The sequence below is a fragment of the Musca vetustissima genome, unplaced genomic scaffold (genome assembly GCF_032173495.1).
Source record: "Musca vetustissima isolate MV318-11 ecotype Yass unplaced genomic scaffold, APGP_CSIRO_Mvet_v1 utg51398, whole genome shotgun sequence".
NCBI lineage: Eukaryota > Metazoa > Arthropoda > Insecta > Diptera > Muscidae > Musca > Musca vetustissima.
In genome coordinates, this window is record NW_026872823.1 from 59,651 (window position 1) to 131,739 (window position 72,089).

Consider the following 72,089-nt stretch of genomic DNA (forward strand, 5'->3'; position numbering starts at 1 on the left):
AATATTTGTTCACAGGCGTGACTTATTTTAAGAAAACTTTTCAAGGGCCTACCATATGAGTCTTGATTTAGATTAGGCGAGTTTACTTGCGGCAAGTCTTTGTTTGTAGGAGAGAGGGGCAAGGGGTATAGAAATGAAAAAAAAATTGCTCGTACCGACAATTTTCTGACAATTCGTTTTGTGTATTTCGTATTTGTTGACATTTTATATATATTTAAATGTGAAAAAACAACAAAAAAAAAAATATTTTGGAAACCGAATTGCCTTGTATAGACGCATGGAGCAAGTTCAAAAGAGAACGATAAAAATTGCCGCAAGGAAACTCGCCTAATATAAATCAGGACTGAGTGAATTTTTAAAGAATATTTGTTCAAAGCCTATGGGAAGCTTGGATTTTTTAAAGAATATTTTCCAAGGGTCTACAAATGACGTGGATTTTTTAAAGAATATTTGTCTAAAGGTCTACACAAAGCGTGATTTTTTAAAGAAATTTGCAAGGGTCAACATGAGGCGTGGATGTTTAAAGAAATTTTGCAAGGGTCTACATGAGGCGTGGATGTTTAAAGAAATTTTGCAAGGGTCTACATGAGGCGTGTATTTGTTAAAGAATATTTTTAAAGGACTACTAAAGAATATTTTCAAGGACTACCAGAAGCGTGAATTTTTTAACAATATTTTTCAAGAACTACCAGAAACGTGAATTTTTTAAAGATTGTTTTCAAGGACCGGAGGTGAGATTTGTTTAAATACACTTTTTTACGGTCTTCCTGAAGAGTAGATTTTTTAAAGAAATTTTTTATGGATTTTCAGAAGAGTAAATTTTTAACAAATATTTTTTTACGGACTTTTAGAAGTGTAGATTTTTCACGAATATTTTTGAAGGACTACCAGAAGGGGCGTGAATTTGTAAAGAATATTAATTCAAGGACTAGGATGGGTTCTGGCCAACGAAGACCCCTTATAATTTTTGGTAAAAATCGGTTAATATTTAGGAGATGAAATGGACCAAAAATTTTATTCTTGTCTGATTTTCTGGTCGCGAATTTTTACATGGAGAAGGGGATCGGCCCAAAAGAATAAGTATGCCTGTTTTGATGACGATCGGTCAATATTTAGCCGGTCAAATGGAATCTGACTTTTGTGTGAAAAATGACAAAATTTGTATTTTATACCGTATATATTTGCCCCTGAAGGACATAGACCCGAGAAGTTGATAGCATATCCAAGAGGTGTGGTTGACCTTTAAATTGATAGCAATTATATTGTCGTATGTACTCGGATGTGGGGGATACACTTAAATATTTACAGGTGTTTACGTATTCATATGTTATTTAGAGACCCATTATCACACAAGAGGGCGAAAATATAGCGCTAATCGCTTTGAAATTTTCCATGAGGATCCAGGTAATGTTAAGTATAACGCCTATAATTTCGATGATGATCAGATACTAATATCGGGATGAAGTGGACCGAAAATTAGCTTTCTGCAATTATCCAACAATCATTATCATGCACTACGAGCTTTAAGCCGACCGTTAACTTTGGAATATCAGAAAGGTACAAGTTAAATAGTACGTATCATTGGGGATTCTCTGTTTAACTCCAGGAGTTTTTGACTCATTCTTTCGGTATTTCATTAATGACTGGCGCCCAAACATATAATTGATTTTCATAAGGTGGTGGTCTTGTACGATTCAACTTACCTGTCTTCTGTAGGGGAGTCACCCTCCCTAATTTGAAGTATTCTGGGTAGTTAGGTTAGATTCAGCTGTCGAAACTGAGTGGTCCTTATATAATCTGTGAACATAGCTCACACAACTCCTCCTACATCATGTTTCAAACTTTCCTTCCAGGATTCTAGAGCACCTGAAATCTGTAAAATGCGGCTTTGTCAAACTGAGCAGAGCAATGATGCTGAACAGACATACCGGGATGTAAAACATCTTCCATTTTTTTATGTGACTGATCGAAGACATTGCTATTGAATTATATTTTCACTGGTAATTTATACGAAATAAAATACCGAGACTGAAAAATTGGGCTCCAATGGATATATAGACATGATATTTAATAAATTTGTTTCACGACTTTTTGACTCATTCCTTCTGAGTTTCACTTATGACTGGCGCCCAAATATATAGTTGACTTTCCAAGTCTGTTGATGGTCTTCTACGATTGATCTTGCCTAGCTTCTGTAGGATAATCGCCCTTACTAATTTCAAGTATTCAATGGTGTTGATTTATATTCACCTATCGAAACGGAGTGGTATTTATACTATCTGTTCAAATAGCTTACACAACTTCTTCTTCATCATGTGACAGCCTTTTAGTATTCTAGAGCAACTAAATTCAGTAAAATGCGATTCTGATAAGCAGGGAAGTGTAAAGACCCGGATTCGGAGTAGACATCATGGGATGTAATACATATTCCATTTATGTGAATGGGCGAGGATATTGCTATTGAACTATAAACTATAATTTTGATTTTATTTGCTCTAGAATACTAGAAGGCTGTAATTTATACGAAATAAAATACCGAGACTGAAAAATGCGGTTTCATGTGGACATGTGGTCTGTTCCCGTACTTCAAAAATCTACTAATTTTTACTATTTTATTCAATATCATAATGGAAAAAATGTTATTGTAGTAAAAAATTGTACATTCTTGGAGGTTCAGGAAACCCAGGTTCAATTGAAACCCACTGGGTTAACGAAATCCGGTTAAATGTAAACGTACTATTATATGAATATAGCTTTGCGCCTTCACTAATTCTCTTATTCTCACACTCTACATTACGTCTACCACTAATTCAACAACTACGTGTGAACTGCCCTAAGGCATTGGCATCACTTTCAGCTGTCAGTCAGTTTAAAGAAAAAATTGTTTTAGTGCGCTTGCTGTGAATTACGAAAAAACAAATTTCCTGTGAATTTTGGTTTAAATAAAAACCCTTATAGTTCTGGTAACTTCTATAACACAACATTGCCTTATTAGGCGATAAAAAAGGATAAATAGTTTTCCTTAGGATAAAAGGTAAGTTCTTTTCAACCAAACATATGGAATAGTAACGAGTGTGTGTGTATGTTTCATTTTTCACTGAATGAATGAATTTTGTTGTCGGCAATTGTGGGTGTTTAGATGCTTCTTCCATCATTGGATAACAAAGATGTTTACTAATGAATTGATGCTCTTTTGGTTTGTGTGTTCAACTTGTGCCTGGGAATAGAAGTTGACAAATTGATGCTCTAAAAGTCGGTAGTAATGTCTTGAAATTAAGGGACTTTTTAAGGCGATGGGATTTGATGTTTTTTGATTTTGACAAAACCTCTGAAGAGTCCTTATACAAAACATATTATAAAGCAAATTCAGTTTAGGGGCTCATCACGGATATCATGGGGGAAATCCATACTTCCCCAGATATGAACCTCTGAAGTTCCGAAATTCCTATTCTTATAAATTCGGCATTTATGGAGCGATTCACAAAAAAGGCGGAAATTAGCCCCTTAACACCACCTTAAATTCCATATTGCATATTCCATATTGTTTTGGATGATCAAAGGTAAGAGATGTTAATATAGTATTTAAAGAATTAAATCTGCATTTTTTAGAAAAATGATCGGATGTTTAGCCGATTTTGTTTGTGTGTAAGACGTAGCACAGCCAGCTATAAAGGTTTCTTTCAACTCATCTCTGAAAAACTCCCCACTTCAGAGCTTCTATAAAAATCCCGTTCATGTTGGCTGTAAAGACTCACATCAGATCATACTTGAGGACTCCATTCATGTCGTCTATGAAAGATTCCCTGCTTCGTCCGTGAAGAATCGCTTCAGCTCGTCTATGAAGACTCCCGTCATCTCGTTTATTAAAGTCTATAAAACTGTTTTCAAGTCGCCTATAAAGATACCCTTCAGACTCCCAGCTTTAGCTCGTCTATGAAAGACTCCCTTAAGCTGGACTCTTCAGCAGGCCCCTCCCTTCGTCCATAAAGACTCTCCTCAACTTCATCTTGCCTTTGAAAGACTCCCTTCAGCTCATCTGTGAAATACTCCCTTCAGCTCATCTATGAAAGACTTTTATTATTTCTTCAACTCTTCTGTCAAAGACTCCCAGCTTCAGCTTGTCTACCAAAGATTCCCTGTTTCAGCTCGTCTATGAAAGACTCCCTTCAGCTCGTCTATGAAAGACTCCCTTCAGCTCGTCTATGAAAGACTCCCTTCAGCTCGTCTATGAAAGACTCCCTTCAGCTCGTCTATGAAAGACTTCCATCAGCTCGTCTATAAAACCCTTCAACTCGTCTATGGAAGACTCCCTTCAACTCATCTATGAAAGACTCCCTTCAGCTCTTTTATAAAAGACTACCTTTAGCTGGTCTATAGACTCCCTTCAACTCGTCTATGAAAGACTTCCATCAGCTCGTCTATAAAACCCTTCAACTCGTCTATGGAAGACTCCCTTCAACTCATCTATGAAAGACTCCCTTCAGCTCTTTTATAAAAGACTACCTTTAGCTGGTCTATAGACTCCCTTCAACTCGTCTATGAAAGACTTTCCTTCAACTCTTCTATGAAAGACTCTCTTCAGCTCGTCTATGAAAGAATGCCTTCAGCACGTCTATGAAACACTACCTTCTTCTATTCTCCTACATCGAGATTGAGGTGAGCACACAATGGTCACATAAGTTCACATCTTTGGAGTTTTGGTAGTAGCCTATGACAAATTTCTTAAAAAAAAAACACGCACGCGACAGCCAAAAAACCTGACGTGGATAAAATAAAGAAAAGAATAATATAAACAAAAAACACACAAAATAAACAAAACATTTGTACAGCTTCCAAAAATTCATTCACATCTATACAAACATACACACACACACACGTACACACACCTCTAGTATTGAGAGAAGATGTTTTCATCATTTTCGAATTTTCATTTCAGTCGGCCAACACAGTTCTTGTGGTCAACATCATTGATGGTGGTTGGTGGTGTAGTAGAAGAAGATAAAACAGAAATACCGGTATTAGCTGATGCTGCTACTGCGGCTACGAAACAAAAAAAGTATTGACTCTTGAGACTAATTGTAAATATAGAACGGCTGAAAATTGTGTCAAGCTAATAATTCATTGTTATGTGACGTGAAACCCGCAAACAGATGACCAAATAGTAAACCCCAAAAATAAATATGTTTTCCAACTAATAAGGCCAAACGAAAACAGCTGTGCAAACGAAGCAGACGAAACAGATACAAGCCAACAATTATTTCAATAATTTTATTTGCATATCAAAAAGAAAGATATAAAACACATTGCCCAGCCCGACAGTCTTTTGTACCGATTGCCAACAATATAACGCAGCCAGCAGTACATTGTAAAATAGAAGAAGAAAAAAAAACATCAAAACAGAATCAAATATTTCAAGTGGAACAACCAACCAATTACACGCACTTTAGTTAACCCACATTTGTAAAATACACACAAAAACATCACAATGTCCAAATTTTGCCTGGTGCTGTGTTGCACAGCCTTCATTTTAATGGTCAGTACTATGCCAACATATGCGGGTATTGCACCTCATAAACATGAAAAACACACCAGCAAAGAAAGGCTAAAGGATGGTGTATATCAGGCCAGAGATGCCCATCATCATGAGAATGGTGAACACAATGTGGAATTTGATCATGAGGCTATCATAGGTGAGTAAAGGAATTTTAAATTTGTATCCCATAAAAAAATCTAAAAAAATATTATTTCTTTCTTTAACAGGTAATGTCAAAGAAGCCCAAGAATTTGATACCCTCTCGCCGGAGGAATCGAAAAAACGTCTGGCCATATTAATACGTCTCATGGATTTAAATAATGATGAGTACATTGAACGTCATGAGCTGAAAGCATGGATTTTAAGGTCTTTTAAGTGAGTTATTATTATGTTTGTGCTCTAATAATGCTTCTTTTATACCCAACCTTAGCGTATCTGCCATTAGCAGCGTGTACGATCAGATCGACAAATTGGTTTCTTAGGGCTAGGGCTTAGCAGCAAACATTTCAGCTTATTAAAATCGTTTCATGCTTAAACATAACATTTAAAGCTAATAGCCGAAGTAGGAGTCATAGCGCACACACTTGAAATTAACATAAAAATTCAAAATTAATTTGAATCTGACCGGCCAAATATCTCTACAAAAGGTCAAACACCTCCAAAAGATTCTGTGTAAATTTAGTGTTGTAGATGATATCGTATTTTTGTTTTGCGTTATGATTCGTATAAATTGTGTTAAACGTGCTATTAGGAAATCGTATGTTCAGTGAACTGTATCAAGTGGTGATGATGAGGCATATAAAACGATTCAGTTCACAAAATTTTGGCGGGATATTGTTCACAAGTGAGTTTAATTTATGCAAACACTTGAAAATGTATAAACTAAACAGGCGACGTATTAATATTCTATTAATGAAGATCAGAGGAGATGAAAAATGTTTTATAAAGGTGCTGAAGGGAGTGTTTACAGACGTGCTGAGAGGAGTCTATCGACGAGTTGAAGGGGGTTTTTATATACGAGATGAATGGAGTCTTTTGTAGACGAGCTGAATGGAGTTTTTCATAGGCGAGCTGAAGGGAGTCTTTATAGACGAGCTGAAGGGAGTTTTTATAGACGAGCTGAAGGGAGTCTTTATAGACCAGCTGAAGGTAGTAAAAAAAAGTCTGAAGCATGGATTGAGGAGTTGAACGAGCTAAAGGTAGTATTTTATAAACGAGCTGAAGGGAGTTTTCAATAGACGAGTTGAAGGGATTCTTTCATAGACGAGCTGAAGGGAGTCTTTCATTGACGAACTGAAGGGACGTGGGGAATGGAGTTTTTGTAGACAAGCCAAAAGGAGTCTTTATAGACGAGCTGAAGAGAATCTTTAAACACTAACTGAAGGGAATCTTTAAACACTAACTGAAGGAAACTTTCATAGATGATGCAAACCTGGGATTATTTCATAGACCTTTAAAATCCACTCCTGGCGTAGGCCTTGAAAAGTATTATGAAAATAATCCACACCTTGGATAGACCTTGAAAGGTATGCTGAAAATAATCCACAACTTGGATAGGCCTTGAAAAGTATTCTGAAAATAATCCACGCCTTGGATAGGCCTTGAAAAGTATTCTGAAAATAATCCACACCTTGGATAGGCCTTGAAAAGTATTCTGAAAATAATCCACGCCTTGGATAGGCCTTGAAAAGTGTTCTGAAAATCCACGCCTTGGATAGGCCTTGAAAGGTATTCTGAAAATAATCCACGCATTGGATAGGCCTTGACAAGTATTCTGAAAATAATCCACGCCTTGGATAGGCCTTGAAAAGTATTCTGAAAATAATCCACTCCTTGGATAGGCCTTGAAAAGTATTCTGAAAATAATCCACGCCTTGGATAGGCCTTGAAAAGTATTCTGAAAATAATCCACGCCTTGGATAGGCCTTGAAAAGTATTCTGAAAATAATCCACGCCTTGGATAGGCCTTGAAAAGTATTCTGAAAATAATCCACGCCTTGGATAGGCCTTGAAAGGTATTCTGAAAATAATCCACGCCTTGGATAGGCCTTGAAAAATATTCTGAAAATAATCCACGCCTTAAATAGGCCCTGATAAGTATTCTGCAAATAATCCACACCTTGGATCGGCCTTGAAAAGTATTCTGAAAGTAATATACGCCTTGGAAAGGCCTTGAAAAGTATTCTGAAAATAATCCACGCCTTGGATAGGCATTGAAAAGTATTCTGAAAATAATCCACGCGTTGGATAGGCCTTGAAAAGTGTTCTGAAAATAATCCACGCCTTGGATAGGCCTTGAAAAGTATTCTGAAAATAATCCACGCCTTGGATAGGCCTTGAAAAGTATTCTGAAAATAATCCACGCCTTAGATAGGCCTTGATAAGTATTCTGCAAATAATCCACACCTTGGATAGGCCTTGAAAAGCATTCTGAAAATAATCCACGCCATGGTTAGGCCTTGAAAAGTATTCTGAAAATAATCCACGCTTGGATAGGACTTGAAAAGTATTCTGAAAATAATCCACGCCTTGGATAGGCCTTGAAAAGTATTCTGAAAATAATCCAAGCCTTGGATAGGCCTTGAAAAGTATTCTGAAAATAATCCACGCCTTGGATAGGACTTGAAAAGTATTCTGAAAATAATCCACACCTTGGATAGGCCTTGAAAAGTATTCTGAAAATAATCCACGCCTTGGATAGGACTTGAAAAATATTCATTAAAAAATCAACGCTTTGGATAGGACTTGAAAATATTCTTTAAAAAATCCACGCCTATGTTGGACTCTACAAAAAAAAATATTCTTTAAAAAATCCACGCCTTGGTTAGAGCCCTGAAAAAATATTATTTTAAAAATCCATGCTTGTGGTGGGCCATGAAAAAATGTTATTTAAAAAATCCACGCCTTTGTTGGACCCTTGAAAAAATATTCTTTAAAAAATCCTTGAAAGGCTATTTATTTATAAAGTGAGATAAATAAAGTGAAAAGTTTTCAGTTACTTTGTGGGATCCAGTTTTCCAAAGTAAAAAAATCAAATTAAACCATAAAATTAACAAAGAACAAATTGGACCCAAAAATATATGCAAGTGCCTAATAAAACTAATCATCCATCATTCATTAAAAAATTAAATCATCATGATCATCCTCTCATTGTTACTGCAGCAAAATGTTTCAAATTTTCCATACCAAAATACAAAGCAAAACAAAAACTAATAAAAAATTTCCCCTCCTTTCAATTGCAAATTATTTAACCCCTAATCTAGGAAACTTGCCGAAGAAGAAGCAGCCGATCGTTTTGAAGAAATCGATCAGGACAATGACAATCAGGTGACGTGGAAAGAATACCTTCAAGATGTCTATGCCATGGAAGATGAAAACTACAAAAAGGAATTGATCGATTTCGATAGCTATGATGAGGAACAGAAAATGATTAAAGACGACAAGGAAATGTTCCAAGCAGCCGATTTAAATAAGGATGGCATGTTAAATCCCGAGGAATTTGTACTCTTCCAAAACCCCGAAGAACATCCACAAATGTTGCCGCTGGTATTGGAACACACCATGCGTGATAAGGACACCAATGGTGATGGTAAAATTGATTTCAAAGAATATGTCGGAGAAACAGCCGATCATCATGACAAGGAATGGTTGATCACCGAAAAGGAACATTTCGATAAGGACTATGACACAAATAGTGATGGTGTGCTGTCGGGCAGTGAAGTACTTAGTTGGATTGTACCCAGCAACGATGTTGTGGCCACCGATGAGGTGGATCATTTGTTTGCCGCTACCGATGATGATCACGACGATCGTCTATCGTATTTGGAAATTCTAAATAACTATGACACATTTGTGGGCAGCGAGGCCACCGATTATGGTGATCATTTACAAAATATTCACCATTTGGCGGATGAATTGTAAAGCAGGAGAACAGTGTCGAGCAGCTGGAGATTCTAAATATTTATATTTACTACTACATGCATACGTATCATATTTATTTTGATATGCCACGCACCACCACCTCATTAATTAATAGTCTCAATTATTTTATTTTTTATAAAATATTTTATGGCTTTTTTATTTTATTTTTCTTTCGAATAATACCTCCTATTAGCTTTTAAGTTGACCGTGCTATACAAATATATTTTTTTTACATTTTTTATTTATGTATACATTTTAATTTTATTTTTTTAACATAAGAAATAAAAATAAAAACTTATATTTTTATGAGACAACCTAAAAGAAAATGTGTTTGGGATATCGACAAGCTTATGCAGGGAGAATATATAGACGAAATGAAGCATGAAGTCTTTCTTTGACGAGATGAAGGGAGACTTTCATTGACGAGCTGAAAGGAGTCTTTCATAGACGAGCTGAAGGGAGTCTTTCATAGACGAGCTGAAGGGAGTCTTTCATAGACGAGCTGAAGGGAGTCTTTCATAGACGAGCTGAAGGGAGACTTTCATAGACGAGCTGAAGGGAGTCTTTCATAGACGAGCTGAAGGGAGTCTTTCATAGACGAGGTGAAGGGAGTCTTTCATAAACGAGCTGAAGGGAGTCTTTCATAGACGAGCTGAAGGGAGTCTTTCATAGACGAGCTGAAGGGAGTCTTTCATAGACGAGCTGAAGGGAGTCTTTCATAGACGAGCTGAAGGGAGTCTTTCATAGACGAGCTGAAGGGAGTCTTTCATAGACGAGCTGAAGGGAGTCTTTCATAGACGAGCTGAAGGGAGTCTTTCATAGACGAGCTGAAGGGAGTCTTTCATAGACGAGCTGAAGGGAGTCTTTCATAGACGAGCTGAAGGGAGTCTTTCATAGACGAGCTGAAGGGAGTCTTTCAAAAAAAAAAAATTTCTTTGAAAAATCCACGCCTTAGGTGAACCCTTGAAAAATATTCTTTAAAATATCCACGCCTTAGGTGGACCCTTGAAAAAATATTCTTTAAAAAATCCACGCCTTAGGTGAACCCTTGAAAAATATTCTTTAAAAAATCCACGCCTTAGGTGGACCCTTGAAAAAATATTCTTTAAAAAATCCACGCCTTAGGTGGACCCTTGAAAAAATATTCTTTAAAAAATCCACGCCTTAGGTGGACCCTTGAAAAAATATTCTTTAAAAAATCCACGCCTTAGGTGAACCCTTGAAAAATATTCTTTAAAAAATCCACGCCTTAGGTGGTACCTTGAAACAAATTCTTTTAAAAATCCACGCCTTAGGTGGACCCTTGAAAAAATATTCTTTTAAAAATCCACACCTTAGGTGGTACCTTGAAACAAATTCTTTTAAAAATCCACGCCTTAGGTGGACCCTTGAAAAAATATTCTTTAAAAAATCCGCACCTTAGGTGGTACCTTGAAAAAATATTCTTTTAAAAATCCGCGCCTTAGGTGGTACCTTAAAAAAATTCTTTTAAAAATCCACACCTTAGGTGGTACCTTGAAACAAATTCTTTTCAAAATCCACGCCTTAGGTGGACCCTTGAAAAAATATTCTTTTAAAAATCCACACCTTAGGTGGTACCTTGAAACAAATTCTTTTAAAAATCCACGCCTTAGGTGGTACCTTGAAAAAATATTCTTTAAAAATCCACGCCTTAGGTGGTACCTTGAAAAAATATTCTTTAAAAATCCACGCCTTAGGTGGTACCTTGAAAAAATATTCTTTAAAAATCCACGCCTTAGGTGGTACCTTGAAAAAATATTCTTTAAAAATCCACGCCTTAGGTGGTACCTTGAAAAAATATTCTTTAAAAAATCCACGCCTTAGGTGGACCCTTGAAAAAATATTCTTTAAAAAATCCACGCCTTAGGTGGTACCTTGAAAAAATATTCTTTAAAAAATCCGCGCCTATTCTGATCTTTGAAAAAAATTCTTTAAAAATCCACGCCTTAGGTGGTACCTTGAAAAAATATTCTTTAAAAATCCACGCCTTAGGTGGACCCTTGAAGAAATATTCTTAAAAAATCCACGCCTTAGGTGGACCCTCGAAAAAATATTCATTTAAAAAACAAGCTTATCCACCTTATCTGAAAAAAAAACATTTCAGAGAAAAAAACCAAATAATATTTTATATATTTTTTATTGAAATATATTTGAAATTTAATTTTTTTTATTTGTTACATCGACAAGAGTTGTTTGTTTTTTATTATTTTTTCGAATTTAACAACTAGTATTTTGTTTATATAATAGAAATAAATATCGATTACATATTTTTTTTTAATTTTATTAAATTATTATTATTTTTTATTAAATTTAAATCTTAAAGAATATTAAATACATATACATAGTTGGTTTTTTGTTGTTGTTTCTATTTATTGATCTACTTAAATGTTATGCGTTTTTTCTCTTATTTTTTATTAAAATGACTAGAATTCACTCATCTTTTTAGCGTTCTTATAATTTACATTTGCAAAAATTATAATTAAATAATTATTTTTAATATTATTATCGTATAAAAAATATATATACACATGAAAAAATATAGAAAATAAAAAATCGGAACTAGAATACATTTCAAAGATAATAAAATAAAAAAAAAATTGCAACTAAGTTCGCCATGTAATGAAAATTGAACGCATATATCATTCCTCTAGAGGTGAAGATTTTATCCGTAACTCAGAACAATAAAATATTGTGAGTACATGGTGGGAGATCTTCTACCTATATGTAACATCAATTGTTAGTGGTGTTTGCAGGGCCGATCTAAACTAAGTGGTAGACATTTTTCAGCGAATCGACTAATCTATCGTCAGAATAAATAAAATGGAAACATTTTCCTTTCTTTCTTCCTTTCTTCAAAGCTCTCTTAAAATCATCCTGAAATCTGAACTTGACACGAAGTCGAAATGAACTCCTCAGAAATACCTGAACTTTCCTCATATCAACATTTTCAGGTGAGTAGATTTACTAAAGGTTTAAACTGATGTCTGTGCTTGGAATCAAAATTAAGGAGGGTGGAAATTTCGTCGTGTTGACTTTCTAGAGATTACCGAGAAAGCCAATTTTCACACTGAACTCCAGGTGAGGTTCTAGCAAACAGTAAACGTAGTAACATTTTCCAAGCCACATAATCCATAGGTGGCTTCCAAGCCATCCATCCAAAAAAAAAACTCTTGAATATCCAAGAGTCTCTGACAGAGATGCTTACAGTATGTGGGTACATACCTTCCGGTGCTTTAAACATCAGTTAATACAAAGCGTCAACCAACGGGCTCACACAAAAATCCTTGGATCAGGAGCGGAGCCCATCTAAAACTACTGGCTTTCTATACGTAGCCACTCGGGTGTAATGCAACTCCACACCGAGCCAAAGCTCTACCCGCAATTTGGGTATAGACCACCTCCAGCACGATGCTCTCCGTGGGCCGACAAAACAACTGCCAGGCTAGATTCGCAGACCTAGGGGCACTGACACCCCTGCTACCCAAACCTTCGGGACGAGTCTCTGACCGTCTCGCTGTATCTGTTAGAGCCCAGAAAATCATCAGGTATGGAAACCCTGCAACGATTTCTCTCTCTGTTTCATGGCTACCGCCATCATCTTTTCGAAGCTTCTTTCTGGTACCCCGAATTTCAAAAGGTCACTAAGAAAAATCAATCAGAAGATTGTGTTCGAAACTGTGTGTGTATCGAACACAATCTTTGTTGGAGTTTTCGGAAATCACTTATAGTGAGCGAGATCACGGTTTTGTCGGTCGCTTAACCAATTCAGATGTCCGTTAAAAGCGCCTGAGTCACTGGCAGTACCTATTTGAGCCCTGAAATTCTGTAAAGTTCTCCCAGATGCCTTTAGAATTCTCACGAGTCATTTTTCGCAACCGTTCGATCTCAAAAGACTACCTGAGATCCCAAAACTGTGGCGATTTATATCACTGCGAAGAAATCGTAATCATCAATCATACGAGATCCGTTTCCGCTAGCGTCAAGTCCGTTATGAAACACGGTTTTAACACTGATATACAAGTGAAAATCGAATGCAGGGTTATCTAAATTCACAACTTAAGCAGATGTCCCTTGAATCCCTACAAACCACTGGCAGACTTATGGGATTTGTTCGATCCCTGGAGACCGTCCCTAAATCACCCCCTTCGATCGAGGCCAACAACTGTTTCAGATCTCGTTAGTTTACAGAGACCACAACGAAACTCGGTTTTTTTAGGTGCGATTCGAACGACATTCCAAGCCACCTGTTCCATAGGTCGCTAAACCATCCCAGATGCCTTTTGAATTCTCACGAGTTCGAGCCGAGGAAATGAAGGTTCTTGGATCACTCGTGTTTTATTGTAGCATACTTAAGGGTTCGTACATGATCTGCAGAAAAATGCGTTCACCTGTGGTTTCTCTAGTCTCTTTAAATCTTTTCAGGTTTTCCGGTTCATCACCAGATCGCTACTTTACATTTTGTCTAATCTTGATACCCAATTTCAAAAAAGACCAATAACAATTTTGTAGCTTCTCCATAATTCACTTGTTTATCTTTGGCCCACTGGTTCTGCTATGATTCCTTAATGCATTTCTGCCTTCTTTATGATAAATCAGATTTTTCGGTAGCTTAGCTAATGTCCCCTACGACATATAAGATTGTTTGCGCTTTCCTATGACAATTATGGTTTCCCAAATTCTCCTACGATTTCATGGGTTGTAAATTTTCCTCCAGAAGAATCTATAGACCCTAAATATCTAAGGTTTCCTACATCAACTATGGTCGCTTGATCTTTAATTTCTTAGATCACCTGTGGTTCTGCAGGTTTTGTAGGATTATCAAACTCACTTACGACTTCAATAGGTTGTTTCGGGGTTCTGTATATTTATTCGAATTCTGTGACCTGCCAAATTTATTATATACCTCTTCTAAATTTAGATAATCTGTCGTCTCTCTGAATCCGTAGTTTCTTTAACTCTCTTAAATGTCCTTTAATTAATTCAGGTTAAATAGTTTAAGAAAAAATAAGTAACCAAATTTTGGAGGTTTACGGTTCTCAGAGAGTCCAAAGGCCGCCTGCAGTTTCTTTATATAATCTATGGTCCTCAACTAAAACTTGCGACCCTTCGTCTCCTACGTTTCCATGGCTCAGCTAATATATTCTGGCTAATCTAATATATTCTGACTGACCTGTTGTTTTCGAAAGTCCCCTAGATCATTTACCTCGACTTTCGTTTCCTAGCTCGCCTATAATTCCTCAGCTCACTTTTGGAACCCAAATACTCCTAGCATTCCGTGGCGTATCTAAGGTTTTCTAGCTGCTTTGTGACTTTCCAAGTTTCCATATACCTCCAGTACCTATCTAGATTAGCTTAGTTTCCTTGGTTCACTATAATTCCCTCGCTGATCAATGGATGCTTAGGTCCATCATGATTTCCTATATTTCCTTCGGGTCCCCTGGATCGAAAATATTATGAATTAGCATACCTTTGTTTCAATGGTCAACTTTTAATTTCCGAACTTAGCAGTTATGACTCAACCTAACCTATATTTACGGCTTCCCTATTGCTTAATCGAATGTATATTTTCCCTAGCTAAAAGAAGGTCACGTGAATTTCCCTGGCTTCAAAAGTAATTCCACAAATTGCCTCTGAGATCTGTGAGTAACAAATTAAGTTATATAGCATACCTAAGTTCATCTATGCTACTTAAGCTCACCTAAGGTTTTCCAGGCCATTTGAGGTTTTCATAGAACGCCTGAGTTTCTCTAACTCACCTAGAGGTTCCAATGTTTCAGTGGTAAGTTCATCTATGCTACTCAAACTCACCTATGGTTCTCCAAGTCATACGAGGTTTTCAAAGAACGCCTGAGTTTCTCCAACTCACCTAGGTGTCCCAATGGTTTTCTTTTTCACCTACGATTCGCCACCTCATCTATGTTTTTTAGCTTATCTACAGTTCTCTAGCTTCTATACGGTTCCATGTGGTTCTCAAGCTTACTGAAATATCTGTTCTTAATCTATTACCCACTTATAGTTTCCCCCAGCTCGCAAATTGATCATCTCTATTCATGTTTCCTTAGTTGAACTAATGGTCCCTACCTCACCTAAGGTAACCTTACTTATCTATGTGTCCCTAGCTCACCTAAGCCACCCTGGCTCAGCTATGGTTCTGTAGTTCGACTATGAATCTCAAACTCAACTCTGGGCTATGTAGCTCGGTTTTTCAGATATTCACAACTTTTGTTTGTAAAAACTTTCCGAGGAAGATTGAAACCCATAAATTTCAAATTTTTAAATAAAAAATATAATAATAAATAATAACAAATTTATTAACATGAAAATAAACACAATTCGAAAAAATTAACATAACATAAAAAATAATAATTAAAAATAAAACTAAAAATATTTATATCACAATATTGCACCATGTTGGCCTGTCTTTAATTTTTGGTTTAGAAGAATTTTGAAATTATTTGACTAGATTTTATTTTTTTCAAAAATTCAAAAACGAAAATGACTAGAATTTTAGGATATTTTTTTTTACAATTTGAATATTAGTTTTTTTTTTAAGAAATATTAGATGTTGGTTTTGTTCTTTAATACGAATTATCGATTTACTAGGGGTAAGTCCCTCTTCGAAGGTTTATATACCGTATGAAAAATAGTTATTTTTTATTATATACTATTTTCTTGTTATTTGAAAACTCTTTACTAAGTTTTTTTTTTGTTTTAGTCAAATTTAAGTTACTATGGCACTGCAAGCTTCACGGTTATATTTTTTTATTGGAAAGCTTTTTTCCAATAAAGTTTCAGTTTTTTGTCTGTTTGTTTTGGTTCTAATTTCTATTAAAGTAATTGCTAATGGAACAGTTCTTAACCGAAAAAATGAAACTAAAGAAATTATGCAAATACCTTTCGCTTAAATTACACTCCGTGCGGAATACCTTTGCTTCTCCATGGTGAGGATGATCTCTCCGCCATGCTTTTAAAAATCAAACAACATATCGTAATTATCGATTTGCCGCAGTGGCACATGATCGTTATAGGCTTCACTCAAATAGTTCGTTATAATCGATGGTAATTTTAGTTTACTGAGATCATCTCGTGATTTAATGTGTTTCATAACTTCGGCACGACATCGATCTTGTAGGCGACCAATATCGCTTTGTGTATTCTTAAGGGTCATTTCGGTTTTGGCCGCCGTTGAGCATACAATGGGGTAAAGGGGTTCTTTGATCTGTGAGGAGAAAAATAGAGGAAGGGACGGAAATTATTATGAGCTAATATAAAAATTATCACAAGTTCACTTATATTCTATAGCTAGTGGTTCACCTGACTTCACCTATCCCTTGCTTCCTCCGCTATGGTCCGGTACTTAATTTGTGGTTTCCTAACACTTCTAAACGTTTCTAACTCACTTCCTACTTCATGTATCGTGGACTTACCTTCGACTTTATTAATAGTTTAGTCGCCGAACTCGCCTGATCAGTGGTTCCTTGACTTATGTTAGGTCCCCATATTTACCTACGGCCAACTAACTTGCCTAAGGTTGCCTTATCACGCTCTGAGTTTCCTTGCTGACCTTTGATTCTTTAGATCACATAAGGTTAACAAAGTTCACCTCTAAAATTTTTGCTCATTTATGGATCTCTAGCTCACCAGAAGTTTTCTAGCTCACCTTTGGTTCCCTAGCTCGGATGTTTTAGTTCACCTACGGCTTCCCAGTTCACATATGATTCCTAAACTCATCTAGGGTTCTAGACCTCACCTCTGTTTCCCTAGCTCACTTATGGTTCTCTATCACACCTGTGGTTCTGTTGCCCGCCTAGGCTTCTTTAGCTCACCTATGGTTATATAACCAACCTATAGTTTCCTAGTCCATCCGTGATTACCTAGCTCACATATGGCTCACTCGCTAGCACATGATTCGTAAGTTCACCTATGATTCTCAAATTCACCTAATATTCTCCAGGTCATCCGTGGTTTTCTTAGAACACCTGGGGTTCTCTAACTCTCCTAGAGATTCCTAACTCATCTATGGATCTCTAGCTCACCTATGGTTCCCTAGCTCACCTATCTTTCTCTTGTTCAACTATGGTTCATTACCTCAATATGGTTATCTAGCTCGTCTAAGGTTTTCTAGTTCACCACTGGTTCTTTAGTTCATCTATGGTTCTCAAGTTCAGCTTGGGTTATCTAGCTCACTATAAGTTACCTAGTTCATTTATGATTCTGTAGCTAACTTAGGGTTCCCAAGCTCACCTATATTTTTCTAGCACTCATATGGTTCTCTAGCTACTATTTGTTTCTCTAGGTTACCTTGGGTTATTTAGGTCACTTTGTGTTCCCTAGCTCACCTATGGTTCTCTAGCTCACCTATGGTTCTCTAGCTCACCTATGGTTCTCTAGCTCATCTATGGTTCTCTAGCTCACCTATGGTTCTCTAGCTCATCTATGGTTCTCTAGCTAACCTAGAGTTTTCTAGCTCATCTATGGTTCTCTAGGTACCATATGCTCCTCTAGCTTACCTTGGGTTATCTAGGTCACTTTGTGTTCCCTAGCTCACCTATGGTTCTCTAGCTCACTTACGGTTCCCTAGTCCAACAATGGTTCTTAAGCTCACATGTGGTTCTACAGCCCACCAATGGTTCTCTAGCTCACATTGGCTTCCCTAGTTCATTAGCTCTTCTAGGGTTCTCTAGATCGCCTAGGGTTCTCTGGTTACCCTATGGTTCTCAAGCTTACCTAGGATTATCTAGGACACATATGGTTCTCCACTTAAGGATCTCTAGCTCATCTAGAGCTTCTTAGCTCACAATAATTCCCTAGCTTACCCAGGGTTCTCTAGTTCACCTATGGTTCCGTAGCTCATATTTGGTTATGTAGTTCATCTATAATCTATGGTTTACCAGCTCTCATATGTTTATCTAGCTCACCTAGGGTTCTTTAGATCACCTGTGATTCCCTAGCTCACATATGATTCTTTAGTTCACATATGGTTCTCTAATTCACTTATGGTTTCGTAGCTCACATATGACTCCAACTTTCCTAGGATAATCTAGCTCGCCGAGGGTTCTCCAGCTCTCCTTGTGCTACCTAGGTCACCAATTGTTCCCTAGCCCTATATGGTTTACAGCTCTTCTAAGGTACTCTAGCTCACATATGATTCTCTACATCAGATATGGTTCTCCAGGTTAACTTTTGGTGAGGTTCTTTAGTTCACATGTGGTTCTCCAGCTCACATATGGTTCCCTAGCTCACCTTGGGTTCTCTAGTTCATCTTGGGCTCCCTAGCTCACCTTGGAATCCCTAGTTCGCCTTGGGATCCCTAATTCACCTATGGTTCCACCAGCTGTACTAGTGTTCTCCAGCTTTTTTAGGGATACCTAGCTCACCCATAGTTCCCCGTCTATGGTTTACCAACTCTCTTAAGTTTCTTTAGCTCATCTGGGGTTCCCTTGCCCTTCTATGGTCTATCAGCTCTCCTAGGGTTTCCTGAATCAGCAATGGCTTTCTAGTTCACCTATGGTTCTTTAGCTCACCCAATTTTCCTCTACTTCAATATTGAATTATATTTTGCCACTCACCTTATCTAATCCGCGGAATGCCACACCCAAACATTTGCCATCCTTGTAATAGGTCAGGGTACCCTCAATCCCGTCGAATAGAATACCCACCACGGTGGCTTTATTCTCCTTGAAAGGGTCCGTATACATTAGAGCTACGCCCTTATGCCATAGGACACCTTTATGCGACAGACCCCAACCGTGTTCATCTTCACCCAATAGATTCCGAAAAGAATTCGCATGCAGCCGTGCCTTTCGTGTACCAATTCCGAACATTATACTGGTGCCAAAAATACGCTGTGATACATGCAGTTCCCAATAGAAACGACCATTGTTCAGGGGACGTTTACCTTGAACTCCCGCAGTACCTTTACTCCAATTCGGATGAAAATATACGGTACGATCATTTTGATCGATTAGTACAATTTCTTTGGAACGATGTCGCCGACTCCAGGTCCAATTATCTTCACAACCATGTTCGAGAGGTATGGTGACTTTTTTGCCGTTGTTGTTGCTGCTGTTGCTACTACGCACCGAACGTTTGCGATAGCGGCATGATGACAAGTAGGGTGAAGTGGCGGTGGAGCAGGTGGAAACATTGCCACCCCCACCAGCACCACCACTGACACTACCTCCGCTGGTACTGGTACTACTGCTATCACTTGATGTCATTGTTGTTGTCGTATTCGTCTCCTTTGATAAGTGGTTAATCAATTGGTTATTGTTGTTGCCCTACTCAATAGCTTGTTGTGAGAAGGAGCTTTCCTTTTCCTTTTTTTCTTGTTGGGGTTTCCTGCCACTACTACTTCTTCTCGCAATAATAGTTTCCGTTTTTCATATAACAATTTTTGGATTGGATTTAAAAATGTTTGTTGTTGTTGTAGACGTTGTTCGAAGAATGTTTGCCGTGATGTTATCCTTTCCACTTTCATACAATTGCAAGTGTCAATTAGGACACTTTCGTTTGCCAACAATTCTGTTCTGTTCTGTTTTACTTGTTGGCCATATGGAACGATGCAAGGAAGGCCGTTGTCCTCGATTTGGCAGCAGGGCAATATATTCTCTTGTTCCACACCTCTCCTGATGTGTTTGTTAGGCAACCTAAAAGGCAGAATAAAAACACAGCAAAATTATAGACTTTTGCAATTTGTTGGTTGTGTAATTTTTATGGCCACGAATTGGGAACACATTGTGCACCAGATAGCCAACCAGCCAAGCAGCCTTGCTGCGGTATGAACTACAAAGAGCTGAAAGGAATTTCCATTTAAATTCTCGACATTTCATTTGACAAATTAATGGAAAAAATAAGGACAAGGCATAATGGGTATTGTGTGAGTAATTAATTCTAAGGATATTTTTTTTCAAAGGACTAAATAATTGTTCGAGGTCCATTTAAGGATTGGATTTTTTAAAGAATATTTTTTGAGATTTAAAACCTGCGTGAATTTTTTAAATATTACTTTTTCAAAGGACCAAGTCTACAACAGGCTTCGACTTTTAAAGAATATTTTATTCAAGGTCTACCACAGGCGTGCCTTTTTTCAAACATATTTTTTGAGGTCTATAACAGGCGTGGATTTTTTAAAGATTAAAGATTTAAAGATTACCAGGCTTGGATTTTTAAAGAATATTTTTTTCCAAGGACTTGGATTTTTAAAGATTATTTTTTTTCCCAGGACCAGACTTGGATTTGTAAAGACTATTTTGTTCAAGGTCTAACACAGGCGTGCATCTTTTAAAAAACTATATTTTCAGGACTATTTTAACTATTTTTTAAGGACTATCCATACGTGCCTGTTTCAAAACATACTTTTTCAAGGATATAGATTCTTGGTCAGAATAAAATTCTATATCTATTTTGCCATGCTCTATAGTGATTTAAACATACACGCGGAGTATGTTGAAATCACTATAGAGCTCGCAATATATAAGCTTTGAAATTTTGCACAGACATTGCTATTACTCCTGTGTTTCCATTGCTCAAAAAAGGTTCGCCAGTTCATCTATGGTTCTTTAGATCATCTATAGTTCTTTAGTTCAATTATGGTTCTTAATTTACCTTTTTTACCCTGGTTAATTTATGAAACTAGTGCATCAGAGGTGAACTATAGAATGGTTTTCCATCGATTACTATTTCTCGTAGGCATATGCAGTAAGCCTAGCGGATTATATAGCTCATCTAGGGTTCTATAGTACACCTATTGTTTTATGGCTCACCTATTGATCACTAGCTCATCTATGGTTCACTAGTTCTACAGCTCATCTGTGGCTCACGTATGGTTCACTAGCTCACCTGTGATTCTCTAGCTCACCTATAGTTTACTAATTCAGCTATGGTTCACTAGATCACCTATGGTTCCCTAGTTCATCTATGGTTCCCTAGCTTACCTATGCTTCCCAAGCTCACCTATGGTTCCCTAGCTCACCTATGGTTCCCTAGTTCATCTATGGTTCCCTAGCTTACCTATGCTTCCCAAGCTCACCTATGGTTCCCTAGCTCACCTATGGCTCACTAGCTCACCTATGGCTCACTAGCTCACCTATGGTTCACTAGCTCATCTATGATTCCCTAGCTCACCTATGTTTCCCTAGCTCACCTATGGTTCCTCAGCTCACGTTTGGTTGCCTAGCTCACCTATGGCTCCCTAGCTAGCTCACCTATGGTTCTCTAGTTCGCCTATGTTTCTCTACCACACATATGGTTACCAGCTTACTATGGCTTACTAGCTCACATGTGGCTCATCAGAAGATCTGAGCTTAAAATCCCTAATCTATGGTTCCCTAGCTCAACTATGGTTCACTAGTACACCTATGGTTCCCTAGCTCACTTATGGTTCTCTAGCTCGCCTATGGCGTGGATTTTTTTTAAAGAATATTTTTTCAAGTGGATCCTTGAAATAATCTTCTTTAAAAAAAAATCCACGCCTTAGGTGGACCCTTGAAAAATATTCTTTAAAAAATCAAGGCCTTAGGTGGACCCTTGAAAAAATCTTCTTTAAAAAATCAAGGCCTTAGGTGGAGCCTTGAAAAAATCTTCTTTAAAAAATCCACGCCTTAGGTGGACCCTTGAAAAAATCTTCTTTAAAAAATGCACGGCTTAGGTGTACCCTTGAAAAAATCTTCTTTAAAAAATCCACGCCTTAGGTGGACCCTTGAAAAAATCTTCTTTAAAAAATCCACGCCTTAGGTGGACCCTTGAAAAAATCTTCTTTAAAAAATCCACGCCTCTGTTGGACCCTTGAAAACATATTCTTTAAAAATCCACGTCTTAGTTGGACCCTTGAAAAAATATTCTTTAAAAAATCCACGCCTTAGTTGGACCCTTGAAAAAATATTCTTTAAAAAATCTACGCCTTAGTTGGACCCTTGAAAATTATTCTTTGGATTGGATTATTCAAAATATAACTTCTTACTCACCCTGATTGGTTTCCTCTCACAAATAAGTTGTCGATATTGATGAACCGCTACAGGATGCAAAACTCTGTTGTGATGTTACCCTTGGCAGCGAGGGCGCGGGTGATGGTGTTCGTGGTGTTTCCGGACAGGTTCCAAAGCTGTAGGTGGTTTCCACCAAGGACTCGCTTGGTGTGGGTAAATCCAAAAATTCCTGGGACGCTTGTAACGGAACTTCTGATAATTCTGCTTGATTTACTTCCTGATATTCTTCTTGTGCTGACGGCGGAGTGGAGGGTGTTGAGTTTTGATTTGTTAGCGTTATACTTTGATACCCCGAATCCTGTAAAGATGGTGAATAGTTCAAGTCACCTATGTCCGCATATATGGATTCCTCCGCATCCACTTGTGGTATTGAATGATATAATGGGCCCGGTGCCTGATCTGCTGCGGATGCGGCTGCCGATCTCTGTTGCTGATGTAGGGTCCTTTTAAGTTCACGCTTGATTTTCCTCAATTGCTTGTATTCCACGCTACGATTGAGCAGCCCACCACTTAGAGGACACCAAATTGATTGTTGTTGTTTGTGGACCTGCAGTTCCTGCAAATGGAAATGATGACGACAATAGCCCTGCGGAGTGTTGGCACAAAAACGACAATTTTCTGCCCGGGTGCCTAAGGAACTGAGAACGGTGGAGGCAGCTGTGGAGGGTGTATAACCAGATGCGGTATGGGATCCCCCGGTATGTCGACGGCGTTTCGATTTACGGGATTGACGATAATCTTCCAAAAGGAATTTCGATCCCTTCGCTTCGGCAGCTTCTTTAATGAGGCGTACGTTTTTCGGATTTATCCATCGGTCGTGAATGTGCAGAACCAGACGTTGACAGTAGAGACAAATGGATTTGAAGAATAACAGCAACACGATAATCATTCAGACAGAATTTCCGGATTGGCGATAAATGAAATGAATGGCTGGAGTCATTGAATGTTGTGAGGGGTCGGTTTGGGAGGAGGGGGGTGTTTTTGTGGGTGCTTGGTGAAGTTAGACCGGGTAGTGGTTTTTTTCTGTTGTTCTGTGCGGGGTGGCTTTTCGCGGTTTTACTTTTTTCCACCTTATGTTTTCTGCTCCTTCTCCTCCTCGTATTCTTCCTCTCTTTCTTCGTAGATTTTTTTCTACTTAATAATTTCTTATGCTTGTTCTTCTATTATGTATGTACATACAAACATATGTGTGTGTTATTTGGGGGCGAACAAAAATTATTATCCGCTTCGGGAACAAGACAAATGCAAAAAATTAATTCCAATAAGAATTTTTTCTAACTAAAATATTTTTTTATAATTTTTTTCAATGTTTTCTAAACATTTTCATTTTTTCTAAAAATTTTCATTTCTTTTCGAATATTTATTTACACCAAAACATATTCCATTTAAGCGTGAGTGTATTTGTGCACCTCAATATTTTTTCTGATAAAAAAATAACAACTACATCTAATTTTTTTTCTATTCCGCAACACTTGCTCCGGTTCGAATCTTTTGGTTCCTTTTACTTCCACGTACTATCAGCTAACTGAACTGTCCGACTGACAACTAACTACAAAGTCCCAATATGAATTCAGAACGTCAGGACGGACCAACAAACAACCACCCTTATTATCGTAAATCGTTTTCATCATATCGGCGTTATCGCTATTTCGGTTTTCCTTTTTGGCGTGTGTTTCGCATTTCCACCCTCTCCTATTTGGGTATATCTTCCCTTGTTTTGCTACTTTGCTTTCTTGTCATGTTTTCTGTTATCATTATTTAGTTGTAAGTAGTTGTTGTTGTAGTTGTATTTTTGCCGGCTTTCTTAGTTACAGGTTTTTTTGTCACGAACACCCCGCTAAGGGTTGTAGTTTCATTAACAAGCGAACAACAACCCCCGCTGCCTTTCGTGACTTCGAAAGAGGGAATTTTTAGGGTATAACATCCCCTTTTTCCCAATGACAGAAAAACACAGGGAAATTAATTCCCTGGGTTTTATGAAGACAGTGATTTGCAGGGCAGGATAAAAAATTAATAAAAAATATTTTTTAAAGAATATTTTTTCAAGGGTCCACCTAAAGCGTGGATTTTTTAAAGAATATTTTTTTAAGGTCCACCTAAGGCGTGGATTTTTTAAAGAATATTTTTTTAAGGCTACAACAAAGAGGCGTGGATTTTTAAAGAATATTTTTTTTAAGGCTACAACAAAGAGGCGTGGATTTTTAAAGAATATTTTTTCAAGGCCTATAATAGGCGTGGATTTTTTAAAGAATATTTTTTCAAGGCTACAACAAAGAGGCGTGGATTTTTAAAGAATATTTTTTTAAGGCCTATAATAGGCGTGGATTTTGTAAAGAATATTTTTTCAAGGCCTATCCAAGGCGTGCATTTTTTTTAAAGAATATTTTTTCAAGGCCTATCCAAGGCGTGCATTTTTTTTAAAGAATATTTTTTCAAGGCCTATCCAAGGCGTGCATTTTTTTTAAAGAATATTTTTTCAAGGCCTATCCAAGGCGTGCATTTTTTTTTAAAGAATATTTTTTCAAGGCCTATCCAAGGCGTGGATTTTTTAAAGAATATTTTCCAAGGCGTGGATTTTTTAAAGAATATTTTTTCAAGGCCTATCCAAGGCGTGCATTTTTTTAAGAATATTTTTTCAAGGCCTATCCAAGGCGTGCATTTTTTAAAGAATATTTTTTCAAGGCCTATCCAAGGCGTGGATTTTTTAAAGAATATTTTTTCAAGGCCTATCCAAGACGTGGATTTTTTAAAGAATATTTTTTCAAGGCCTATCCAAGGCGTGGATTTTTTAAAGAATATTTTTTCAAGGCCTATCCAAGGCGTGGATTTTTTAAGGAATATTTTTTCAAGGCCTATCCAAGGCTTGGATTTTTTAAAGAATATTTTTTCAAGGCCTATCCAAGGCTTGGATTTTTTAAAGAATATTTTTTCAAGGCCTATCCAAGGCGTGGATTTTTTAAAGAATATTTTTCAAGGCCTATCCAAGGCTTGGATTTTTTAAAGAATATTTTTTCAAGGCCTATCCAAGGCGTGGATTTTTTAAAGAATATTTTTTCAAGGCCTATCCAAGGCGTGGATTTTTTAAAGAATATTTTTTCAAGGGTCCACCTAAGGCGTGGATTTTTTAAAGAATATTTTTTCAAGGCCTATCCAAGGCCTGGATTTTTTAAAGAATATTTTTTCAAGGCTCCAACAAAGAGGCGTGGATTTTGTAAAGAATATTTTTTCAAGACCTATCCAAGGCCTGGATTTTTTAAAGAATATTTTTTCAAGGCCTATCCAAGGCGTGGATTTTTTAAAGAATATTTTTTCAAGGCCTATCCAAGGTGTGGATTTTGTAAAGAATATTTTTTCAAGGCCTATCCAAGGCGTGCATTTTTTAAAGAATATTTTTTCAAGGCCTATCCAAGGCGTGCATTTTTTAAAGAACATTTTTTCAAGGCCTATCCAAGGCGTGCATTTTTTAAAGAATATTTTTTCATGGCCTATCCAAGGCGTGCATTTTTTAAAGAATATTTTTTCAAGGCCTATCCAAGGCGTGCATTTTTTAAAGAATATTTTTTCAAGGCCTATCCAAGGCGTGGATTTTTTAAAGAATATTTTTTCAAGGCCTATCCAAGTCGTGGATTTTTTAAAGAATATTTTTTCAAGGCCTATCCAAGGCGTGCATTTTGTAAAGAATATTTTTTCAAGGCCTATCCAAGGCGTGGATTTTTTAAAGAATATTTTTTCAAGGCCTATCCAAGGCGTGAATTTTTTAAAGAATATTTTTTCAAGGCCTATCCAAGGCGTGGATTTTCTAAAGAATATTTTTTCAACTACCACGTTTTTTTCTGCCGCGAAGTCAATCAACCTCATGCCGTTGTCTGATGTTTCTTCATGGAGGCTGAATTTTCCGACGGTGGGGCCAAAAATATTTTGCCTTCAGATTTTTGCATTCAAATCTCCCAGCAGGATTTTAATGTCATGGCCAGGGCAACGATCATATTCTAGGCGCTCGTAAAATATGTCTTTGGTCTGCTCATCTTTGTCTTCGATCGGAAAATGGGCGCAAATAAGACTGATGTAGAAGAACTTCGCTTTTATGCGGATTATAGCAATTCGCTCATCTACTGGAGTGAATCTGTCTCATTTCATGTTAACCATAAATCCGCAAACAATTTTATATCTCGTTTCAGGGCGTAATCTTCTGATTTACTTACGCCAGTCCCTTTCCTTTGCATTTCCTGTAGGGCAATAATATCGGCTGTGTACTTCTTGAGTACATCCGCCAAAGCGAACACTGCGCCTGTTCCGTACAAGGTGTGCACATTCAAAGGGCAGATTAGCAGTTAAAGCCAATCAGAACCGTTGCTTGGTATTTATCATCTCCTACGCCACCCTACGCCTTGTATTAGGCCTTGAAAAAATATGTTTTAAAAAAATCCACGCCTATTATAGCCATTGAAAAAATATGTTTTAAAAAAATCCTCGCCTATTATAGCCCTTGAAAAAATCCACGCCCATTATAGCCCTTGAAAAAATCCACGCCTATTATAGCCCTTGAAAAAATCCACGCCTATTATAGCCCTTGAAAAAATCCACGCCTATTATAGCCCTTGAAAAAATCCACGCCTATTATAGCCCTTGAAAAAATCCACGCCTATTATAGCCCTTGAAAATATATGTTTGGACCCTTGAAAAATTATTCTTTAAACAATTCACGCCTGTGTTGAACCCTTGAAAAATATTCTTTAAAAAATCTACGCCTTAGGTGGACCCTTGAAAAATATTCTTTAAAAAATCTACGCCTTTGGTGGACCCTTGAAAAAATATTCTTTAAAAAATCTACGCCTTAGGTGGACCCTTGAAAAAATATTCTTTAAAAAATCTACGCCTTAGGTGGACCCTTGAAAAAATATTCTTTAAAAAATCTACGCCTTAGGTGGACCCTTGAAAAAATATTCTTTAAAAAATCCACGCCTTTGTTGGGTGCTTGAAAAAATATTCTTTAAAAAATCCACGCCTTAGGTTTGCCCTTGAAAAAATATTCTTTAAAAAATCCACGCCTATGGTTGGCCTTGAAAAATATTCTTTAAAAAATCCACGCCTTAGGTGGGTGCTTGAAAAAATATACTTTAAAAAATCCACGCCTTTGTTGGGTGCTTGAAAAAAAAATTCTTTAAAAAATCCACGCCTTTGTTGGGTGCTTGAAAAAATATTCTTTAAAAAATCCACGCCTTTGTTGGAGCCTTAAAAAAATATTCTTTAAAAAATCCACGCCTTAGATGGGTGCTTGAAAAAATATTCTTTAGAAAAATTGGAATAATTTTGTAACATATTTATTTTTATTTGTTTATTTATTATTTATGGTTTGTTGTTGTTGTTGTTTGGTTTATACATAACGGATCTCTCTTATATATGTATATTAAAAATATATATTTCTATATATATTTTTTATATATATTATATTATTAAAATTAGTATGGCAGTTTATTTCAAATTGAAAAACACAAAACAAGGGTTTGATTTTTTTTTGTAAGTTTTCGTTCTTTGGAAATTTTGGAATTTGGTTTTCATTTTGGATTTTTCTTTGTTGTTGTTGTTATTTTATTATTATTAATTGTATTATTTTGTTACTTATATTTAAAAAAACACTAAATATTACATTTATTACAAAAAAGAAAAAAACGACATATTAAAAAATAGAAATTCGTTTTAAATGGCAGATTAGAATGTTTTTTTGTTGTTGTTGTTGCTGTTTGCTGATTGTCGATTTAAACTCTAAGGATTTTTGTTTTTTGGGGTGGGGAATGGGGTTGTGCGGGGAAGACAGACAGGCAGTAAGGCAAACATACAAACAAAACTTGTTGTTGTAATAAGATTTCTTGTTGTTGTTGTTTTTGGTATTCGTTTACTTATTGTTAAGGCATTAAAAAAAAGTTGTTGTTCTTGTTTTTGTTGTAGTTTTTGTAATTAAGGAATCGGTTTCGAATTCTTAAGGTAAATCATAAGAGTATAAAAATAGTAAATAATAATAATAATTGTTTTTAATTATATATTAAAAAAAAGAAAACAAACAATCGAACAAACAAAAAAGGAAACTGGTTATCAACTGGGACAAATTTGCGGGAAATTATTTTTGTTGGGGGTAGGGGAACTCTTATGGTGGATTTTCCTTTCCTTGGCTATTTCTTTTATATTTTACTTCTTTGTTGTTGCTGTTATTGTTGTTGTTGTTGCTAACTATGTGGCTCTTATGATGAGTTCTTAATACAAACTTGACATCTGGAGACTCTTTGCTTCAGGTTGCCCGCCTTGAGGGTAACCATATCGGGTCTCTGGAACTGTTGATATTCCTCCAGGGTTACCAGCCAGAAACTGTTGATTGTGTCGTAGAAGAAGCAATGGCCCTTGCCGCCATTACACTCGATGAAGGGTATGGGGCGGAAGTCTTCCAAACAGGAACCGGGCGAGGACATGTCCTGGCCACCACCACCATTACCGGCAGCAGTGTGCTACAAATAAAGAGAAAAACAAATTAAATAATATCAAAAAATCCTCTCCTCTCCCCCCTCTCCTTACCATCATAAAACTGTAACCAATCCACAAGCCTTCCCAACCATTTGGACACGTTGGTATATCCAAAGTCTGACTGTGCACAGCAATAACATTGGCAGGCACCTCACACACCACACAACGTGAAATGTATTGGCTAACCTCTTGCGCTGGCACCGGCATCATTGGCATCGATGGATTGTTGGTGGTCAACCAGAACGATTTGTCGTTACGCGAAGCATAGTTGCAAATGTTATTGGTACCGCACGACATGACGGGCAGTGTCGAGAAACGTCTTACACACGAACCGGGCGAACCCAAATCTTGATTGGCAGCATAATCATTACCATCGACATACAACAACGAATAACCACTCCATAATTCGGTGTGGCCGGGTTCACAACGTGGCACCTGGGCGGTTTGACTGTGACGTACCAACAAAATACCGGTAAGATAGTCGGGAGCATGTGTGCAAGGTGCACCAGGCTCACCCTTGGCACCCATGGGACCGGGAGCACCATCACGACCCACTAAACCCATTGGTCCGGTGTCACCCTTAGGACCGGGACGGCCGGGAGCGCCAGTCAAACCAACCAAACCCATTTCACCCTTTTCACCGCGTTCACCTTGTAGACCAACCATGCCGCGAGGACCCTGAGGACCACGTTCACCCTTTTGACCATCACGTCCAGGATAGCCAGGTTCACCCTTGGGACCGGGAGGTGGAATCTTGCCGGGTTCACCCTTGTCACCCTTGAGACCAGGCAAACCGTCACGACCATTGAGACCGGGTGGACCTTGGAAGCCCTTTTCACCGGGAGCACCGACGGGACCGGGCAAACCTTCCATACCATCGAGACCACGATCACCCTTTTCACCGCGCAAACCAGGCAGACCGGGGGCGCCAACCATGCCCATTTCACCCTTGTCACCCTTTTCGCCTTGCAGACCGGGCAGACCCATATCACCCTTGGGACCGGGATAGCCCATATCACCCTTAATGCCAGGAGCACCAGGCATACCATTAGCACCGTCTCTGCCGGGAGCACCAACCAAACCGCGATCACCTTTAGGACCCTGTGGACCAATGGGGCCGGGGGCACCAGGAGCACCGGGAGTACCAGGCAAACCAGCCAAACCCTTTTCACCCTTTTGACCGGGCATACCAGGGGCACCTGAAAAACAACACTCAGATCAGATATTTCTCACCCACAACAAGTAGGACTTCGACACCACCTACCTTCACGACCATTTTTACCAGTACGGCCAGGCAAACCCTTTTCACCCTTGATGGTCAGGCCAGGAGCACCAACATCACCCATGGGACCGCGTTCACCCTTAGCACCAGGCATACCATTCAAACCGTTGGGACCGGGAGCTCCAGTCAAGCCACGATCACCCTTAGGTCCGTTGAAGCCGGGCGGGCCTTGGTTACCCTTGAGACCCATAGGACCTGGCAAACCAATCAAACCGGGTTCACCCATCTCACCAGGTTCACCCTTAATCGTAATAGGCGTAGCATTTAGACCAGGTTTACCGGGAACACCGCGGTCACCCTTAGGACCGGGAGCGCCATTGAAGCCAGCAACACCACGTTCACCCTTGTCGCCCTTGGCGCCGTTAATGCCAGGATAGCCACGTTCACCCTTGTCACCTTTAGGTCCGGTATGACCCATTGGACCGGCGGGACCCATTTGACCAGGCTTGCCATCCATGCCAGGAAGACCTGGAGCACCAGGTAGACCGATGTCACCCTTAATACCCTTTGGTCCAGTCAAACCGGGCAGACCTTGATCACCCTTTTCACCGGGTCTGCCATTGAGGCCATCGGCCCCATCACGGCCACGATCACCCTTTTCGCCAGGAGCTCCGGGACGTCCATGCAAGGCAATTCCGGGTACACCCTTTTCACCAGGCATGCCAGGAGCACCGGGCATACCAGGTTCACCACGCAAACCAGAGGCACCAGGTTCACCCTTTTGACCCTTTTCAGCAGCATCACCAGGCTCACCACGGGGACCATCCATACCGGGCAAACCACGATCACCCTTGGCGCCATCAATACCAGGAACACCATCGGCACCGGGAGGACCCATGGGACCCATATCACCTTTCATACCCATTAAACCAGGTGGGCCAGGAGGACCACGGACACCGGGCAAACCATCCTTGCCAGTCAGACCACGTTCACCACGATCACCCTTGGCGCCTATACGACGAAGCGGAATCAGTTATTCAATTTCCTACCGAAAAAAAAAAAATTACATCGATTTGTCTAACTTACCAGGAATGCCAGCAGGACCAGGAGGACCACGTTTGCCAGGTGGACCAGTAATACCAGTGAAACCTTTAGGACCATCAATACCAGGAGCACCTCGTTCACCCTTCATACCAGGCATACCGACCAAACCGGGATAGCCGGGTTCACCCTTAGCACCATCACGACCTTGAACACCATCGACACCAGGCTTACCAGGTGGGCCGGCGGGACCAGTTGGACCACGAGGACCCATATCACCCTTAGGACCGTCAACACCAGGGGCACCAGGAGCACCGGGAAGACCAGAATCACCTTTTTCGCCAGGGTAGCCAGGAGCGCCATCCATACCAGGAGGACCCATGGGACCATCCAAACCACGATCACCTTTAGGACCAGGCAAACCGGGACGACCAATGCTACCTGGAGGACCGGGTCTGGCAATACCTTGGTCACCCTTTTGACCAGGAGGTCCGTTTCTGCCGGGAGGACCACGCAAACCGTCTCTACCAGGATTACCAGGGGCACCAATAGGACCTTGTGGACCAGGTTCACCACGTGGACCAGTCATACCGCGAGGACCAGCAGGTCCAGGTGGACCTTGTGGACCAGTTTCACCCTTTTGGCCAGCACTACCTTTGTCGCCTTTGGGACCAGTGGGACCCAATGCACCAGGATTGCCAGGAGCACCGCGGTCACCCTTGTTGCCCTTAGCGGGAACCTTCAAATAGTCGACGTCACAAGTACCGGGATCACCAGTCATACCACGGGGACCAGTCATACCCTTGTCACCCTTTTCACCATCGCGACCAGCAAGACCTGGTTCACCCTTAATGCTGCGACCTGGAGCACCATCAAAACCATCACGACCGGGGTTACCTGGAGCGCCATCAGCACCTGGAGGACCGGGATAGCCTTTGTCGCCCTTATCGCCAATTTCACCCTTTTGTCCAGGAGCACCTGGAATACCGGCTAAGCCTCTGTCACCCTTCACACCTTGAGCACCAGGATAACCACGTTCACCCTTGTCTCCCTTAACGGGTTCGATAAGATTCAGATCAACCATAGCGTTTTTACCGGGGAGACCATAGGGACCTGGAGCACCGGGGATACCATCTCTACCCTTCTCGCCAGGAGGACCAGGGGGGCCAGGAATACCATCAGAACCACGTTCGCCAGGATAACCACGTTCGCCGGGAGGACCTCTGAGACCATCACGGCCAGGGATACCATCTGTACCACGATCACCTTTGTCACCTTTCTGTCCGGGAGCACAGTCTGAGCATTTGCCGCCAGCATCACCCTTGGGACCCATGTCACCTTTGGGACCAGGGGTACCAGGACGACCTTGATCACCACGAGGACCAGGAGCACCGACGGGACCAGGAGTACCGGGAAGACCTAATTTGGAGTCACCAGGGGCACCAGGAGCGCCAGTTAAACCGCGTTCACCCTTTGTACCCTTCAAGCCGGGAGTGCTGTCATGAGAGAGAGGAAGAGAACCAAATGTTGTTGTATTTAGACCGCAATTAAAACGATTTGGGATCTACGACTTACCCAGGAATGCCATCATCACCTTTAGGACCGCGTTCACCATATCCAGGTAGACCAGCTTCACCCTTTTGACCTTCAGGACCTGGAGGACCAGTATGGCCGATAGGACCTTGGGGACCCATGGGACCGGGACGACCTGCATTACCTTTTTCACCTTTTTCGCCGGGAGGACCTTCAACACCATTGTTACCGGGCATACCAGGGCCGCCCTTAGCACCGGGCAAACCTTGTGGACCAGGTGGGCCATCGAAACCATCCAAACCCTTGGGACCTGGAGCACCAGGATAACCACGGGGACCTTTAGGACCGGGAGCGCCAGGGGAGCCACGACCGCCACCAGGTGGACCTGGAGGACCGACAAGACCACGCTCACCAGGTTTACCTGGACGACCGGGTTCACCCTTTTGACCGGGCTTGCCAGGCAAACCATTCAAGCCAGTTTCACCACGATCACCCTTTTGGCCGGGAGGACCAGGAGGACCGAAAGCACCTTGACGACCCTAATGATTTTGAGAATAGGATATTAAAAATTAACGAAGTTTATGATGTTGTTTTTACGCACTCTATCACCGGGACCGCCAGGAAGACCCTTTTCACCCTTGGGACCTTCAAAACCTTGTGGACCTTGAGGGCCGACAGAACCCTTATCACCGGGTGCGCCCATATCACCTCGTTGACCCATTTCACCCTTTTCGCCAATAATCTCGGTTTCACCACCAGTAAATGGTCGGTATTGGGCCGGTTCACCTTTCTCACCCTTTTCACCTTTTCTGCCGGGTTGTGGTCTGGGGAAGCAAGGAGCACCCTTTTCACCCTTCAAACCGCGATCACCGCGCAAACCGGGAGCACCCAATGGACCAGTTTCACCACGTTCACCCTTTGGACCAATTGGACCCTCGGGACCAGGATTACCGGGACGACCGGCAAAGCCGGGCTCACCCTTTTCACCCTTGGCATAGTCACCATTCTCCTTAGCCGGTTCACCTTTTTCACCCTTGGCACCAGGTTGACCTGGATAACCACGAGGTCCAGCCATACCGCTCAAACCGGGTAGACCGGCCAAACCCTTCTCACCATCACAGCCATCCTTACCGGGAATACCGGGTGCACCGGGATTACCGGCAATACCTTGAATACCGGGTACACCAGCCATACCGGGAATACCGGGTGTACCACGTTCACCCTTCAAGCCTCTAGGTCCCATTGGACCAGGATCACCTTTTTGACCCTTATCACCGGGTGGACCTTCGGTACCGGGATAGCCGGGCAAACCCTTGGGGCCGGGCATACCAATTGGTCCCTGCAGACCGCGATTACCCTTTTCGGCAAAACATTTCGGTATACAGCCGGGTGTGTTGGTGCTGCAATTTTTCGCGCTGTCAATTATCGAATAGCTGTCGTCGATCGGTTGGGGTGGGGCTTGATTGCCAACATCGGGACGATAGTGTTTAGCGGTGTTGTAGATGGCACCGGTATCGGTTGTTTTCCAAAATTGCTGGATTGTAAAAGATAATTTAAAAAAAATTAGTTTTCAAAAAATTAAAAAAATCATTTAAAAAAATCCACGCTTAAAAATTTATTTTATAAAAAATTCACACTTAAATATTAATTTTAAAAAATAGATTTAAAAAAATTATTTTGAAAAAATTAATCTATGCTTTTTTTCTATTTTTTTCTATTTCTAATTTTTTACAAGAATCTATCCTCTTGAAAAACTATTTTTTTAAATCCAAGAAATTTCAATAAAATTTTTTAACTCAATTTTTCCCCCAGAAAGGAAGTACAATAATTCCGATTTTGAGGTCATCGCGTTTACATTATCAAACGTCATTTCTCAATAACCGTTTATAATTCTTTTTCATTCATTCAAATCCATTTATCGGAAAATCATTTGTTGTTGTTGTTGTTCGTTTTGTATATTTTATTTTATTTTATTTTCCGTTTTGTTATTGTAAATTTTCTCTTATCAGCACATTTATGCCACATTTCTTGCATCATTGCGAGTGTATGTGTGGTTGGGGGTGATGGGGAGGAGGAGAGAACACATAAAAAAAATTGATATAAAAAATCTACTTACAGCATTTATTCCTAAAAACGCTCCAGTAAATACAGCGGCAAACAGTAGCCTAAAAATAAAAGAGAATAATACATAAGAGACATTTTAATTTAAGAGAAAGAAGAGGAGTAAATTAATAAGAGAAAAATTAAATACATAAAAAACGTTCTCTTAACTTTAACGCCTATCAATTATATTACTCTTTAAAATAATAAAGAGAGCAACTAAAAGAGAGATACATTAGTGTATTGATCTGACTCTCTCTCTCTCTCAGGGCAAGAAAAGAGTAATTGATCGAATTGAAGAGAATTGTTTCAAAATGTTTTTAAAATGAACAAAAAAGAAAAGAGATTTAAAAAGGAAAATATAAATTACAGCCAATTAGATTGTAAAATGCGGCTAAGACCTAATTTATAGATCTATATTCAAAATGGTAACTAGGAGGCATTATATGCTCTGAAAATCCGAATTTTTAAATAACATTTAGTTTCCTCTTATATATGCGGCTAAGACCTTAAAACGGGGTAAAATCGGTAGGGACCTTTGTATGTAGACTATTTCTGAACGTGTAAATGAAATGTTTTTTTTTTCATCCAGCAGGTATTTTATCCTCTGTGAACTCGAAATAATAAATTGCCGATAAACTGAATCCACTTCGATTGGAAAATCCGGTTAGGACCTTAAAAGTACCTAAAATCGAGATTCTTATAAGTCAAAATAATGAACCCTATATTCAAATTTGTGCCCAAGAGATATTTTATACTCCCGAGAACCAAAAATGCTAAATATCATCCAGTTTTAGCTTAAATATGCGGCTAAGATCTTAAAACGGGGTAAAATCGGTAGGGACCTGTATATGGGGTCTATTTCTGAACATGGAACTGAAATGTTTTTTCCTCTGTGAACTCGAAATAGCAAATTTCCTATAAATTTCAGCCATTTCAATTGGAAAATGCGGTTAGGACCTGACAAGTGGAACTGAAATGTTTTTTCCTCTCTGAACTCGAAAAAGCAAATTTCCTATAAATTTTAGCCATTTCAATTGGAAAATACGGTTAGGACATTAAAAGTACCTAAATTGCGACGGGATCTTTATCTGTCTAAATAATAGACCCTATTTTAAATTTGTGCTCAAGACGTATTTTTACTCCCGAGAACCCAAAATGTTTAATAATAATTAGTTTCAGCTTAAGTATGCGGCTAAGATCTTAAAAAGGGGTAAAATCGGCAGGGAACCTTATGGGAAGTTTTTTACTTTTGTAGACCGAATATGGGTACTATGACAGAACCTGGATCTGCAATGCAAGTTTTTTTTAACCAGGCGGACTTTTATCTTCAGAGAACTCGAAATGGCAAATTACAGACACTTCGATTCGAAGATATGCCTAGTACCTTTAATAGGTATACCTCAAATGAGGGGAGCTAAGAATATGGGAAGGTTATAGAAAAAACCTATAAGTATGTATTTTATTAAATGGGAGCCTAAAATCTCATGTAACTGAAACTCCGAATATAAAATAAGGCTAAAATGAGACGGCCCCTTTATACGGGTGTAATGGCAAAAAATAGATCTATAGTGCTAAAGAGGTCTTTTTATCATATGAGAACCCCAAATACCAAATTTGTTATTTGATTGGAAGATAAGTCTATGCCCTTCAAAATACCAATATTGTGGGGGACTATGTCTAAATATCCAAATTAAATTCCAATTTCGACACAAATTCCTGCATGTGAAGTGTTACTGTTCGAAAAAAAATCCGGACCCAAAATGTATGCAAAAATAGAATAAAATCAGATTTTCGGACCAACATTGAACATTCAAATGTAATTCTTCTAAATTATTAGTACGAAAATGGATCGAAATGGCCAGCCATCGGGCCATATTAAAAATGTATTTGCTTTTAGGGCCAAATTTGGCCAGGATCACAACTTCGACATACATTAAACTTTGTTATACAAACAGATCTTTTATCGTTCCAAATATGGATATATATTTAAAATTTACTCTAAAATCTACCGGCATCCTTACATGAGAGCCATGTTTAATATTAGCCCCATATATTTGAAAATACTCCTGCGATTATTGTAGTATCCGAAATTCAATTGGAAATGCATCTAGGACTTTAAAAATAAAAAAAAATCGTTCGGAACCTAATTGATAATTATTGTTTTTGTCTTCTGAGAACCGGAAATGTTAAGCTAAATATCATATTTGACATTTATTGCGAATACAATTTTTCGAAGCTCTGGAAAGGCGAATCTGGCTAAACATAAATCCGAAGAATCTAAAATTCCAAATTACAAATCCATGGCTGAGATCATGAAAATACATCAAATCGACTAGGGTCCTTATACATATATGGGCACTTCCGCAAAATGGTAAACCAAAGTCGAAGAATTTGTTTCTTTAATTGTGCTTAAATACGTAAAGTAAAGGCAAAAAATACAAAGAAAGACCACATTTGTCATTTTTTCTACTTGTTCTTAGCATAAATACTAATTTAATGACTAAAAATGCAGACACTTCAGAAATAAAAACTGCAAAATCAACAATGTCGCGTGAGTGACCGAGAAAAATCCTTCGCAAATAAAGGATATGCCATATTTTGAAATTTTGAAAGTGCAATAATAATGCTTGGTATCTTTTATTCATGTAAAGAATATAAAAAGTTTAAAATATTCACACAATTCCCAGAGTTTTCCCATTATTAGTAGTGATGTCTAAAGTGGTGTATATTTGAAGTCGCGTGTGTGACCGCTCTTTTGTGGCTTTTATCTCAAAAGTAAAGAAATAGAGGCTCTCAATTTTTTTACCACTGATAGTACTCCTAAAGTTCTACAAAAAATTATTAAGGGAGAATTGTAAAAAATGTAATTGTTTTCGATTTATTTAAGATTTAAAATTTGATTTTGCCTCTGAAAGTCGTGTAAGTGACTGCGGAAGTGCCCATATGTCTAAACATGGATAATAATTAAACATTTTCAGTCAGGATGACTTTTATCTTCTGAAAAGTTAAAAAAACACATTTATATCCATTATCGCTTTAATATGTTCATTGGGCCGTCAAAAAAAAAAAAAAAAAAAAAATTAAAATTTAGCGAAAGGCATAAAGGCGTGAAGATTCTTTACTTTCTGAGATTGTGAAATACCAAATAACAGGTTGTTATTTGGTTGGAAATTTGATTTGAAATCTTCAAAATATCCAAAATATGGTGATAGCTTCATATGAAGGGTTAGACTCAAACGTGGACCAATATATTTGATCGAACACCCTAGGATTATCAACATCCATATTGGGAAAATTCCCAAGAGCAAAGAACGCCAAGTCTTTACTGTAGAAAAGCTAAAAGCCAACAAAAATCTTGGAAAATTTACTATATATAGAACCTGTTCGTAATCAACGGCAAAGTTTGTTTACCCTACCAAAAAAGTTGAATTTTTTCCCTGGCCAACGTCAGGGAATTGACTTTGTTACTCATTGTCGATCAATTGAAAGTCGCTCAACTTATCCCCTACTTTGAAATTGCCGCAGTGCCATCAAATGACTACAGAATAAGCTGGAATTTTTCGTTTTCCGGAGCCGATATATGAGCCCTAGAATTGGATATTCTAACTACTAGACAATACGGTACAAAAAAATAAAAACAATTCTATTTGGTCCTAGAAGCCAATATGAAGTTTAAGATACTAAGTTCAATATGTCTTAAGAAGCGACAAACTACTCGTTAAAATTCAATTTAATGGATCAAAATGGATCAAAAAAAAAAAAAACTCCGATGAAAGTTTTAAAGTTGTAAAGATTATTCCAAAAATCTCTGCCGGGTGGCTACAAATAACCTACGGAAGCTTCAAGTCGGGGAGGAAGGTGGATAAATTATCGAATTCGCAAATTTGAATTAGTGTATCCCTACTTCGTAATTGACACAGTGATATCAAATGATAGCAGAATAAGATATGTCTTTTTGCTCTCGAAACTCGATATATCGGCCCTAGAACCGGTTATCCTAACCACTAGACAATACGGAAATATCATTTGTAGTTTATGTTAGTTGCAATAAAATTTAAAAACCTAAGTAATGTAAATTATTATTTCTAATAAAGTATTTATAATAATTTAAATAAAATTATTGTTTAGTTAGTTATTTAAAAAAAATATATAAAATGTTTGATTAATTTTTTTTAATAACTAAATAATGTTTAAATTTTAATTACTTTTTTTAAAGAATAAACTATTGAAGAATAAATATATACTTATTAATTAATAAATCAATAATATATATATATATATATATATATAAATCAATAATATATAATATATATTGAATTTTGTATTTGAATTTAAATATATTCAAATTGGAAGTAAGTGTTCCAAAAAGGTTTATATATTATTATTCGAAATAAAAAATAAGTTAAAAAATAAAAATATATTTCATAATTAATATTATTTAAATACGAAATATATAAAAATGTTTTAAATTGATTTTCTTTTTTACTAATTAACTAAGTAATTTCTGAATTTTTCAAAATTAATTAATAGACCGTTTTTTTGTAAAAGTGATTAACTTTTATACATAAACACATTTATTTTTAATTAATAGATATTATATTTACGTTATTTATTAAAATAACATTTAAAAATTAAGTTTATTAAAATCAAAATATATATTGATTTATTTATTAATAATAATTAATATAATTTGTGTTTTTAATTTTTAAAAACAATTAATAACCTTTTAAAATTTAATATATGTCTTTATAATTGGTTAATTTTGGTTAATTATAAAACAATAATGTTTATATTTTATAAAATAATTGTTCTATTAATTTTAATTATTTTTTTAATTAATATTTTCTTAATAATTCCGGTTATATATGATATATTGTTTTTAATTTAAAAAAATAATCAATGTTTGTTAGGTATTAACAAATTAATAATTATTATTAATATAATTATTTATTATTTATGATAATTTTATTTACTTTTTATACCAATTTTTTTATATTAATAATATCTATTATTTTTTTGTTTTTTTAATTACTGACAAAAATCATTTATTTTTATACACAATTTTTAATTAATTTTATTATTTTACAAAAAATAACAAAAAAAATGATTTGAAAATAATTATAATTATTATTGAAAATAATAATAATTAATATATAAATAATTTACTATTATTTTTTTTTGTAATATAAAAAAAATAATTAAAAATTGTGTATAAAAAATAACTAAAATTATAATAGAAATCAAATCAAAAACTCACTTAAAATTCATTCAAATGTTCAATGCCCTTACAGGCAAAAATTCAAAAAAAAAAAAAATAAAAAATATTTAAATTTTAATTATTAATTTGCAACAATTTTACCAATTATTTATTATTATTTATAATAATTATTAAATATTTAAAAGAATTTAAATTTAATCCAAGGATCTATTATTTTTTTTATAAATATTATTAAGTTTTATATATGATATAATTTCATGCCAACTTACCGCTTCCACAGGGGCTCCATTATACCCCAATTTTGAATGCGTGTATTTCCGTTTCCTTAACGATCCACCACGGAGTTAGAAATATATAGAAAAAGAAAATCGATAATCCAGAGGGGAAACAAAACTATTAGAATTTCGCGATAACCTCCTAATGAGACAAAAAAAAAGAGAAAAGAAAGAAGAAGGACCAGATAAGTCACGGTGACACTTAACTATGACTGCAAAAAAAAAAAAAAGAAAACATAGACACACACACACATACAAACGGCAATAAAACGAAATAAAAAACACAAAGTTCACTTGGGAGAAAATTTAAAAAAAAAAATTTTTTTTAGAAAAAAAAGAAACAGCAGACACACTTTTAAATATTTTCATTCAAATTTAAATGTTTTATAAAAAAAATTAAAACAGAGTTCACTTCTATTTAAAAATTAATAAAACTATTGAAGTAAAAAAATATATATAAGCCACTTTTAAATATTTTTATTCAAATAATAATAAAAAAAAATTTAAAATAATTAACACAATGCCACTTTAAAAAAAAAAATTATTAAAATGTTTTTAAGTAAAAAAACACAAGCCACTTTTTTATAATTAAAAAAAATCGAAACATTTTTAATTACTTTTTTAATCGAAGTTAACCGTTTCGTTTCCGTTTTATGATTTTTTAAACTAAACTATTTTTTTAAAGACAACTACAAATTCATTTGAATAGTTTTTCGTTTGTTATTTTTTTTTATTTTTTTTTGGAATATTCTAATCCCAGTTAAAGATGAACCCCATCCATTTGCTCCCCTTTTTTTCCTGTTCGTAATGGTAGATAGCTTGGCTCACGAAAAAAAGGGAGAACGGAACTGTGGTGGCTGGGAAAAAGTTTTCTTTTTTGTTTTCGGCTTAGCTTTAGGTTTTTTGTTTGGTCGAGCAAAAAGCGCCTCGATCCAACTGTGCAGATCGACTGGAGCGTACTGATTACTGGAGAACTTAGAGAATATGCACAAACATTAGTTGTGGCTTAATACCAATGGAACTGAAAAAAAAACCAAACAGACAGACAGACCGAATTCTGCTGTCATGGACTTCGTGTTTTTCGTTTCGTTTGCTGTTGACTTTATATTGTATAGTATTATTTTCTTGTTTATTTGTTATGTGTTTTTTTTATTTTCTTATTTTCTTCTTGTTTTTTTACTTTTTTTCTTCAACTGTGTGTTGTCTCCTTGCTTCGGCGGTGGACAACGTTCTAAACTGAAGCTACTACTTACTTGCGAAGGCAGAACACGACTAATTATAGTATAAAATGCAGCCAACAGTAAAGCATCATCTCACAAGCGAAATCAAACATACAATATGCCACAGACACTCACACACACACACAGCCATACATGCATGCATACACCATGGGCATACATACACGGACACGGTGTATAGCGGTTTTACTTGGCCACCATATGCTAATGCCAATGATAGGCTATGCTTTAAGAGAGCAATCAATGTGTGTGTGTGCGTACAATATTGTGAAAGAGAAAAATATACGAGCAATCTGCACGAATGAACGAACGAACGATCACACGATCATAAACGAATCGTGTTGTATGTTCCATCGCTATATATGGGTGTGTGGGTGTGTTGGGGAGTATATGTATACACCAAGTCCCCAATACAAATATGGCCCTTTGTACATATACACAACTATCTGTGTGTACATGTGAGCCTCCATATCTCTGATGATGAAATTATCACACACACATATATATGCACATATATAAAATGTGTGACTATCACACATACTAACACTTAGACAAGAACATCACTCTACACACCATTTGCATAATGAACAAAAATATAGTTTTTTTTTTCTATAAAATACTAACTAATTTACTTATGGTATAGATGAAAATATGTCTATGTGTGTGTAAGGGTTCTATCTGTGTGATTTGCTTATATTTTGTTATTGTTTCACATTATTATTTTTTTTTTGGAAAAAAGATAACTTTTTTTACTTCTGGCGGCTTTGTTTTTGGGCGAGCTTAATTATTATTTTTTTATGAAGCCTTGGTTTCTAGGGTTTCCTTTTGGTATCAACATATTTTTCAAAAAATAAAAAAAAAAATTGTAATATCATCGCTACTCGTGTTGATCACACTTACGCACACAAATACTCATATGTACTTACATTTCATAAAAAATAATATATATTTTTGAATTTCATACATAAGTTTATATATTTGTTAATATATATGTATATATGTATTTTTTTTAATTCATAAAAGTATTCGATTGCTTAATATAGATTAGAATACCCTATTTCGTGGTGTATGGGCTTCGATTTTGGGTAAATAGACATTTAACTCTTTTGGATGATCTTAAAGAAGCGGGGATTTTTAAAGAATATTTTTAGAGGAATCATAATCAGGCGTTAATTTTTTACGAATACTCCTTGAAGGGCTATAATTGGCAATGATTTGGTATGGAATAGTTGTCAAGGTCTACCATGGGCGTGTATATTTTAATGAATATTTTCAAGGGCTATCAAAGGCGTGGACTTGTTATACCCACAGCCTTATGGCTACTGAGGGTACATACACTTTAATGCGATAAAAATGTGCCTCATCGCAATATTGATTGGATGGAGTCTAACCATGTTTCTTTGGACAAAATCCGTTTCAGAAAATTTGGAGTCGATTTACACATGTCCGGCCGTCCGTTGTCCGTGGCAGCAACCGATTTCATTTCACTTGGCATATCTTAACCCTTTCAGTGTTTTTTTGTCGAATATATTCGACATTTAAAATTACTCTCTTTCTTGGCGATTTTTCGATTATCCTATGTACCGGTACAATTGATGTTTTTATTTTTGCTGAAAAACAGACAAAACTGTCCGAGGGTTAAAATAAAAATTGCTTTTTTTCTAAATTCTGTGCCTTTATATGATTTTTAATACCTACAAAATTATTGGTTTTATTCCGACAAAATTTGTTTTTGACGCTGAAAGGGTTAATAAAATGGGGTATATCGGTCCTCTCCTTCTGGTACCTCCCCAACTAATGTTCCAAATTGTGTTCAAAAATTTATTTTATAATAACATGTACATTCTATTATCTTTACCTAACCTAGATAAAAATTTGAAGATGGGACTCATCTTTTTGGTACCTCCCTCACAGAGGGTCAAAATTTTCAATATTTATAATATCAATATCAAGCTAATGGAATGTCCGTTTTGAACCAAACTTTGCACAACCTATTACATTTACCAAGCCTAGATCAAGTTTGAAGATGGTCAAAATTGTGCTAAAAATTATTAAATTATTATTTTATAATAACATGCAAACGGGGACTATCAGAATTTAATGAGACTTTGTACAACCTATTATCTTTACCAAGCCTAGATCAAGTAGGAAGATGGGACTCATTGGTTCATTCCTTCTGGTACCTCCCCCCACAGGAATTTTCAACATTTATAAATCCAATATCAGGCGAATGGATTGTCCGATTATAACCAAACTTTGTACAGCTTCTTATCTTTACCAAACCTAGATCAAGTTTGAAGATGCAACTCTTTGGTACACTTCTTCTGGTACTTCTCCCACATAGGGTCAACATTTTCAATATTTACGCACAACTTATTCTATTATCCAAACCTAGATCAAGTTTGAAGGTGGGACCCATTTTCAGGATTCTAGCTCTATCGGTCAACTTTTAATCCAAGCTTTACCAAATTTAGTGCCATTTAGTACACATTAGTAGACATATCCGAAACTTCCTACATAGCCCAATCCTACACCCCCAAGAGTAATCCTAACTTCAAATTTCAAGATTCTAGCTATATCGGTTCACTTAAATCCTTATTTGGTACCATTTTGTACACATTGGTATAAATTTCCAAAACTTTCTACATATCCCCCAATCCTATACCCTAACAGTAACCCTATCTCAAAATTTCAGTATTCCAGCTGTGTTGTTTCATCCAAAATTTATATTGTACAAAATTTTTTGTACACATTACTATGAATTTCCACAACTTCCTACAAAACCCAATCCCAAACTCCAACAGTGATCCTAACACCAAATTTTAAGATTCCAGCTGTATCGGTTCATTCAAACTAGCATTTAGTCGAAAATTTCCAAAACTTCATCGCATCGGTTCACCGAAATTTTAAATTGTACAAAATTTAGTTCAGATTAGTAGGAATTTCCAAAACTTCCTAAATAGCTCAATTCTACCCCTATTCCACAATGATTCTAACTCCAAATGTAAAGATTCCAGCTCTATCGGTTCACCCAAATCCAAATTTGGTACCAGAATTTTGAAAATTCGTACTAATGTGTACTATAACATTAGTACGAATTTTCAAAATTCTCTATATACCATAATCCTACACCCCAACAGTGATCCTGTCTCCAAATTTCATTGTTCCAGCTCTATCGATTCACCCAACCGTATAGTACGATTTAGTACTTTTCGTACACATAAGTAAAACATTTCCAAAACTACGTACATATTCCAATCCTACACTCCGACGTTAATGTTAATTTATATTTTCAGGATTCCAACTCAATTTTTACTTCCAAATTAAATTTGTACCAAATATAGTACCATATAGTACTTTTCGTATACACGTAGTACACGCTTCCAAAGCCAGCTCCTTATATTGAGCCTACTTCTCAACCTTAATTTGCATTCCAAATTTCAAATTTAGTACATTTTCGTACTTTTCGGATACTTATAGTTCGAATTACCAAAATACCCTTTGCTATATCTAAGTCCTAAGTCCTGTTCACAGTATCCAGATTGTTATTAAATTCAATAATTCACGAATAGGTGTTCGTTTCCTATGCTCAAAATGTGATCTTTGAACCACATTTATTTTTTTAGTCAGTTTTCACTATCTAGAGTAGTGCGAAAAAATCTTCGGCTCATTATATTCAGATACGAACGTAATTCAAGGTTATGCTTGATAAAAATCGGATGTAGTCTATTAAAAAAATAGAAAGATCTAAAGGCCTTGTAGCTGTATAGAAATCCTTTATATTCAGTGTGAATCTATTAACTATAATTTAGCCTAAGAATACATCTTCAAAATATGCTGGCAGGTGTAGGAGTCCTTACATAGTCGACAACGCCACATTATATATAGTAGCGCTGCTTAGTAGTTTTTTCTTTATCTTTGTTGTTGCTTTTATTTGTATTATTTTTGTAATTTACACATTACATTGTTGTGTAGTTTTTAGTTGTTGCGATTATCATTAAATTGTGCCACTGCTGATCACATCACGAACTAAGTCAGAAACAACAAAAACTGTAGCATATAATATTTGTTTAAATATTCGTTTTTGTTGTTGTTGTTGTTGCTGTGAATTTCATAAGTCAAATCATGTGGCCTTGTTTTCTGTTGTTTGTGTTATCACATTTACATACATTGTAATAAATACAGGCATCTGGCAGGATGACAATACAACGTGCTAGAAATTAAGTGGAATCCTTAATAAAAAACTACAAATTTAACGAAAATATCATCCATCGATAATGCTAAAGGGGCGTATGGTTAATATTATTTAATGGGACATAATCGCATATTACTCATACGTCAAATACAATAAAAAAGGGTTTCTTGCTGCTGTTGGCATTTGAAAAAAAATTTCTTTAAAAATCCACGCCTTATGTGGGCTTTTGTAAATCTTAAAAAATCCACGCCTTAGGTGGGCTCTCTAAAAAAATATTTTTTAAAAAATCCACGCCTTAGGTGGACCCTTGAAAAAATATTATTTAAAAAATCCACGCCTTAGGTGGACCCTTGAAAAAATATTCTTTAAAAAATCCACGCCTTAGGTGGGCTCTTCAAAATTTAAAAAAATCCACGCCTTAGGTGGATTCTTGAAAAAAATATGCTTTATAAAAAACCAAGCCATAAGTGGACCCTTGAAAAAATATTCTTTAAAAAATCCACGCCTTAGGTGGACCCTTGAAAAAATATTCTTTAAAAAATCCACGCCTTAGGTGGACCCTTGAAAAAATATTCTTTAAAAAATCCACGCCTTAGGTGGACCCTTGAAAAAATATTCTTTAAAAAATCCACGCCTTAGGTGGACCCTTGAAAAAATATTCTTTAAAAAATCCACGCCTTAGGTGGATTCTTGAAAAAATATTCTTTAAAAAATCCACGCCTTAGGTGGATTCTTGAAAAAAATATGCTTTATAAAAAACCAAGCCATAGGTGGACCCTTGAAAAAATGTTCTTTAAAAAATCCACGCCTTAGGTGGACCCTTGAAAAAATATTCTTTAAAAAATCCACGCCTTAGGTGGACCCTTGAAAAAATATTCTTTAAAAAATCCACGCCTCCTGTGGACCCTTGAAAAAAATATTCTTTAAAAATCCACGCCTTACATGGACCCTTGAAAAAATATTCTTTAAAAATCCACGCCTTACATGGACCCTTGAAAAAATATTCTTCAAAAATCCACGCCTTACATGGACCCTTGAAAAAATATTCTTTAAAAAATCCACGCCTTAGGTGGACCCTTGAAAAATATTCTTTAAAAAATCCACGCCTTAGGTGGGCCCTTGAAAAAATGTTCTTTAAAAATCCACGCCTTAGGTGGACCCTTGAAAAAATATTCTTTAAAAAATCCACGCCTCCTGTGGACCCTTGAAAAAAATATTCTTTAAAAATCCACGCCTTACATGGACCCTTGAAAAAATATTCTTTAAAAATCCACGCCTTACATGGACCCTTGAAAAAATATTCTTTAAAAATCCACGCCTTACATGGACCCTTGAAAAAATATTCTTTAAAAAATCCACGCCTTAGGTGGACCCTTGAAAAATATTCTTTAAAAAATCCACGCCTTAGGTGGGCCCTTGAAAAAATGTTCTTTAAAAATCCACGCCTTAGGTGGACCCTTGAAAAAATGTTCTTTAAAAAATCCACGCCTTAGGTGGACCCTTGAAAAATATTCTTTAAAAAATCCACGCCTTAGGTGGACCCTTGAAAAAATATTCTTTAAAAAATCCACGCCTTAGGTGGACCCTTGAAAAAATATTCTTTAAAAAATCCACGCCTTAGGTGGACCCTTGAAAAAATATTCTTTAAAAAATCCACGCCTCCTGTGGACCCTTGAAAAAAATATTCTTTAAAAATCCTCGCCTTACATGGACCCTTGAAAAAATATTCTTTAAAAATCCACGCCTTACATGGACCCTTGAAAAAATATTCTTTAAAAATCCACGCCTTACATGGACCCTTGAAAAAATATTCTTTAAAAAATCCACGCCTTAGGTGGACCCTTGAAAAATATTCTTTAAAAAATCCACGCCTTAGGTGGGCCCTTGAAAAAATGTTCTTTAAAAATCCACGACTTAGGTGGACCCTTGAAAAAATATTCTTTAAAAAATCCACGCCTTAGGTGGACCCTTGAAAAAATATTCTTTAAAAAATCCACGCCTTAGGTGGACCCTTGAAAAAATGTTCTTTAAAAAATCCACGCTTAGGTGGACCCTTGAAAAACTATTCTTTAAAAAAATCCACGCCTTAGGTGGACCCTTAAAAAAAATTTTTAAAAAAAAATTCACGCCTTAGGTGGACCCTTGAAAAAATATTCTTTAAAAAAAATCCACGCCTTAGGTGGACCCTTGAAAAAATATTCTTTAAAAAAATTCACGCCTTAGGAGGACCCTTGAAAAAATATTCTTTAAAAAAAATCCACGCCTTAGGTGGACCCTTGAAAAAATATTCTTTAAAAAAATCCACGCCTTAGGTGGACCCTTGAAAAAATATTCTTTAAAAAAATCCACGCCTAAGGTGGACCCTTGAAAAAATATTCTTTAAAAAAATCCACGCCTTAGGTGGACCCTTGAAAAAATATTCTTTAAAAAAATTCACGCCTTAGGTGGACCCTTGAAAAAATATTCTTTAAAAAAATTCACGCCTTGAAAAAAATATTCTTTAAAAAATCCACGCCTTAGGTGGACCTTTGAAAAAATATTCTTTAAAAAATCCACGCCTTAGGTGGACCTTTGAAAAAATATTCTTTAAAAAATCCACGCCTTAGGTGGACCCTTGAAAAAATATTCTTTAAAAAATCCACGCCTTAGGTGGACCCCTGAAAAAAATATTCTTTAAAAAATCCAAGCCTTATGTGGACCATTGACAAAATATCCTTTAAAAAATCCACGCCTTAGATGGACCCTTGAAAAAATATTCTTTAAAAAATCCACCCCTTAGGTGGACCCTTGAAAAAATATTCTTTAAAAAATCCACGCCTTAGGTGGAGCCTTGAAAAAAATATTCTTTAAATTTCCACGCCTTATGTGGACCCTTGAAAAAATATTCTTTAAAAAATCCACGCCTATTATAGCCCTTGAAAAAATATTCATTAAAAATCCACGCCTTATGTGGACCCTTGAAAAAATATTCTTTAAAAAATCCGCGCTTTAGGTGTACCCTTGATAAAATATTCTTTAAAAAATCCACGCCTTGGGTGGACCCATGAAAAAATATTCTTTAAAAAATCCACGCCTTGGATAGACGCCTTAGGTGGACCCTTGAAAAAATATTCTTTAAAAAATCCATGCCTTGGATAGACGCCTTAGGTGGACCCTTGAAAAAATATTCTTTAAAAAATCCACGCCTTGGATAGACGCCTTAGGTGGACCCTTGAAAAAATATTCTTTAAAAAATCCACGCCTTGGATAGACGCCTTAGGTGGACCCTTGAAAAAATATTCTTTAAAAAATCCACGCCTTGGATAGACGCCTTAGGTGGACCCTTGAAAAAATATTCTTTAAAAAATCCACGCCTTGGATAGACGCCTTAGGTGGACCCTTGAAAAAATATTCTTTAAAAAATCCACGCCTTGGATAGACGCCTTAGGTGGACCCTTGAAAAAATATTCTTTAAAAAATCCACGCCTTGGATAGACGCCTTAGGTGGACCCTTGAAAAAATATTCTTTAAAAAATCCACGCCTTGGATAGACGCCTTAGGTGGACCCTTGAAAAAATATTCTTTAAAAAATCCACGCCTTGGATAGACGCCATAGGTGGACCCTTGAAAAAATATTCTTTAAAAAATCCACGCCTGGATAGGCGCCTTAGGTGGACCCTTGAAAAAATATTCTTTAAAAAATCCACGCATTGGATAGACGCCTTAGGTGGACCCTTGAAAAAATATTCTTTAAAAAATCCACGCCTTGGATAGACGCCTTAGGTGGACCCTTGAAAAAATATTCTTTAAAAAATCCACGCCTTAGGTGGACCCTTGAAAAAATATTATTTAAAAAATCCACGCCTTAGGTGGACCCTTGAAAAAATATTCTTTAAAAAATCCACGCCTTAGGTGGACCCTTGAAAAAATATTATTTAAAAAATCCACGCCTTAGGTGGACCCTTGAAAAAATATTCTTTAAAAAATCCACGCCTTAGGTGGACCCTTGAAAAAATATTCTTTAAAAAATCCACGCCTTAGGTGGACCCTTGAAAAAATATTCTTTAAAAAATCCACGCCTTAGGTGGACCCTTGAAAAAATATTCTTTAAAAAATCCACGCCTTAGGTGGACCCTTGAAAAAATATTCTTTAAAAAATCCACGCCTTAGGTGGACCCTTGAAAAAATATTCTTTAAAAAATCCACGCCTTGAAAAAATATTCTTTAAAAAATCCACGCCTTGAAAAAATATTCTTTAAAAAATCCACGCCTTGAAAAAATATTCTTTGAAAAATCCACGCCTTAGATGGACCCTTGAAAAAATATTCTTTAAAAAATCCACGCCTTAGGTGGACCCTTGAAAAAATATTCTTTAAAAAATCCACGCCTTAGGTGGACCCTTGAAAAAATATTCTTTAAAAAATCCACGCCTTAGGTGGACCCTTGAAAAAATATTCTTTAAAAAATCCACGCCTTAGGTGGACCCTTGAAAAAATATTCTTTAAAAAATCCACGCCTTAGGTGGACCCTTGAAAAAATATTCTTTAAAAAATCCACGCCTTAGGTGGACCCTTGAAAAAATATTCTTTAAAAAATCCACGCCTTAGGTGGACCCTTGAAAAAATATTCTTTAAAAAATCCACGCCTTAGGTGGACCATTGAAAAAATATTCTTTAAAAAATCCACGCCTTAAGTGGAGCCTTGAAAAAATATTTTTTAAAAAATCCACGCCTTAGGTGGACCGTTGAAAAAATATTCTTTAAAAAATCCACGCCTTAGGTGGACCTTTAAAAAAATGTTCTTTAAAAAATCCACGCCTTAGGTGGACCCTTAAAAAAATGTTCTTTAAAAAATCCACGCCTTAGGTGGACCCTTAAAAAAATGTTCTTTAAAAAATCCACGCCTTAGGTGGACCCTTAAAAAAAATATTCTTTAAAAAATCCACGCCTTAGGTGGACCCTTGAAAAAATATTCTTTAAAAAATCCACGCCTTAGGTGGACCCTTGAAAAAATATTCTTTAAAAAAATCCACGCCTTGGATAGACGCCTTAGGTGGATCCTTGAAAAAATATTCTTTAAAAAATCCACGCCTTAGATGGACCCTTGAAAAAATATTCTTTAAAAAATCCACGCCTTAGATGGACCCTTGAAAAAATATTCTTTAAAAAATCCACGCCTTAGGTGGACCCTTGAAAAAAGTATTCTTTAAAAAATCTACACCTACAGCTCCTTGAAAAAATATTGTTTATAAAATGCATTAGCATACACATTATGCTACTGTGTATTCAATACAAAATTTATTTTCGAAATTTCGAAATACAACAACACAAAAAATATGTCGCCGTTCTCAATGATAACCTTTTGCCGGAGGTTAGTGTTTTTTTTTTTATTCAGAAGACATAATTTTTATTCTTGACTGTTCAAGGAATCTGAAACTTAAACGACACCAGATTAGAAATAAACTCAGCATTGCTGTGATTTTGTCTTTTAAACCCTTGGGATGAGACCAAGAAGTTATCATTACGTTTTCCGGTTTTGTTTTGAGTTCCCAAGAATTGAATTTAGAATGGCCCTGATGATGACAATGAGGTTTTCTGTGCGTGTAAAAAAAAATTGAAAATAAATTTCCAAGAACTTTCGGAGACCATTTGAAGAAAAGGCGTGGAGATTTTAAAGAATATTTTTTTCTGGTTGGGTTACTTCCTTTAAGGGTCCAACAAAAGCGTGCATTTTTAATGAATAATTCTTCAAGGGTGTGTATTTAAAAAAATTTCCAAGGGTCCTCCAAAAGTGTTGTTTTTTTAAATAATATTTTTCGAGTATAATTTTTCAAAAGTTTTTTCAAGTGTCTCATGGATTTTTTAAAGAAAAATTTTACAAGGGTCCGCCTAATGCGTGGATTTCAAAAAGAGTATTTTTTCAAGGCCTCTAATAGGCGTGAACAAAATTCATTTTGGGGGGGGGGGGGTGTTTCCCCCGGGCCGCCCCCCTGCGTACGTCCCTGGGCTCCTCAATACGAATCTTTTGGTATATGACACTATTGGTGTCCCATGTCTCTAACATGATGATTTTTTTATTCGCATTTTAAAATATAACTGTTATTTTCGGTCCCTCTAAAAAAGGCGTGAATTTTTAATAAACATTTTTTCAAGGTGTCTAATAGGCGTGGATTCCATCAAAGAATATTCTTCTCGAGGGCAATAAGAGGCGTGAATTTTTTCAGGGCTATAACAGGTGTAGATTTTTTCAACGAATATTTATCTCAAGGCCTCTAATAGACGTGGATTTTTAAGGCCTATAACAGGCGTAGATTATTTCAAGGAATATTTTTTTCAAAGCCAGTGATAGGCTTGAATTTTTTTATTAAATAATATTTTTAAGGTCTCTGAAGGTGTGATTTTTACAGATTATTTTTTCAACGGCTTGGATTTGGATTAATAATATAATAGGCGTGGATTTCATAAATATCTCAGTCAAAATTCATTCCAATGATCATCGGCCCTCTCAAACAAAATAAATAAATAAAAAATATATATAAAAAAATTTTCTTAATTATACGCTACAGCCCGTGCAGCCCGAAGAGTTTGTAACACCGTGAAATATTGGTCGTAGACAACCTTTAAGTATACCGATCGTCCTATATCGACCAGCTGAGTCGATCTGGACATGTGTGTCCGTCCGTCTGTCCATTATAGTTTGTACAGTATTTTTCGGTTAATTGCACATCAAAATTTGCACAAATTTTTGTTCAATTAACCGAGGAACCAATTATCCGAACCCGCTTAATTGAATAGTTTGTTCAATTATAGTAATCACGTATAATTGGAACTACTAATGATTTAAAAATAATCCAATGTCAAATACAAATTACGCTTCCTCGCAGTTTTTCCTTAGCAATAAATATATGTTTTGAGTTAGTAGAGATGCCACCTAGTCTTTTTCACAAATTATGTCAAATATGTATGTAAAAAAATGGCAGATTATTTGTCAATTATTATGCAATTAACCGGCGAAAAGTAAAAGGAAATTTTTTATTGATGACATGAATTTTGAACCATTTAAGCGGGAAAATCAATTAACAGGTTTAATTATCCGAGAACATGTACATGTATTTTCCTATTAAAAATTTTTTGCCCCATCATGTGATTCAATTAAGCGTGGAAACCAATTAACCGTATGGTCAATTAACCGAAAAATACTGTAAAAACGATACAGGCCACAGTTATTGACCAATCTTCACGAAGTTTTTCATATAGGATGGGTTCTGACCAATTAATACCCCTATTGTTTTTGGTAAGGATCGGTTAATATTTAGGGGATGAAATTGACCAAATACTAAATTTTTTTCGGTTTTTCTGGTCGCTCCAGAGGTCGCAATTATCGCCCAAATATCTCGAATTTTTACATGGAGATGGGGATCAGGCCAAAGAAAAAGCATGCCTGTTTTGATAAAGATCGTTCAATATTTAGCGGGTCAAATGGACCCGACTTTTTTGTGACAAATTACAAAATTTGTATTCTATGGTATATACATTCAGTCCTGAAGGACAGACCCAAGATGTTGATAGTATATCCAAGAGGAGTGGTTGACCTTTAAATTGATTCCAATTGTATTGGCGTGTGTACTCGGATGCGGGAGATACACTTAAATATTTACGGGTGCTTACGTATTAATATATTAGTTAGTAACCCATTACCGCATTAGAGGGCGGGAATATAGCGCTGATCGCTTTGAAATTTTCCGTGAGGTTCCAGTTATGGTCAAGGACAACGCCTATAATTTTCGGTGATGATCAGATAATAATTTTGGGATGAAGTGGGCCTAAAACATAATTTTTGTGTATTTTTTCGAGTATTGCCCAGGCTCGGAGTAAACATCCGCAGAAAGTTAGAACTCCGTGGTAATTGTGTAGGGTATCGCATGGTCGACCCCATCCGACTGTTTTTTTTTAATGAACGCCTATTTTTTCTTAAATCTATGCTTGTAATTGTTAAAAAATGGTCCATGTACAAATAGGATCCTTACATATTTTTTTGCAGTCACGTCTATTATTTAAAAAATATATAAAATGGCCTTTAAAAAAATATATTTTTAATCCATGCTTATAATGTTTCTTGATTTTTTTAATCTTAAAAATATATTTTTAAATTTATGACTGTATGGTAATCAAATTTATTGTTCCATAAAAATCCATACCTGTAATGGTCCAAAAATCCAGTCATGTAATGATACAAGAGAAATATTAAAAAAACTTCCAAGACAAAAACGATCCCTGGGAAAGATTTTTATGAATTCTAAGTATGTAATGGTCTATGAATGGTTCTCTATTTATTTTCCTAAATAATTCTTCCAAAAAGGTGCACAAAAAAATCGCAATAGTTCCCTAAAAAATTTCTTCCATTTAATTATGACTGCAATATTATTTAATTTTTCATTTCAAAATATTTTAAAGAATTTAACAAAAAATTGTAACAGTTACATTCCAACAAACTGCCCCTCTAATCAAATTACGACAAATTAAAATTCCAACGTCAAGATGAGAAAAAACACTGTGCAACATTATCTCTAACAATAGCCACAATAAAATTAGAACTTTGCCTTGATGTGAGGAAATGATAGATACGATGATGATGTTGTCGTAGAAGAGATTTCGAAAAAAACCAACAACATTCACATATTCACATGTTTCATCGGCTTCGTAAGTTCCGTTTACGATCCACACAGAAACAAACAACAAAGACCCAGAAGACGAAGCAACAGCAACAGCAGTAGCAACAACAATTGTCATCAACACCACTTTGTTGTGACTTTATCATTATTTATGTTTTTTTTCTTCTGGACATAGCTTAGCTAGAAGCTAAGCTAGGCATCCTAGCCTAGCCTAGACTGGCTGCCAGAAGAGCTCTAAGACCATGCTCATGATGATGATTATAATTATTAATAATAAAAAAAAATATTAGGTTCACAAAGATTAGTTGAAGGTTCTTTTGGAAAATATATTATATGAAGTGCATTGTTGTTGTTGTATTTAATATTTATTTCAAAAAATATTAAAAATTGAAAAAGTGATTCGAAAAAGCATGAAAATCACACCAACCCAAACTCACACACCAGCGGCACTATTGGATCGAGTATATGTGAAACTGATAAGAGGGATACTGTTGCGTATTTCCGTTTAATTAATTTCAAATACGCACGCACACTAACACACACAGATACATAATAATAATAATTTATTTTATTATTTTTGATTAGAAAAAATCCAACTAAGAAATCATTGAAAAAAAATAAGATCATTCACCAGCGGATTCGATTGAGATTTGAAGCGTTTTAGGTTCCAAGCCCGGTTGAGGTTGATGCCATTTGGGTCAACATTTTTTTTTTTTGAAATTTTGTCGGCAACGATGGTCATCGACGCCTCCGGCCATGTCGATCTTCCGCAACAAAACCTTGATGTCATTTTGTTGAGTGTCTTGGTGGTGGTGGTGTTTTTTATTTTATTTTCTTAACCCAGATTTCTATTTTCCTTTCCGACCTTCTTATCAGTAGTTTCGAAACGAAATATAATGTATATTCAATAAATTCTCAGAAATGATAATAGAAAAAATATGAATGAAATGAGGAGCAAATGAAAAAAAAATGTATGGATGATGATTTCATTACATATATTTTTCCCACCAAGCGGAAGGTATAATGTGATTGGTGGTGCCCTTAATTGAAAAAAATCCACGCCTTCGTGGGTAATTTGATAATTCATTTGAATAAATATTTTTTTTTTTAAATCCACGCCTATATCAGGCCTTAAAAAAATATTCCTTAAAACTCCACTCCAGTGGGTTCCTTAAAAAATATCCTTTTAAAAATAATATTTAGAACTCTACACCTGTACTAGGCCTTAATAATACATTCTTTACAAATGTATTGAAAAAAATCCTTACAAAATTTTTTATAAAATATTCATTAAAAAATCCACCATTGAAAAAATATTCTTTAAAAAATCCACGTCTTAGGTGGACCCTTGAAAAAATATTCTCTAAAAAATCCACGGTCCTTGAAAAAATATTGTTTAAAAATCCACTCAACAGAACAGAAATCTACCTCTATACTAAATTTGGTATCAATTTTTACCCTTTGTACTCTTGTAATACTTATTTTGAAAAAAAATCCAAATTTCAAATATAGCTTTCACCCATATTCAAATTTCGTACCAGTTAGTACACATAAAAAATTTCAAACTACCTACTTTGACAAAACACCACAACTCAGGATTCCAGCTTTATCGGTTCAACTAAATCCAAATTATATAACATTTAGTACAATTTAGTACACATACGTACAAATTTCCATTACTACCTACATCATGTAATCCTATGCAAATCTTATTACTCAATATCAGGATTCCAGCTCTATCGGCCAAATTGTACCAAATTTAGTGACATTTAGCAAACATTAGTAGACATTTCCAAAACTTCCTACATACAACACTGATCGTAACTCCAAATGTCAAGATTCTAGCTCTATAGATTCACCCAAATCCGAATCTGGTACCATATAGTACACATTAGTCCGAATTTCCAATCCTACACCCCAACAGTGACCCTAACTCCAAATTTCAGGATTCCAGCTGTATTGGTTCACCCAAAATTTAATTTGTACCAAATTTAGTACACATTAGTACGAATTCCCAAAACTTCCTTCAAAGCTAAATCCTACAGACCAACAGTGATCCTAACATCAAATTTCAAGTTTCCAGCTATGTCGGTTCACCCAAATTTGGTACCATTTGGTACACATTAGTACGAATTTTCAATACTTTCTTCATAGACCAATCCAACACTCCAACAATGATCCTAACTCAATATTCCTCAATCTCAGCTCTATCAGTTCATCCAAAAATGCATATTGTTCCAAATCTAGTACAATATAATACCCATAAGTATGCATTTCCAAAACTACATCTATACCCCAATCCTACACTCCAATAGTAACCTTATTTCCAAATTTAAAGGTTTCCAGCTCTATTTGTTTACCTAAAATTAAAAATGTACCAAATTTATTACACATTAATATGAATTTCCACAAAGCCCAGTCGTCCTACACCCCAACAGTGATCCAAACGCCAAATTTCAAAATTCCAGCTCAATCGGTTCATCCAAATCCGCATTTGGCACCATTTAGTACAAATTTCCAAAACTTCATACATCGGTAACTTAGTTCACATTAGTACGAATTTCCAAAGCTTTCTAGATAGCTCAATTCTACCCCAACAATGATCGTAACTCCAAATGTCAAGATTCCAGCTCTATCGGTTCAACCAAATCCAAATTTGGTACCATTTAGTACACATTAGTACAAATTTTCAAAATTCCCTACATACCAAAATCCTACACCCCAATGATCGTAACTCCAAAATCCAAATGGTGCCAATTATAGTACGATTTAGTACTTTTCGTACAGATAAGTAGAAAATTTCCCGTGTTAATAATTTCATAATGTTAACTTTAAATTTCAGGATTCCAGCTCCATTTATACCTCCAATTAAAAATTGTACCAAATATGGTACTTTTCTTATACATGAGTACACGATTTCAAAGCCACCTCCTTATATCGACCTTACTTCTCAACCACAATTCACATTTCAAATTTCATTTTTTAAGCTCAATCCAGTCACATGCTACGAACTTGTACCAACTTTAGTACATATTAGTTGTTGTTGTAGCAGCCCTATTGCGTTTACACAATGGGCTGAGGTGACAGACGTTGGCCGAGTAAGACTCGGGTCGTTTCGGATCGTAGACCCCTCTGTTGTGGAAACGCAACATATTAGTACTTTTCGTTGTTGATATATTAGTTATTTTTTTAATATTACGATTTACGACCAATCTCCTTGGGTTTGAAAGATAAATAAAAATATTTTTCTATACTAAAGACATGGGACCTTTTGCTAATTTATTTTCTTATAAATATTCGTAAATATTCGACCTAAAAGTGTACGAAAAGTTCTAATTGTATATGTATTGAACATATATAGCTAGAATCTTGAAATTTTATATGGAATAAAGGTTGGGAAGTGGTGTTGATGTATGGAAATGCTTTATGATATTAGTACATATTTATATAAATTGTGCAAAATGGTACTAAATTTAGTACTATTTGCATTTCGTTGAGTTTATAGAGATGGACTCCTGACAATCTGAATTAGAAGTACTATTGGAGAACAGAATTGAGGTAGATTAAAAAAAACGTGTACGAAAAGTACTTAATGGTACTAAATTTGATACAAGTTGGATTTAGGTGAACAGATAGAGCTGGAGTTTTCAAATTGGGAATTAAATGACTGTTGCAGTGTAGGATTGAGGTAGTTTTGGAAATTCGTACTTGATACGAAAAGTGCTAAATGGTACAAAATTTAGTACATTTTTGATTTTGCTTGAACGGATAGAGCTGAAAACATAAAAGTTGGAATTCAGATTACTGTTGAAAATTGAGCTATAGAGACATCTTTGGAAATTCGTATTGATGTGTACGAAAAGTACTAAACGGCCCTATTTTGGTAAACGGAGATACCTGGAAACCTAAAATTTGGCATAATGGTTGCTGTTGGAGTATAGAATTAAGATACGGAAGCAAAGTACTTATGTGTGGACGGATGAGCTGCACTTTAGAATTTTGGATTTAAAATTACTGTTGGTACCAAATAGTTTACAATTTTTTTTTTGTGTGAGCGGATAGGGCTGAGATCCTGAAATTTTGAATTAACATTACAGTTGGAGTACAAGATTGAGATATGTCGGTAGTTCTGAAATTTCGTCACTATGTGTACTAAATGGTACTAAATAGGGTACAATTCGTTTTGTGTTAGCGGGAATCCAAAAAAATGGAATTAAATTTTTGAAAATGCGTAATTATGTGTACTAAATGGTACTAAGTTAGGTATAATTTAGATTTGAGTGAAAGGATAGCGATGGAAAAATAAATAAAATTGCTATTAGTTTACATGATTGAGATTTTGTTGGAAATTTGAACTCACAAGTACGAAAAGTACTAAATGGTACTAAATATGGTACAATTTGGATTTATATGAACGGATAGGTCTGGGATCCTGAGATTTATGATTAAAATTACTGTGGGAGTGTGGAATTGAAGACGTTTAGGAAACTCGTACTTACGTTTACGAAAAGTAATAATGGTACTAAATTTGGTACAATTTGAATGTTGGTGAACGGATAGAGCTGGAATTCCTAAATGTGGACTTAAGGTTATTATTGGAGTACATGACGGAGGTAGTTTAGGAAATTCGTACTTATGGGTACGAAAAGGACAAAATTTGGTACAATTTGGACTTTGGTTAACGGGTAGAACTCGAATCCTGAAAGTTGCTACTTATGTTACTGTGGGAGTGTATGATTGATATAGGTTTAGAATATGGGTACAGAATGGTACGAAATGTGAAATGTGGGTACGAAAAGTACAGAATGGTTCCAAATCTAGTACAATTAGGTTTTTAATGAACAGGTAGTGCTGGAATTCTTAAATTTGGTCTTACGATCACTATTTGAAAGCAGGATTGAGGTATATTTGGAAATTACTTATGAGTACAAAACGTACTAAATTTGGTACAATTTGGACTTTGGTGGAATTAAGATTCGTGTTAAACTGTAGGATTGATGTAGTTTTAGAAATGTTTACTTGAGCCTGAAAAGTTCCAAATGTGAAACAAGTTGGATTTGGTTGAATCCTGAGATTCATCCACTGATGAGGATCAGTGGCGACATCCGAAACTATAGTCTTCCCTGCCTTACCCTTGGCGGACAATGCCATACATTCCCCACTAATAATTTTTTTTTTTTATAAAAACAGCAAATCACACTCATTGCGGAAATAATCAAAAAAAATATTAAACTTTTGAGTAAAAAATTATTGTGGTATATGAATTAACCAATTTGTATTAATATTGTCAGGCTGACTATTTTGCAAAAACAAAAACTGTTTTTGTATTCCCTTTCCGCATACGAAGTAGCGGGCACTCTGCTAGTTCAGGAATATAATAACTTATTCAGGGTCCTTTGTATGGTAAGCGTTGTGAAACGTCTCAAGACCCACTATATATAAATTGCCAATTTTCGTTGAATTTAGTTGAAAATCACAGATTTTAAAGGCCAAAAAGTGTTAAATTCTCAAGACCCACTATATGGGAGGTATACAAAATCTTGGTCCGATCTATTCAATTTTGTGTCTGTTGCTCTTTAGGGCAATAATAAGCGCTTGTACCAAATTTCATCCACCTACAACAACTCCTTCTATTTTTGGCCGCTGTTAATATTAACTCGCGACATAGTGCGCATCAAGAGACCTTAGGAAAAACCTTAAAGAAGCTTGAAAAAAAATTAAAAGGTCTTAAAGAACCTTGGGAAAATATACTTTAATAATCCATTCCTTAAAGAATCCTGGAAAAAATATTTTTTTTTTCAATCCAAGCCTTATAGAGGCCTTGGATGTTTTTTTTAAACCCACGCCGGATAAAAGCTTTGGGAAATTTTTTTTTAAATCAACGACTTTTAAAGGCCTTGGGAAAATATTCTTTAAAAATCCAAGACTTATATAGATGAGCCTTGGGAAAAATATTTTTATAAAAAACAATTTACAAAAATCTAAAATCTATCTAAGACCTATAAAATGTCTTGAAAAAATATTCTTTAAAAATTTACGTTTTATGTACAGTGGTGGTCACAGAATTAAAACATTTACTGTGGTAAAATTTTTTGATCAGCCCTCGATTCGTTTGAAGTATTTTCGAAATTTTTTTAATTCAGAACACTTCGATATACTGCACTTAAGAGATTTAGTGTGAAAATGGAAAATTATTGCATGCAATTTTTCCATAAATAACGGTTTTTATGAAATACATCGACTTTGAAGTGGCCATATAATCAAAACATTGTGTGATTTTTTACTTTACTGCATTTTTTGAAAATATTTTTAAAAAAGCTCTTTAATTTAGTTAAATTATGTAAACTAAGTACCGATAAAATCATTTACTGATAAAAATTTTTGAAAAAATCTGTAAAATCTATCAAAATCGCCAAAAAATTGTACAGTACACCTTACGTTCAGAAAATAACCCTTATTATAGAAAATAAAGTTCCGAATGCACCAGAAAATTACTAGAATTAGTAGAAAACTATAAATAATTCTCAGAATAAATAAATATTTGAAATAAAAACTGAAAAAATGGGAATTAACCTAAAAGAACGACTCAATTTCGATAGCCTTTATTGAAGAAGGCCGGAATAGTTTTGCAGTATGTGAGGAAATATCGATTGATATTGGCATTTATTATATCAAATCGATTGTTCGAGTAGTACAGAATATATTTTATCAAAAAATATATCAGTCACAACAGAACAAACAGAGATCAACACCTATGTTGACGAGAAAACGTTTCTGGTACACAGCAGCATATTTGATGGTTATCTCTTGACCCTTAAAATCTATTGAACATGACAATATTTTTCCAAAATAATATTTTTTGAATTGAATAATGTCCATTTAATTTATTTTAGCCTAAAAGAAAGAAAAAATTTACAATTTGACAAATATTTCAAGTCTTGTGTTGAGCATCAAAAATGCTGCTGTGTGGCATAAACTTTTACACGTGAAAATAGGCGTTGATCTCTGTTCTTTCTGTTGTGACTGATATATTTTTTGATAAAATATATTCTGTACTACCCGAACAATAGATTTGATATAATAAATACCAATATCAATCGATATTTCCTCACATACTGCAAAAATATTCCGGCCTTCTTCAATAAAGGCTATCGAAATTGAGTCGTTCTTTTAGGTTAATTCCCATTTTTTCAGTTTTTATTTCAAATATTTATTTATTTTGAGAATTATTTATTGTTTTCTACTAATTCTAGCAATTTCTGGTGCATTCGGACCTTTATTTTCTATAAAAAGGGTTATTTTCTGAATGTAAGGTGTACTGTACAATTTTTTGGCAATTTAGATAGATTTTACAGATTTTTTCAAAAATTTTTATCAGTAAATGATTTTATCGGTGCTTAGTTTACATAATTTAACTAAATTAAAGAGCTTTTTTAAAAATATTTTCAAAAAATGCAGTAAAGTAAAAAATCACACAATGTTTTAATTATATGGCCACTTCAAAGTCGATGTATTTTCATAAAAACCGTTATTTATGGAAAAATTGCATGCAATAATTTTCTATTTTCACACTAAATCTCTTAAGTGCAGTATATCAAAGTGTTCTGAATTAAAAAAATTTCAAAAATACTTCAAACGAATCGAGGGCTGATCAAAAAATGTTTACCACAGTAAATGTTTTAATTCTGTGACCACCACTGTAGGTCTATGAAAAATAATATTTGTTAATCCATTCTTAGACATTAAGTCCTAATTGTGTTGGGTGTCGATATTGACATGTGAAAATATTTTTTTTTCATTTCATATTCCATTTGATTTCAAACCACAAAAAAGTAGATCCTCACATGCACTCATTCAGTGACTTCATCATCATTCTAAAATTACAAAAATATATGAAATAAAAAAAAAATTATATCAACAGCTACAACACGAAGGAAGAACTACTTTTGAAAAGAACGGGGCCGGGAAATCAGGCAACAACAACAAAAAATCCATCGAATCCAATAAGAACGACGAAAAAAGCGAACCTCTAAGGCAGGCATCAAATACAACTGCACACACACAACCAATCGCACACACCCATACACTCACCCAGCTAGCGAGCATTATCAGTTTGCCGCGTGAATGTATGAGTGTGGGCGCATTTTGCATTCGATTGTGTGAGTACGCACTCGTTTCTTCCGATCATCAGTGCTCTCTGCGTTTGTATGCAACAGCCTGTGGCAGTATTGGTGCGACCCGACCAGCTATCTGGGAGCAGCATGAAAAATCTTTTGCTGGCCGCATGTTTAGTAACACTTCGAACGTTTGTCGATCTCCATGTAGGGAGAGTATACGACGATCGTATTTTTCTTCTTCTGCTGTCGTATACAACAGAGTTTTGATTTCCACTAGTAGTTAAGTCGCTTTGACAGAAAACCAAAGAAAAAACGGCAAGGCAATAATCAGTGTATGTTAAAAGTGCTTAACGTCGAGTCGAGTTGTGTTAGTTTGTCAATAAAAAAGAAAAAAATCATAATTTTTTTTGTTTTCTCTGCTTTTTTCTACGTTAATTTCAAAAAATTTCTTTGAATTGCATTTTTCGTTTTGTTTTTGTTGTTGCTGTTATTTTGTTTCAACAACAACAACAAAAAACAAAATTCTTTTCCATCTAATTGTTTCCATCCTTTCTCCTCCTTGTATAGTGTTGCGACAACGGTAGTGTCCTTCTCTACCCTTGTTCCACAAATATCTGATGTTATATAAACTGTTAAAAACAACAACAACAACCACAACAAAAACATTCCATCCTTAATAAATACATAAACACTTAAACACAAACGGATACGCGTCTAATCGGTGTCAAAAAGAAAAGTTCTTCTTCTTCGCAAAAACACGATGCTGCCATTGCCCAGAGGCCTATCGGGTCTCTTGGGTGGAAATGCCGCCCCCAAGTGGCATCGACAACAACTGCTGAGGAACTCAGTGTTTTTCGTCATGTGTCTATTTTTGCTAAGTGGCCAATTTGCAGAAGCAAAGGTAAGTTGAAATGTTTTGTTTTTGTATTTAAAAAAATGTAACTCAACCTCCTCTTGTGGGGGAGGAAGGGAGGCATAAAAAATAATCGAAGTGAATTTGTGATGGTGATAATTTTGGAAATTTTTAACAAAATTAAATGTGAAGTTTCGGTGGAACATGGTTCGGGTTTTAGGGGGTATATTTGTCGAAGTCCGGTTGAAAAAAATCTATAGAAAATTCTAAAAATAGAGGTTATGAGCGAATTTAAGCTTCTGTGGAGTTTCATATAATTGAGCCTTGGAGTAAAGACAGTTTATTTAGGGTAGGAATAAAAATTCATATTTGGTAAATGTTGAGAATAATTTTTAATAAGCACAGTGTTACAAAACACATATTATTTAAAAATTTGCCAAATGTTGAAATTTGTTTTTAAGAAAATGTTGAGAAAAAAAATTAAGTAGGCACAGTGTTACGAACAAAATCAGAATATATTAATTTTGAATTTTTATTTCGAAAATGTGTTTTGTCTCGACATGAAATCCGATAGCTAATACAATTTATGCTCAAAGCAAATAATGGCAGGGTTTTGTTCTAAACAATATACATTCATTTTTTAAGGTTAAATATTAAAAAAAAAATATTTTGTTTTTTTATAAACATTTAAAAAATTTAAATAAAAAAATTATATCTAAGAAAAATTATTTTTTGAAAAAAAAAATTAAAATAATACCTATATTTTTGTGTTTGTATATATTCTAACCTAATTTTTTTTTTTTCAAAAAAAAAAAAATAATAAATAATTCTTATTACGTATAATAATTTTTTTAAGTTTTTATTTAAAAATTTCATATGTATTTAAAAACAAAATATTTCTGACAACTCATGAAATATTTTTTTTTTTTTAGAAGAATGCATATAAATTAAAAAAAAAATCAGAAATAATTTACAGAAAAGCACAGTAAAAATAAAAATTAAATTATTATATATTTTTATTTTTTATAATTTTCACATTTGTTTATAGGCAAAATTAAATTAAATATTTTTTATACATTTTTTACTAAAAACAAATAAAATTGAAATTATAAAAATATTTTTTCTTTAATTTTTAGGACATAAAATTTTTTAAGGGATTTAATCATTTTAATACAAAAAATAAAAATTAAATTTATTTCTAATTTTTATAACGAAATTAATTTTTATACATTTCTTAATTAAAAAAAAAATAAACTAAAAAAATATCTTTTAATTAATATGTAGGACATTTGTATACCCTACACAACTAGGGCATTATAGTTTTGTGCAGTCCCAAGACCCAAGGCCCTAGACCTAAGTTTAAGTAAACCGATCGTCTTATATAGACTAGCTGAGTCGATGTAGACATGTGTGTGCGTCCGTCCGTTTGTCCATTGTAATTTATAAACAAATTTTTACATAGAGAAGGGGATCGGGCCAAAGCATAAGCATGCTTGTTTTGATAAAAATGGGTAAATATTTAACGGGTCAAATGGACCCTGAATTTTGTGTGAAAAATTACAACATTTGTATTCTATAGCGTATATATTTTCCCCTGAAGGATATAGACCCGAGATGTTGATAGTATAACCAAGAGGAGTGGTAGACCTTTAAATTGATATATTGTCATAGGAACTCGGGTGTAGGAGTTACACTTAAATATTTACACACACAAGAGTGCGCACATATAGCGCTGATAGCTTTAATATTTTCCATGAGGATCCAGGTATGGTCAAAGACAACGCCTATAATTTTCGGGATTAAGTGGACCGAAAACTTATTTTTTTGTGTGTTTTTTTTTCTAATTGATCTATAGGTCACAATTGAAAGACGAACATCACAACACAGCCAACGGTATGTAACCTCTCTCATTAGCCACAAGGTTACATACAATTTGCTACGATGAACATGTGTCACATCGAAATATTGGTTTTAGACTCCAAAGTTCTTTGCAACAAATCCGTTTCAGACAATTTGGAATCGATTTACAAATGTCCGTCCATTCATCAGTCTGTCTCTCTGGCTGGTGCGGACGATAGTTCACGAATATGGTAATCGATTTTATCAAAATCAGGTATGGTGAGGGGACCCACACCCTACATCTCGTATGGTACGTTCTCCACATAGTGTCAAAATTTTGAGAATTTGTAATTCCAATATAAATCCATTTTTATCACAAAATGTTCACATCGTAAAATATTTAGCAAGTCCGAAGATGGATGGATGGATGGTCTCTTCTTTCTGGTGCGTCCCCAGAAAGAGACAAAATTTTGAAAATTTGTGAACCTAACAGCATGCATGCATGGAGTGTCCGATTTAATCCCAATTTTTTTTTTTAAATCGCATTATGATGTTTACCAAAACCAAATTAATCACGAAGATTGAAATCATTGGTCCAATCCTTCTATTACTTCCCCCCAAGAGATCAACATTTTGAAAATTTGTAAACTTCATATTAAGCAAATAGTAAATCCTATTTTGCCTTAGCCTAGATTTAGTACAATTATGGGCTGGTCCTGCAAATTTTAAAAATTATAATTTTAATAAAAATTAAAAAAATGCTCCACCTTAACACTTGACATTGATTCTGTAGATCTAGTCAAATCACAAAAAAAAGTGTTCTTTCGGTGTTGCCGAGAGATATATTTACTCTCAACCTATGGCATATATGGTTGAGAGTAAATATATCTCTCGGCAACACCGAAAGAACACTTTTGTTGTTATAAATTAAATAATAAAATATTGTCATATATCGTAAATACAAAAAAATATTTGCATATATTTTATTCAATTATTGGAAGATAGAAGTTTATGTTCAGATCCTTCTTGGCTGCATTTTTTTGTCTCTTCAAACATAGCGCGAAGTCGTCTTATTGCTGACCATTTTTAAAATAATTAAAAAAAATCACTTATTGAATAATGGCTTAACTCATTATTTCTTAAATATTCTCCTCGTTTTAAAGTAGGCATAATTATTTTTTAATTTAATTGTTTTTTTCTTTTTTTATTGTTTAAATTCTACTACGAGTATTAAAAACTTTTTAAAATTTATGTTTTAAACGTCTCTGTTACGTTAATGTCTGATTTGAGCATTTTCAATTTAATCTCTTAATATATATTTACCGTTCTATCTCTCTCTCTTGCTCTTTGCACTCATTTCATTCATTATTTTGTTATGAAAATCAAACATTATTCTCATTGTCGTTTTGCTAATAAGACTCGTATTAAGAGCCTTCCATGAGCACTTAAATGTCTCTCATTATCTCAAGGAGATTCAAAGAAAGATTTCTCTTGTATTGCTTTCCGTTGAAATCAGTTTTGAACAGAACTCAATTGAGAGTAAGTGTGTGAGAGGTAATCATCAACAAATAACTGACTAAAAGAGAAAAAAAAGAGAATCCGTGTTTAGCCATCACCGCTATCGTACTATTTTGTGCATGAGCTGTTTAAATTATTTACAAAATAATAAACATTTCTCTCATATTTCTCTTATTAAATTTTCTCTTAAATTTATTACATTTATTTAAATCATATAGTATTATTTATTTAAATATTTAAATAATATTTCTTTATTAAAGAAAAAGTTATCAAAACAGAAAAAATAAGAATAACGTAGAATTTTTTTCTGAAACAAAACAAAAATAAATAAAAAGAAAAAAAAACAACAACCAAAAATTGGGTCAAATGAAAATAAAGACAAAACACAACAATCAGTCAACTTACATACGGACGGACGAACATTGCCTTATAGAGGAGTACTCGCAATTGTACTAAGTCTTAATCGTTGACTTTCCTTCTTTATTCGTCTCCTCCTTCTTTTTCTCCGTCTTGATATAAAAATTGTCGCATGCATTACAATTAACATTATTTAGTATCTGAATGCATTATAATCAGTGGCAAATGTTTGTTGGTGTTGTTGTGTATGTTATTGTTATAGCTTGTATTTAAAAGCGTGGAGTGAATTGTTTTTTTTTCTTCATCATTCAAGTAACACACTCCAGAGGAAAAATTATGAAAAAATAAGGAATATAGAATAGATTTGTAAAGAAAATGCAGTCGAGTGACGACAGACGATATATGAGATGATGATATATAAAAATATATGTAAGTGTAGTGATGATGTTGATGATCTTAAATGATGGCTGGGTGCCATAGAACTATCACTTTTTGTTATTATTTATTGTTGTTACTTAGACTATATTATATTTCCGGAATAGTTAGAATATATGTATGCATTGTATATATTTATGTTAAAGTAAATAACTTGAAAAATATTTAGTTTAAAAATAGTCAAATTAAAGTTTTAGAGTTATTAAAAAAATTGAGATAAATTTTAACTTAATAATTGATGTGATTATTGAATGGCCTTGACCTTACATTCTTGTAATTTTCAATATCTGACATTCTAGGAATATTAGCAGTGTGTGTACACATACTTCAATATTACGATCTATATCGACAGACATCGACCCAGAATTTTATTCAGATCCAAATAGGTATACATACACCCTTAGAAGTTGTCCGATATTTACAGGTATTGATGAACGATATATAAAAATCGATAAGATTACCCAACCCCTGGGCATTGAAAATTAATGGCTGACTGACTCAAATGATATTATAAATTTATTATGGAGTATTGAGATTTACTTGCTCGATGGAGTCACGATGGAAGTAGCTTGGAGAATATAAATTTTGAAATATTTTTAATTATTTTTTATTACTTACATTTAATTTCTGTATTGACTATTCCTTACTCAAACAAATATGACTCCCGATCCGATCGACATAAAAGTATGTAAAATTTGATTCGTATTGGATTCAATTTCGATATAGCTTCCATTAAAAGCTGCTACATCTATCCAATAGCTATAAATTTTCACACAGGACACCTACTTCAGTATAGAATGTCTTGTGTCAAGTTTGGCCCAAAATTTCTAAAGAATTAGTTATAGCTCCCATATATAACTTCGTCCTGCTCCCAAATATAATTTCGTCAGATGTGAGGTTATCGGTGCACTCAATCATGCTGCATCACCCCGATCGATTTTGCACAGAGGGTCGAATTCAGGCATGTACTAGAACATGTTTTAAATTTTATAGAAATCGGTCCAAATTTAATTATAGCTCCCATATATAAGTTCGTCCGATTTCTGGAAAATCATGCACCAAAAGAGCCTTGTATGTCCGATTGACTTGAAATTTTGCACAGACCAGCCAATTCTATCTAGAAGAGCTAGTAATAAATTTTGTGGAAATCGGTTCAAATTTAGATATAGCTCCTGATTTTTTTTAATTTTGTTTGATTTCTGGAAAATCGTGCACCAAAGGAGTCTTGTATGTCCGATTGACTTGAAATTTTGCACAGGCCAACCAAATTCTATCTAGAAGAGTTGGTAATAAATTTTGTGGAAATCTATTCAGATTTCGATGTAGCTCTATGTAAAAGTTCGTCCGATTTGAGGTTAAAGGTGAAATTAATGATGTTATATCCATCCGATCGAAATATCCACGAAATTTTGCACAGATGACTGTTCTAGAAGCATGTGTGTTCAATTTGATAAAAATCGTTTCAAATTTAGATATATAGTCCCATACATAATTTTGTCGAATTTCTGGAAAATTATGCACCAAAGGTGCCATGTATGTCCGATCGGAATAGAATTTTGCATAGGTCAATAAATTCTATTAAGAAGAGCTGCTAATAAATTTTGTGGAAATCTATTCCGATTTCGATCTAGCTCCCATACATAACTTCGTCCGATTTGAGGTAAATGGTGGACTTAATGATATTATATCCATCCGATCGACACGAAGTTTTGCACAGAGGGTCGAATTGGGTTTAGAATCATGTGTGTTAAATTTGGTTGAAATCGGTAAAAGTTCGTCCGATTTGAGGTTAATGGTGCACTTAATGATGTTGTATGCATCCGATCGCCACGAAATTTTCCACAGATGACTGAATTCGGGCTGCAATCATGTGTTTTAAATTTGGTTGAAATCGGTTTCGATTTTTATATAGGTCCCATATATAATATCATTTGATTTCTGGAAAATCCTGCGCCAAGATCGATCGATCACCACGAAATTTTTCAAACGGACTACCCAAATGATGACTACAATAACACGTGTTAAGTTGGGTTCAAATCCGATCAAATTTTGATATTGTCGCCACATACAAATTTGTCGAATCAGATTTCGATATTGTCGCCACATACAAATTCGTCGGGTTTCGGAAAAATTATTCACCAAAGGCGTTATATATGCCCGATCGGCAGGAAAAATTTACACAGGGGGCAGATTTTGGCTAGATCAAATATCTTGATAAATTAATTATTGGCTTAATTAGATTTACTTAATCCATGGAGTCACGAAGGAAGGGATGTTGCTTAGAGAATATTTTTTTTTTAATTTTCACAATCCCATAAATGTGGCACATATTTTTAATTTCTGTATTGATTCTTTGAAGTTCTAACAAAATCAAATTCAAACTGAGATAACCCAACCTGATTTAAAATTTTTTTATCAATTGTTTGAGTTCATTTCTAAAAACCAATTATCATTTTCTGGAAAACAAATTTTGAATCTCACATTACCAAAAATAAGCACTTATCAGTATCATTAATGTTTCCAACAAGAAATTCGAAAATAAAGTTCAAAATCTAAGTGATAACCCTGGTTTAAAAGATTTCTACAATTAAATCTATACGAAAAAAAAAATATCTCTAAAAATTGTCTCCTAACAACGAGGGACAATGTCCATTAAAAAATACTCCACATTATATTCAATTTCCGGTCCGGTTTTTTATTTCCATTAAATAAAAAAATTTATATTAATTTTCAGTTCATTTTTTTTATTTTGTTTTTCATTCAGAAAAAATAAAAAAATGTTGATAATACAGAAATACTATTTATTAGTGTGTTGTTAACCCCATTGGGACAACAAAAACTTTTTGAGTTGACATTAATTTGGTGGCGCATTATCATCAGCATTGTGCACCCCAAAAGTAGGCAACATATTAATTATAAACGCGCGCACACACACACACAAGTATAGGTTGTTTTCCTGTGTGAAATGATGATAGCCTTCAATTATTTATTAGAAAAAAAACAACAATACAATACTATTTGAAAATAATATATAAGTATAGAAAATTGGCGCGTGTTTCCGTCATTGATAAATTGAAGTTCCGTTAGTGTGGCCTCAATGCACTTTACACACTAATACATGCACACACACACGCTCAAACACACACATATTTATGCGCCCTTTAGTATCGTTTACAAAAACGTATCACATTTTCTAGTTTCTTTTTTTTGTTTCAATTTTTTGTTCATTCAAACAATTTTTTTAGAAACAAAGGAATAAAAGTTAGAATTTTTTCATTGTTGTTGTTGGGCTGTGTTGCTGTTGTAATATCAGCAAAACGATTTCCTTTCCTTTTTTGATTATAAATAATTGCATTTAATCGAATGTAATAATCTTTTTAAGGAACTTATGGGTATGTGATATGAAGTTTTGAAGATCCTATGGTAATATTGGAGGATTTATTTGGAATCGCTTGCGGATTCCAAACAAAGGCATACAGAGAGCCTTTTCGTCCGGCTCTCTCCGATCGACAAGAAATTTTGCACAGAGGCTCGGATACAGTCTACTACTACATGTGTGGAATTGTAATGTAAAAATCGGTTCAAATTTAGATATAGTTCCCATACATAAGTCCATCCGATTTTTCGAAAATCATGCACTGAAGACCTTATATCAATCCGAGCGATTTGAAATTTTGCACAAACCAACAAATTCTATCTAGAAGAGCTGGTAATAAATTTTGTCGAAATCGATTCAGATTTCGATACAGCTCCCATACAAAAGTTCATCCGATTTCATGAAAATGATGGACCAAAGGCGCTACATTCATACGATCGACACGAAACTTTGCCCAGTCGACCAAATTAAGTCCTGAAGAACATGTGCTAAATTTGATTCAAATCGATTTAGATTTCGATATAACTTCGTCCGATTTCTAAAAAATGATCTACCATTGACCCTATAACTGTTCGATCCAGAAGAAATTTTGCTCAGGCGACCGAATTATGTCTGGAATATTGTGTGTCAAGTTTAATTAAAGTTGATTCAGATTTCGATATAGCTGTCATATGTAAATTCGTCCGATTTTTTAGAAACGATCCAAAGACCCTGTATCTGTCCAATTGAGGTGACATTATTTACAGGTTACTATATTCAGCCTAGCTGTACATTTTTCCAATTTGGTCCCAATCGGCTCAAGTTTTGATATGGATCCCATATATAATTTCATTTGATTTCTGGAAAATTCTGCACCAAAGACGTCAAGCTCGATGTTCGATCGACACGAAATTTTGTGTATGTATTGTCATAAAATCTAGAATAAAGTTTGTTAGATTTGGTACAGATTGGTTCCGATTTTAATATAGCTCCAATATATAAGTTCGTCCGACTTCTGAAAAATTCTGCACCAAAGGAACAACATGTATCCGATCGCCTCGAAATTTTGCACAGGTTGCCGATTTGATTCGAGAATGACATGTGTCGAATTTGGTCTCAATCGATTGTGATATCCAAATATTTCCCATATAAAAGATCCTCCGATT

The 72,089-nt window shown here is 35.4% G+C and overlaps 3 protein-coding genes across 3 annotated transcripts; 1 reads left to right on the plus strand and 2 right to left on the minus strand.

Annotated features, from left to right (window-relative positions):
• Positions 1-5,476: 5,476 nt before the first annotated feature.
• On the plus strand, positions 5,477-9,454 carry LOC133338746 (reticulocalbin-2). Its single transcript, XM_061546871.1, has 3 exons — positions 5,477-5,690; positions 5,761-5,908; positions 8,797-9,454. Exons 1-3 carry the CDS (start codon positions 5,486-5,488, stop codon positions 9,452-9,454), a joined length of 1,011 nt encoding a protein of 336 aa, XP_061402855.1. The 5' UTR covers positions 5,477-5,485.
• A 6,988-nt stretch (positions 9,455-16,442) lies between these two features.
• Positions 16,443-19,695, minus strand: LOC133338818 (SPRY domain-containing SOCS box protein 3). Its single transcript, XM_061546929.1, has 2 exons — positions 19,045-19,695; positions 16,443-16,694 (listed from the first exon to the last, which is right to left on the minus strand). The coding sequence occupies exons 1-2, from the start codon at positions 19,693-19,695 to the stop codon at positions 16,443-16,445; spliced, it is 903 nt and encodes a 300-aa protein (XP_061402913.1).
• A 9,002-nt stretch (positions 19,696-28,697) lies between these two features.
• On the minus strand, positions 28,698-40,444 carry LOC133338735 (collagen alpha-1(IV) chain). Its single transcript, XM_061546861.1, has 8 exons — positions 40,361-40,444; positions 34,887-34,935; positions 33,372-34,304; positions 32,813-33,309; positions 31,283-32,733; positions 30,239-31,207; positions 29,026-30,173; positions 28,698-28,958 (listed from the first exon to the last, which is right to left on the minus strand). The coding sequence occupies exons 1-8, from the start codon at positions 40,378-40,380 to the stop codon at positions 28,698-28,700; spliced, it is 5,328 nt and encodes a 1,775-aa protein (XP_061402845.1). The 5' UTR covers positions 40,381-40,444.
• Between the last annotated feature and the right edge of the window lie 31,645 nt (positions 40,445-72,089).

Coding starts and splice junctions, on each gene's coding strand:
- LOC133338746 (XM_061546871.1), top strand. CDS start 5,486: ATGTCCAAATTTTGCCTGGTGCTGTGTTGCACAGCCTTCATTTTAATG. Junction 5,691..5,760: donor TGATCATGAGGCTATCATAG/GTGAGTAAAGGA, acceptor TTTCTTTAACAG/GTAATGTCAAAGAAGCCCAA. Junction 5,909..8,796: donor TGGATTTTAAGGTCTTTTAA/GTGAGTTATTAT, acceptor CCCCTAATCTAG/GAAACTTGCCGAAGAAGAAG.
- LOC133338818 (XM_061546929.1), bottom strand. CDS start 19,695: ATGACATCAAGTGATAGCAGTAGTACCAGTACCAGCGGAGGTAGTGTC. Junction 16,695..19,044: donor CATTCCGCGGATTAGATAAG/GTGAGTGGCAAA, acceptor TTCTCCTCACAG/ATCAAAGAACCCCTTTACCC.
- LOC133338735 (XM_061546861.1), bottom strand. CDS start 40,380: ATGGAGCCCCTGTGGAAGCG. Junction 33,310..33,371: donor CTGGCGGTCCCGGTGATAGA/GTGCGTAAAAAC, acceptor CAAAATCATTAG/GGTCGTCAAGGTGCTTTCGG. Junction 32,734..32,812: donor GGTGATGATGGCATTCCTGG/GTAAGTCGTAGA, acceptor CTCTCATGACAG/CACTCCCGGCTTGAAGGGTA.